General features: G+C 41.1%; 2 protein-coding genes across 3 annotated transcripts; one reads left to right on the top strand and one right to left on the bottom strand.

Annotated features, from left to right (window-relative positions):
• The first annotated feature begins 33975 nt into the window (after positions 1–33975).
• Positions 33976–57415, top strand: LOC146855779 (uncharacterized). Of its 2 annotated transcripts, none has more exons than XM_085653687.1 (3): positions 33976–34013; positions 38728–38782; positions 43043–57415. In XM_085653687.1, the coding sequence occupies exon 3, from the start codon at positions 54581–54583 to the stop codon at positions 56300–56302; it is 1722 nt and encodes a 573-aa protein (XP_085509813.1). In that variant the 5' UTR covers positions 33976–34013; positions 38728–38782; positions 43043–54580; the 3' UTR covers positions 56303–57415. The 2 variants fall into 2 exon arrangements, with proteins under 2 accessions (XP_085509813.1, XP_085509812.1); XM_085653686.1 differs by having other exon boundaries at positions 33984–34638.
• LEP (leptin) lies at positions 57362–62696 on the bottom strand. Its single transcript, XM_085653689.1, has 2 exons — positions 62525–62696; positions 57362–58994 (listed from the first exon to the last, which is right to left on the bottom strand). The coding sequence occupies exons 1-2, from the start codon at positions 62672–62674 to the stop codon at positions 58635–58637; spliced, it is 510 nt and encodes a 169-aa protein (XP_085509815.1). The 5' UTR covers positions 62675–62696; the 3' UTR covers positions 57362–58634.
• Positions 62697–72089: the final 9393 nt, after the last annotated feature.

The raw sequence follows: 72089 nt of genomic DNA, 5'->3' as shown, positions 1-72089 counted from the left end.
TTTGCACAGCAAATGTTTTAGAACAAGTGTTCAGGTGTCTGTAATACAAAACTAGATGATATGTGTTGTCTGGTTTGGAAACAGGAAACAAAGGATTGTTCATCGATGAGGTGCATGTTTCAGTCACCCCTTGGTATTCAGTTTGATCTAAGATCTCCCTGACCTGTCTTTTAGCTTCTTGCTTAATTGGGTACTGTCTTTGTGCAGTAGGTTGACATTTTAATTGGATTTTATGGTGAGGTGAGTCCTCATCCCATCCTACATGATTTTTGTATAATGCTGGGGCCTGGGCTATTGCCCATTTCCTGGCATATGTATATTTTAGGTGTATTGGAAAATGGTTGGAAAAGGCTGGCATAATAATGTCTTAGCCATGTGGGCACTCCCTGACAAATTCTGGTGGCCAGTCCTGTTCTGCTAGAAGTATATCATAACCCCTTGAAAGCTTCTCCCAAAAGAGTGCTTTCACTTTTCTTGGTATGTCTCCCTCCATTCGGAGTGTTATTTCTTATAACCTTTGTGGAGTACTAACCCTAGTTTCTACAGTCTCAACTGTGATGTACTCATTCAAGTCCACTATCTCCAGAAGTTCCTTCAGGTTCTGGCGAGCTATTGTTACTTCTGCTGCACTGTCCAGCATGGTCTGAGCCCATTCTCCATTCTTGAGTTGTGTTCTCAGAATTCTCGGCATGCCTGATCTTCAGACCTGCTACCTTTTTCTTGGTGAATTGAGGTTTTGATTTATTTTTCTGAACGTGTTGATCGTCTTTGGACTTCACGTGTTCTTCCTTGTGATCTGACCGTCCTCTTCTTTCGGATGTCAGTGAAAATGTCTGAATGGTACGAGAGGAACGTGTATCAGTATCTTGATACCTGTTAGGTTTTTTCAAATTAACCCTATTCCTGAGGTTATACCTCCTATCAGAGGGCTCCTTTTGAGGAGACCTACCTCGGGATTGAGAACGTTTCTCTTTTGAATGTTGTTTGCTATTTTCCCACTTCTTTTTAGAAGAAGTAGGATTGTGTTTAATTGAGTCCTTCTCAGGACCTTCAGATAGTTGTGGTTTAACTGGTTTTCCACCTAAACTGTCTCTGCCTAATTCTTCCTAGGATTTTTCTATTATTCTGGGTAGTTCTTTATATTATTATTTTAAAAAAAAAATTCGTTCTCTTTTTTTTTTTCTATTATTTTTTGACCAGACAGCAATGATACAATAACAAGTTCTCTGACGTACCAGAAAGCAGCTAAATCAAATTTCAATCCAACAATATCTAGTAATACAAAACAGTAGATACATCGGGGGAGACAAAAATAAATTAAAAAAATAAAACCGAGACGACATCCCGTAACCATAAGTTCCAGGGCATAAATTCCCAACAGCCTTAAACCCGTATACCTATCATAAATTCTCCAGCAATATCTATAATTATTCCAACAATGGCCCCCAGATCTTTCGAGCCCTTACCATCCCTCTCCAGCCCTTGCATTCATACAGTACCATCTCTAGGTTAAAAATATGATAAAGTCTAGCATACCAAGCCTGATAACTTGGGGGATCTACATCCTTCCACCTAGTAGAGATAAGTAAGCGATAGATAGCAGTCACCATAAAACAAAAGTAAACTGAACTGTGATCTAACTGTAAGCTTTCGTCAAAACCAAGTATCAGCATGGTTGGAGTTAGCGATACTGATTGCCCCAAGTTTTAACATAGAAAACGTTCAATACCTGCCTGCAAACTATTCAGTTTACTGCAATCCGCAAACATATGGCTTATGTCCGCTGGACCCTGATCACATCTAGGGCACTTATTATTAACCCTTCTCCCCCATGCCCAGAGTTTAGCCGGAGTAAAATAAAGTCTAAACAGCGTTTTAAAAGTTTGGGCTTTAAGATTAGCGGTCAAAAAGGTCTTATTAGACAACTCAAGTGATCTGCAAATGTCTACATCTGGGTTATTTAATTTATCAGCCCAAGCACTTTCTACTTTAGGGATATCGTCCATTGTGGCCGCCATCAACATTATATACACTTCCTTAACTCGATATTGTTTTTTTGTCAGATATTCTAATAAAGGAATTCGCTGAAAGTTACATGGTTGTGGAACCAAACTATTTATAGTCGCCCTAATTTGTATATATTTAAAGATGGTGCAAGAATCAACTCCATATCATTCCTGGAGGTCCCAAAACGAAGCCAACCCATTTAAATCAGTGAAATCTCCTATATTTTTTATTCCTGCTTTTTCCCATGTTCTACCGATGTTATCATGCTGTATCACCCGAAAAGCCGAGGAACGCCAAAACAGTATATATCTATGAATGCTGGGTATTTCCAAATGTTTGCCATACATTCCAGGCTGCTCTAATAATTTTAAAACGAGTTTTTTTTTATAGTAGCTGCCTTCCAACTGCCTTAAGGCTAACCCTGGTGCTAATTTACCCATTGCAAGTTCATAAATAGATGGTATATCCTTATCCCCTTCTATATCGCTAATTACCCCTGCTGGATCCAGGGTCTGTGGTCTAAATAAAACACTCATATGTTGCAACATTACTGCCGAGAAATAAAGCAGCATATTTGGGACTACAAGTCCCCCCCGGTGTTGTGGTAGGGATAAATATTTTATTGATCTTCTAATTTTCCCATATCCCCAAATAAATTGACTAAACATCTGCTCCATCTGTTTAAATAATGAATTTTCTGGTTCTAGAGGTATACATCGAAATAAATAAAATATTTTGGGAAACATCGTCATTTTAATGATATTCACTCTACCGATAATAGATAAGTGTAAGTTATCCAGTCTCTTCAGATCCCCCTTAATTTTTTTAACTAATGGTGACAAATTTTTATCCCATATTGTACCAACCTCCGCTGTTATAGTTATCCCAAGATACGTGGCTGACTCTATCCGGCGTAGATCCTGAAACTGCATATTTTGTGAACATATGATTTGAGTTTTGTCCGTATTTAAACTATATCCTGATTGTTTCCCAAATTCTGTTGCAAGCCTCTCAATCTGATTTATAGCAGAAAACGGATCCGTGGTAACTGCAGCAATGTCATCTGCATAGGCTAAAAGTTTGGTTTTATATCCGAGGATCTCTACTGATTTGATTACCTGATCCTCCAATATAGAATTAATCAAAGGATCAATATAAAGGGCGAATAATATAGGGGAACACGGCACCCCTGCCGTGTCCCCCGAGTAATCTTGATCCTACCAGACTCCTTCCCCATTAATTGTATTTTAGCGTGTGCGTTATAATACATGGCCTGTATGGCGGTTAATATCCGTGGGCCAAATCCCTTAAGACTTAAAATTTTCGACAAGTACACCCATTCGACTTGATCAAAGGCTTTTTGAGCATCCAGCAGAATCAGCGACATTTGTATCCCAGTGGCTTCGGCAATATCAAATAATGAAATAGCTCTCCGGACATGATCTGTAGTACTTTTACCGGGGATTAAACCATGTTGCCACAGACTAACAAGAGTCCCTATTATCTTAGATAATCTTAAAGCCAATATCTTAGAATATAGTTTCTCATCTGCATTAATTAAAGATATTGGTCTATAAGCGGCGGGATCCTCCGGCTTCTTGGCCTTCTTCAGAAATATCACGATGTTCGTGTCCTGCCAGGATTGTGGTGGAACCCCCTTCTGTTGAACTGACAAAAACAAATCCAACAAAAAAGCAGTCAATTCTGTTTGTAAAACTCTATATATTTCGATCGGGATCCCGTCCGGGCCCGATGCTTTGCCTGAAGCCATTGTTCTGAGGGCCTCGGAGACCTCACTCAACGAGATATCCGCTTCAAGTCCCAACAACTGAAAACCTTTATTACCCGATGCTATCCCTATTCCTTCCATTATCGGATCCCTAGATCTATAGAGGTCCTGATAGAAATCAGTAAGTACATTTAATATACCTGTTATGTCTGTAACCATCGTTCCATCTTTCCCTCTTAATTTTGAAATATTGTTTGCCGTCACCCTTTGTTTGATTCGCAGTGCCATATGTTTCCCAGTCATTTCCCCATACTCATAATTCTCCTGTGTTGCCGTTTGAAACCTTTCCGCTCCCCTTTTGTTATAAATTCCATTAATTTTGGCCTTAGTCCTGATTACTTTTAACTCTAAATCAGTTTGTTGCTCGATCTGGTTATGTACTATAGCTTCCATATGTTGTCTCTCATTCGTGCTCAGCTCCTCTATGAGGGCAAGTATTTCCCCTCTCAGTTGTTTCTGATGGAATAAACCAAAGCTTGTGATTTCACCCCTGAGCCCAGCTTTAAAAGCGTCCCAAACATTTTCTCTAGAAGTACTAAATCTATTAATATTAAAAAATTGATTGGTCCATCTCCGAATGTGTGCAATAAATCCTTCTGTAACTAACAGTTTTTTTATCGAATGACCACTTTAAAAGACCCTTCGTATATGCCAGTGCCTCGATACTCAGGAATAATGGATTATGGTCCGACCAAATTTTCGGAAGTCTTTTAATATCTGCTCCCTCAATGAGAGAAGCAGAGGCCAGAAAATAATCCAATCTGACATACTTCCTATGCGGATACAAAAAATAGGTAAACCCATGATCCGCTGCTTTCTTACAAGACCACATATCCACCAGCCCGTGACTAGCAATGATAGCATTTATAGCTTTAAAAACCTGAGGTTTCCGCCCTATATAGCCATTCTTTCCCCATCTCCCAGTATCTACATGAATATTCAGATCCCCACAAATAATTAATGGTGTTGGCCAGGCTGCTAACTCGATCTCCAGTTTTGACCATAAGTCTGAATCATCAAGATTAGAACCGTACACTGCACAGATGGTAAGTTGATTTAGTAAGGAGGCAATGGCCCACCGCCCGGATTTATCCGACTTAACCCGTTCAATTGGTAACAATCGCCGAGAGACATGTATAGCCACCCCTCTCGTGTTGGTAGACTGAGAGGAACAAACAACCTGAGCGTAGCCCGGTATAATATAAATCCCTCTTTTCTGCCATGGAATGTGTGTCTCTTGTTGACATATGATATCTGTCCCTATTCCTCGCAACATCTCTCTGGCCCTATTTCTTTTGTCTCTATCATTTAATCCACCAATATTAATTGTAGATATGGTTAACCTACCCATATTGATTTTGCCCTTGTTTTGTCTGTCTCCTCACCCCTCCTTTGCAACTTTCTTTATACCAATAAAAACTTTCCGACCACTTAAGACCCCTCCAAATTATAATTGCTACCACTCCACTGGTACGTCTTGCTTTCTGTCCACCTAGCCTGCTGTCCTGGAATTCTGTTTTTTACCCCCCTTTACCACCCTTACCACCCCACACAACGACCTACCCCCCCCCCCCAATCCCCCTCCCTGTGAAATAAGGCATCAGACCTCTCTAGGTCTGTGAGTGATGAATGGTGATCCAAACCCTAGTGACGGCGTACAAACACATTTTATGCTTTACTTTTATAAATATGCTATTCCTAGGCAAAAGAAGACATCAGAAAAACAAATTTCAGAAGATACCATGAGATATCCAACCCTACTTGATGCACATATTCTCATAGTACCACATTACATTGGTTCACCCCTCAGCATTCAAGAAAGCCTTAGCTTTAATTTCGGAGAAAAAAAATCGGGTTTGGTCTTTCCAGATCACTTTCAATCTAGCCGGACTAAGAAGAAAAGCCTGTGCTCCTTTCTCTTGGAACTGGGAAATTAGCTGCCGCAGACGCCAGCGTCGCTCTACTGTAACATGACAAAGGCCTAGTGAAGAAGGTGAACCCATCTGCCACCCGCTGAGCTTCTGGTCTTGCTTTCTCAAACACGTTCTGTCTCAACAGAAAGTTCCCAAATTAGACCAAAAGTATCCTAGGTTTGGCATCCGGGCGAGCGGGCTGTCGAATATTAAACGGAACTCGATGCGCTCTCTGCACTTCTTGCGCCCAGTTCCAACCTGCCAGTTCAGGAAAAGACTTCTCCAGAAGCTGGACCATAAAAAGGCGTGCATCTGACCCTTCCTTCCCCTCCGGAATTCCAAGAAAGCATAGATTATTCCTTCTTTGTCGATTTTCCCCTTCCTCCAATTTCCAATGAATGTCAGTAAGTTGTTCCTCATGTGCGGTGGTCAAACCTCTTGCACCGGCTATATCATCTTCCAGCGCGGATGTCCGTGTTTCCAGCTCCGTCATCCGATCGCTTATGTCATTGCATGTTTTGGCGATTTTCCGAACTGCGCCCTGAAGTTTCCGATTAGCATTTTGAGAACGCTTGCTTTCCAATCTGGCTTCTTCCCTGTGTGCCATTACGCACTGCAATATAGACTCTAGGGTAGGAGAGTGTATTGGTGGACCCTCCAAGCCTTTCTCCTCATTAAGCTGACTTCTAACCCCCAGCAGTTGATCACCCGAAGAGTAATCCCATCTGAGATCTGTTTGCTTAATCCCTCCCGCTCTCCGAGAGTGCGTTTTCCTGACAGAAGTCACCCTACCCCGGCCATCGGTACCTGAAAAGCTATCCTCCTCACTAGACCCAGAGTTAGTCTCATGGCCAGAACCCAGACCTGACCAGGTAGCATCAGAGAGCGAAAAAAAGTTGTTTGCCTCATTTGCTTCAGAGTCCAAATCCTTCTCTTTACCCACACGCTACTCCCTATGAGGCTTGTAGGAAGTTCTGGGAACAACTCCCTTCACCTCTATAAACTGTGGTTTTTGGTGCTGACCCCGCCTTTCCTCCTGTTGGGAAGGGGTTACCCCAGGGGTGTCAATATGAGCAATACCAGCATTTAAACCAGCTTGAACAGTACTTTCTTCATCCGCAATTACATCCAAACTAATAGGTAGCCCCACACTTTCGCCGGGGTTTACTGTTTCCCCTTGACTCAGCGGCGGCTTACCCATCACATTCTGTTCTTCAGTGAGCTCTTCTGGAATCAAGAGATTATCGGAGGGTAATTCTCCTGCCGATGTGGAGCCTACACTGCTCCCAATCCCCCGGAACAGATCCACAATTGAAGCGGGCCGCCGTGGCTGGGGCTGTGCTGCCAAGATCCTCCCCTTCCCGTCCGGAGCATTCTCCGGACGAGCTCGCTGCCGGCGTCCCTGAACTGTAGGGGGTGTCGATGAAGATTCCCCTTGATCTGAAGACTGCTGCTGGGACTGTTGCAGGGGCTTGCCGGGGGCCGATTGCCCCCATCCTCCTCTAGCCTTGACTCCTACTTTCGGGGGCATAGCGGACACAAGAGTGTGCGATCGCTCTCCTCCACTCCACTGCTTACGCTGCTTATGCTGCACCAACTCCCGCAGCAGGCCACGACAGCCTGTGATCAGCTCCTCTGCATGCCTTACCAGCACCACTGCCCCGCGTCTAATCGCTGGTGAGTACTGCTTTGTACTTGAAAAGAGTCTTAGGTTGATAGCTCCATGCAGGTAGTTCGCCATTTGCCGTTCACAACGCTACGATTCTTCTAACACGCCATCACCAGAGTGGATCACCAACGACGTGACTAGCACCTAGCTAGCACTCGGTCGCCATCTTGCCTCCTGAAAAATCAGTCTATTCTGGGTAGTTCTTGTTGATGTTCTGTTACATCAAATTCCCTTAATCGTTGGCGGATTGCCACTTCTGCTGCCTCACCTAAATTCAGAGCAGGCTCTGCCCCATATTCATTTTGAATTTGTTTCAGGACATCAGGTATTACTGCAATAGACGGAATGCCATGTGTTTTAGTATAGTTGGCAGCAAAGACTGTGCCCCAAGTGGTGCAGTCTTCCAGATGTGGTGTGATCCCCATTGGTAAACAGATTATTAGGATTCTGTGTTTCTCATAAGGGCTAGTATTAGAAAATATTGCTTTGATTTGGGTAATTTTTTGAGCTATCCAGAATGGAATTTGTTCATGTTTTGTGGGCATTTTACCCATGACTGCGTGTAACGTCTGTGGAATAATTTTTAGTGTATTCCCCTGATGAGGGGTTTGATTTGGAATTGTTATTGGTGGTTGGACTGTTAAAGTCCGCATGACATATTGTACTAAATTTTTATTAACTCCTTGAGTTGAGTGACTAATTCATCGTCTGACATCTCTTCAATGTTAGGATGAGGTGTGTAGCCGGCTAAAATTGGCCATGTTGCTCCTGGTCTACCTAGTGGACTGAGCCTGGTAATGTGATTGTAATATTTTAGGGCGCCTTTAAACCAGAGCTGATGCTCCTGGTATGTGAGTGGAATTTCAACATCCTCGAAGGGAATGTATTCCTCAGGTGGTTCATCCTCTTTGAAGAAGTGAAACACATGTGTTACTGGATTTGATTCTGCGAATGTAATCCATGAATAGAATACCTCTGTCTGAAAAGATTCATGTGCCTCTATCACAAAAACTGCTCTACCACCTCTTGGTGTTAGGCCATGTTTTATAAGTTTTAGAGTGATGGCTCTCCTTAAATTTGGAGGGATGTGTATAACACCCTCATTGGTTTCATTTAACTCTGTAAGATTAAAACCTGTTGCGACTTGGCTAGTCGCGTCTACAACATCCCCATTTTGGGACATTGTTTTTTGAAATATGCAGAACAAGTTTCAAGGAAACAAAGAGAAGGTGCACAATATTTTGGAACACTGTATCCTTCAACATTGAACAAACCAAACAGCTAATACATAGGATTCTCGTCCTACTCAGCTATGGCAGATATTAACCCTACCCACTACAGACGTCTTATGGAGAATTATGAGTAGGGGTCTCTGAGAAAAGCACAACTGAGTTACTTCAGTATCTAGCGTTAAATTAGTGCCTTACCAAATGTTGGGCGCCATGTAGTGTAGTTCCTATTTCCCTTATAGGCTCTGCGCATTGGAATAATACACACTATAGTTTTTGCATAGGACTAAGGTCAGTATGCCTCTATTGAGAACATTAAACATAATGACATTTTGTGCCAGCTAACTCAGAGGTCATTAGAAACTCCTCGATTTAACCAGAAGGGAATAGTTTCTGAAAACCGCATAAACATGACAACTTTGTTTCCCTTAGAATCGGAACGTGCCTCAGAATCTTGGAAACAATAGATAACAGTTTCACTCAGTCAATCGTGCATGCTTAGTTTCTCCAGAGTTACACAGAAATAGATAGATGGGCGTTTCAATAAAAGGATTTATTGAACAGTCTTGCTTCTCGTGTAAGAGATATGAGCTGTTACAATCATTAGACAGTAAGCAAGATATAATACGCACAGCGTAAGCAGTAAGAAGAAATAATACTGCAATAGCTTTGTCTTTTAGCTATGACATATATTCATATATACATACATAAATAACACAGGCTAAAAAGTGAATACTCGTCTGATGCTTCTAAATAGTTCTACCCCAGTGTACCTAACCTAAGTGTAGTACAAGGTAAGACGTAGGTGCTGTTTTCTATAGTATGGTATATACTAAGTTTATATGCCAAGAGTCCCTCTAGGTTCTAGTCAGCTCCATACCTTAGAATGAGAGAGGTGGGACTCTCTTTCAGAATCTCAAACTCTAACACCTCGAGAAGGGAGTCAGAACACTGGAAGCTGGATTCTCTGCGAGCAGAGATGACATTGTCTGGTCAGTGCGTCAGGCGGGAACTCAAATTCCTTCCCAACTTGCAGTGGCGAGTCGTATCAAACTGAGCCGTGCCGAGCCGTACTTGCCATGGTAAGGGAAGGTATATTTATACCTGGAAGGTGCTCTAGGAATGCTAGCAATGACGTAAAGTCGGGCAGAGGAAGACGTCATGAATGAACCCCTAAGGAATAGTAGTTCATTCATAATGGATGAGTTCTTGGAGAAATCAATAATCCTAGCTAGGGAAAGTCCAGATGGCTGAAGGGTCTGGTTTCTAAGAACTCGTTGTGACATGGGATGGACGGATGTAGGTGACCATGCCTGTATTTGGATAGCATGGCTAATGACTAAATAAGGACTGGGCAGAAAGATCAATCTCCAGGTTTTTTTGAAGATACCATGATGTTCAAAAGGAGACGCATCTGTGGCAAAATGTATGTTGCTGTTAAGGGGTTAAACATTTAAGGATGGTTTCACCAGGGGTTGTTTGGCATAATCCTGCGTCCTGGGACGAAAGAACAAGTCTCCGTGATTAGAGATTCAAATGAGATTGAACTTTTGTTGAATGATTTTTGTAGTATTGTGTACTTTACCTTTGCTTAGTGTGTATTCCTAAACAGCACCATGGTGATGGAACCTGGTGCTGGAGAATGTTGGGAGTCTGGATCAGTTGACCAGACTGAGGCTTGATGGATGAGACTTTACTGCTGGATTAAATCTTCTTCTTCACCTATGCTGGACTCCTCATTATTTGAATAATTATCTATTTTACAATTTCCCAAGGGTGTTTTCAGGGGAGCTCGGAAAAATTGTTGGTTTCCAACACAAATTAAAGATCAAGGCCAATGCTGTGCGGGTGAAACATAAATTGAGGGGTCTTCCTTTCAGTGTACGCACTGATTTAGATAAGGAATTAGAGGGTCTGCAAAATAAAAGCATGGTTGAGCCTATAGAATCCTCTTTGTGGCTTTCCCCCTTGGTCATTGACAAAAAGAAAAATGGTGAGTTGACTTTCTATGTTGACCTCAGAGCCCTCAACAAAGAGATTTGTGTTGATGCTCACCCTCTTCCAAGATTAAAGAAATGTTGTAATCTATTTCTGGTGCCAGGTTCCTGATTTAGCATTTGCCTATCATCTTGTAGTTTTGGCAGAGGAAGCTCGTCATATCATGGCTTTCATTTCAGTACTGCCGAATGCCATTTGGGTTGGCGTCGGCAACCTCCGATTTTCAAAGGCTGATGTCCGAGTTGCTCAAAGGTATTTCAAATGTCTCTGTTTTTCATGATGATGTTCTAATTCATGCCTCTTCTCGTGGCCTCATTTTAAAGCAAGTGCTTACCATTTTTGACAAAGCTTGCATTGTCTTAAGAAGGGAAAAATGCCAATTTGTTAAAACCTTGGTTGAATACTTAGGTCATATTGTTTCTGAAGAGGGTGTGCGTCCCAAGCCAGGAGTAGTTGAAGACATTCTTGATGCTCCTCCACCCGTTGATAAAGCTGCTGTGAAATCTTTTTTAGGAATGTGTGAATTTTATTCACCCTTTATACCCGACTTTGCCTCCAGAGTCAGGGTGTTTTCAATGTTGTTGAAAGACAGGCCAGAATTTGTGCGGAGTGATGAGTGTTCGGCTGCTTTTCTGACATTAAAGAACAACTAACTAGTGTGAATGCTCTTAAACCTTTTGATCACAATCTAAAATTTAGCTTGACTGTTGATGCCAGTAAATTTGGTGTTGGTGTTGTGCTTACACAGAAGGATGTTCATGCAGAATACACCATCAGTTTTGCCTCAAGAGTCTTAGAGATGCTGAAGTCCACTATTTTGTAATTGAAAAAGAATTATCGGCAGGTTGGTGGGCCATTGAAAAGTTCAAGTGTTTTCTCTGGGGAAGACGTTGGACCACAAACCCTTGGGGCCTGATTCACAAAAGTAATCTGAGACACAATCCTAACTTTATGACTTTCGGTATTCACAAAAGGCATTTAGGAGTAGTAAAGTTAGGATTTTGTCTTAAGTTTGTCTTAGGTTTTGGTCTTAAGACAAAATCCTAACAAGTCAAACTTAAGTTAGGATTTTGTTTTAAGTTTGTCTTAAATGTTGGTCTTAAGACAAAATCCTAACTTAAGTTAAACTTAAGTTAAACTTAAGTTAGGATTTTGTCTTCAGTTTGTCTTAAATTTTGATCTCAAGACAAAATCCTAACTTAAGTTTAACTTAAATTAAGATTTTGTCTTAAGACAAAAACTTAAGACAAACTTAAGACAAAATCCTAACTTTACTACTCCTAAATGCCTTTTGTGAATACCGAAAGTCATAAAGTTAGGATTTTGTCTCAGATTACTACTGTTAATCGGGCCCTTAGTTTTCATTCTAAATGGTACCAATTGCAGAAGTAGCACTCCCAGGATCGCAAGATTTGCTACCTGGCTGTTGCAGTTCAATTTCAAGGTGGTTCACATTTCTGAAGGAAAAAACGTGAGAGCGGATTATTTGTCCAGCAATCCCATTCTCGAGCATGATGAGCTGGTTGGTGAAAGTGATGATGAGTGTGTTTCATTGCTGCTGTGGGAGTAGAAAATTGCTGTCAGTTTACTGAGGAGGTGTGGATGGAAAGTTTGAAGCACGATGAGGTGTTAAAAAAGTGATCGACAAGGTCACTTCTGGGTGGCCTAGAGAAAATTCTTTAGATTTGAATATGCAACCTTTTTTTAAAGTGTCTGAGGAATTAACCATTGAAGATGGGTTACTTTTGAGAAATGACATTCTTGTCCCCCGAGTGAACTGAGGTGAAGTATTTTATCCAAAACACATGAGGGTCACTTGGGTTCTACTTTGACTAAACGTAGGGTGCGTGAGTCATTCTGGTGGTCACAAATGAATGGAGAAGTTGATGTTCTGGTCATGTGTTGTTGTGTGTGTTCCTCTTCCGACAAATCTTTTAAAATCACTCCTCCTCCTTTGAAACCCATGGATTGTCCCTCAGGACCTTGGGAAAAACTGGGCATTGATTTGGTGGGGCCATTTAATGCTCTTTCACATAATCTTCATTTTGCTCTTGTCCTAATGGACTATTACTCTGAATGGCCATTTGTGAAATGTATTGGTGTGCTGGACTCCAAGGCTGTGATTCTTTTCCCCAAAGACATTTTTATAAATGAGGGTGTGCCTGAGGAGATCATCTCAGATAATGGTGTGCAATTTGTCTCTGGTGACGTGGAGACATTTTTGAGGCACAGTTCCATTTGACATCTCAAGGGTTCTCTTTACAATCCGCAACCTAATGGCCTTGTGGAATGTTTAAATAGGGTGCTTGGTGCGTGTATGAGGTAGGCTTTGGCCGATAAATGTGATGTTCTTAATGCTGTCAAATCCATGGTGTGGTTTTATAGAACCACTCCTCATTCTACTACAGGTTTCTCTCCTTTTGAGGCTCTTAAAGGAAGGAAACCTGCCTTGCAATTTAGGTCTGCTTTGATGAGTAGGTTTTGAAAAAAAAGAATTATCTCATCATGGCCGTAATGATCTGCTACAACAAAGTGTGGTATGTGCCCAGCAGAAACAGAAATTGTACTATGATGCAAGAAGAAAGTCAAAGTCTGCCCTTACAGGATAGGTGATTCTATAAGGATAAAAACTCCATGTTTTGTGAAGAAGAGTGAGCCCAAATTTTCAGACCCTTTTTGCGATTGACAAAGTGTTTGGTAATGCTGTAAGGGTCCAAGGTCAAAATTGGTGGAACATTGCCAAGATTGTTAAGGTTTCTAAACATGGTGATTTGGTTTCTCAATCTGCTAAGTGTGGTTTGGAGCAATCTGTCAATCCTGGAGTGAGTTCGAGACTACCTGATTCTCTTGGTGTTGGTCCTGCACATGTTGAAGGTGTCTTGACTCCGGTTAAACCGCTACGTAGGAGCTTCAGAGCCCATCAGGTTCCTTACAGGTACCGTTAGTACATTTATTCTGTGTCCATTCTGTTATTCTGTTTCTCTATTAAAAAAAGAATATTAGAAGACTGGAGAATGTAATGATATACTATAGCTTATGTTTAGCATATGTTTTTAGTGCTGTTATTTAGCAAATGTTACAACTCAATATTCTTTTATAGTTTATTTTTAGCATATGTTTTTAGTGCTGTTGTTTAGCAATTGTGACAGCTCAGTATTCTATTCTACCTGCATTTGTGTTTTTTTGTTTATTTTTATTTTTACATTTTTTTTTATTTGTCCTCATTTATTGCGATTTAAAAGGCTATGGTAAACAGGGTCACCTTGTGCTAGGTATAGTGGAACCGCCCTTAAGTAGCGAGGTGAAACCATGTCTTGAAGAACCTTCAAATTCAATTGGGTTTTTCCACCACGGATCCACCATCATAGTTCACCTGAATTTGTTGGGTCGCATTGGGTAAAATCATTGGACACCCCTTCCTAACCTTCCAAAAAATTATTTTCCCAAAGCTTCCAGTATTTTGTTCATTTACTCTTCCCTCCAAATTGATCTAATTTCCTAAACTTATCTACTGAGCGAAGCCAGTCTGCTACTTTGGGGGGGGGGGGGGGGGGTGGAAGAATCCTATTTACACACACCTCAAGTCTAGCTTATAAAATTAAGACAAATAATAAGTATGTTTGGGTTTTACTCAAAATAATAGTAGGACCATGACTGTCCAAAATGCCAAAAATAACAGTAAATGTGCTTACCTTAATGTTTGTTTCTAGCGCCTTATTAATAATCTTACCAACTTCCTCACAAAATATATCAAGACGGGTACACAGATGGAACATATGGATATCATTCGCTTTTGGCTCGTGGCATTTAGAGCACAATTTCATCGCCTGATTGTTCATTTTAGAAAACCTCTCAGGCATCCAGTAAGACCTATGTAAAGTAAAAAGATGATTTTGGGGTGATAGGGGTGCAGAAACAATAATATACCATAAAAAAGTGTAAGATACTTGCCATTTCTAGTGCAAGTCTTTAGCCGGGAAGACTTTCTTCCAAATGTCGCCTGGTGTAGTAAATTCGTCTTCTTCTTTCTGAATTAAATGCCAATACCATTTCGATACCTCTTTCCGGGCTGAGTCTTTTTGAATTTCTTCTTCCAATTTCCTGGTGGATTCTAAATTTTCCTCTTCTTCCTTTGACCAGCTCACCAACTTGTATTACTTAAACCTTGATATTTCCCCATTGTTTTTTTCTGATAGTATATCCCAACTGTGTAGATTTCCACCTTCGTAAAATTCACCCCATTTCGATCTTCCTGCTTTCTTCAGCGGGCCTGCTAGGGAGTCTTTAAAGCAGTCAGGATTCCAGGCGAGTTCCATATTGGCGCTGAGCTGCTATAGTAAGGAATCTTCCATGCTCTTCTTATTTCGTACCATAGTTTGTATGCTGCTCCTAGCATCTTTAATTAGATTTTTTTAAAGCACTGCGGATACCCGAACTTAAAAAGTCAGTAGTCGTCAGAGGTTGCAACTTTTCAGTAGGAGGAATAAAGCTTATGTGATCTAAAAAGAATTCTGATATTCTTAAATTGGAAGGCTCTATAACATGCCAAAAGGTCTGAACTTGAAATACCGCCTCGATATTTCCTCTGGTATAGCTTTCTCCATGCTATCCTTACGCCTTTTTAGGGCCAGATAAAGGTATTGATTTTGCTTTGGATCTTCTTTAACCATTGGGATTTAAACTCCAAGGGGATGGCATTAAATTAAAACTTAAATTTAGGCAGGATCGTCATTTTAATAACATTAGCTTTCCCCATAAATGTAAGTGATAGACAACTCCATGATTTTATTAATTTTCTAATTTCCTATACTTTTGAATTCAGATTTGCTTGGGCGATTTCGTCAATATTCTCTAAGATTTCTATCCCCAAGTATGTAATACTGTTCTTAAGTCCCGTCATTGCTGAGTTCATATTCCAGCACATAGTCTACGTCTTTTGATGGTTAACTTGGTAACCGGAGATATTCCCAAAATCTGTTTGCAATTTTATTATGTTAAAGAGAGATTTATTTAAATCACTAGTGTAGATCATTAGATAGTCGGCATATAATGCCACTTTCATAGCCCACCCTTTAAATTTAAATGGAATAATTCCCTGGGTCATTCTAAGCATGTTGGCTAGGGGTTTTATATATAGATTAAAAAGGCGGGGTGAGAGTGGGCAACCGTGCCTCATACCTCTTTTACTCTGAAATTCCTTCGATAGACTTCCATTTATGAGGATTTTTGCTACTGGGACCTTATGTATGTTTTTTAATGCTCTTAAAAAGTTTGCCCCAAACCATAATGAGAAATTGCAGTCTTTAGGAATGACCAGTTCACGCGATCAAATGCTTTAGCAGCCTCAAATGTAAGAACCGCAAGTGGAGTCTGTTCTTGGGTGGCGATATCTATAGCTCCAATAAGTTGGTGAGTAAGCTCATGTAACTGTCTTCCCCTAATAAAACCTTTTTAGTCATTATGGATGAGTTTATCCATAATGGATCCCAGTCTAGTTGCTAAAATCTGCGTGAAAATTTTGTAGTCGTTGTTCAGGAGGGATATAGGTCTATACGACTCACATTTAAGGGGGTCTTTGCCAGGTTTCAAAATCAAGCTAATAGTGGCCTCATTCCATGATTTTGGGAGCGGTAGACCTTCTAGGTAAATTGAGTTAAAAAGGTCCAATAAATACTGGGCCAAAGAGTCTTTTAGAACTAGGTAAAGCTCATTTGGAATGGGGTCTGGGCCAGCTGCTTTCCCTTTTTTTAATCTGTTTATCGCCTACAAGACCGATTCGATCGTGATTGCTGCATTTAGTGATTCGCAAAGGACTACGTCCAACTTAGTAATTTGTGAATCCTTTAAATAGAAATCTACTGCAGGACCAGAAGGTGTTAAATCTTCCTCAAACAGTAATTGAAAGAAGTCTACAAATGCCTCTTCTATACCAGTCCTGTCTTTTATTTTTACCTCGTCCCGACCCCTATATAGAGCCATAATTCTGTTTCTGGTAGATTCAGTTTTCAGTTTCCATGCTAGAAGCTTTCCACTATTCTCCCCATATTCATAATTTGACAGAGTGCTGGCCTGCCATCTTTTTCTTACTCTTCCTACCAGATAAAGTGATAGGTCTTACTTCTTTTTAGAGATTTCTTCTATCGCTTTTTCTTGCTCTTCTTCCGATGTTGCAGCTTCACACCTTTTTTGCCCATCTGATATATCTGCCTCTAGCTGGCTAATTTGGTGCCTAACCTCCTTATTCCTTTTTGCAGCTAGACCAATCATATTTCCCCTAATTACTGCTTTATAGGCATCCCAGACTACATGGCTAGTTACTTCTACATGAACATTAATTTGAAAATAGTTTGTTGTTGCGTCCCTCAATGTTCCGACAAATTGTTGGTCTAGCAAAAGTGTACGGTCTAACGTCCACCTTATCTCACCCTGAAGAAATTTTTTATTTAATTCCAACTGGACCAAGGAGTGATCGGAAAGGTGTGCAGGTACATGGCGACCTTTCTTACATTTTTACTTAACAATTTGTCTATTAAAAAGAAATCAATTCTAGAAGCATGACCATACTTATAATTCCTATAGGTGAATCTATTGCACTGATCACCTTTGGTCTTCCAAATGTAGACCAGTCCCAAGTCATCTTTGAATCTGCGCAACCATTCCCTCATTCTTGGGAGATTCGAAACTCTTCCAGGCGGGTGCCTATCATTTTTGGGATCTAATAGTATGTTAAAATCTCCACCAAGGATGATTGGTGTGTTTATATTAATTAGTTGGGCATATAGAGATTGAAGTGGTGTGGGGTCGTCTATATTAGGGCCGTAGTGCCCGACTACAGAGATTGGGCTGTCTCCTATTTTCATCTTCATGATGGCCCATCTGCCTTTTGAGTCAACACATTCCTCTAGGATTGGTGCCCTCAATAGTTTTTTAATAATTATTGCCACTCCCTTAATAGCACAGGTCTGATTAGTGCAGACACTGTGATCCACCCATTTTTCATGTTTTATCATTTCGGACCAGTCTGCTTTTTGGAGGTGGGTTTCTTGCAATATAATGACGTCACTCTTTACCAATTTTAGATACACCAAAAATGTTTGTCGTCTTCTCTTCACTCTAAGCCCATTTACGTTCCAGGTTGTGATTTTTATCTCACCTATCTTAGTTCTGTTTACTTAATCTGTGTTTTACAATGACTATGACCGTGTGTACCATCAATCTTGCATATTGGACAATTATTATTTGGGGTTTTTTCCTGGATGCTCCCCTCCCAACAGAAAAAACATAAGTTGTGCTCAAAAAGGAAAATGAAACTGCCCCTCTAACCCCACCCACACTGGAGAACCCTCCCTACTGTCGTTGGGCTAACCTAGTTGCCCTGATTGAGTTCCGTTGTCGTGAGGTGTTTGTTTACATTGTTTCTGGCTCTTACTTATTTGCTTTCATTTATTCCACTCCTTTGGCTCTCTAATATCTGATTGTTCCACATAATTTTCAGGAGGGATGGAAATTTCAATTGGACTGTTGGTCCTGCAACTCTCAAGTCTTGCATAAAATTCCCAAGAGCCCACTGTCTGTCTGATGTTTCCTTAGAGATATCAGAGCGAATTTTGTAGTTATAACCATCTTTGGAGAGAGTGCCTGCCTTTAAAGCCTTATTTAGAATACTTTCCTTTAAAGTATAAGTTTTAAAATTAACAAGTATTCTCCGCGGATTTTTCCTTGATTTATTCAAACTAAAAGGGCCTCTATGTACCCTTTGAATGTCATCTTCTAGGGTTTTTTCATCTAGCTCTGGAGAGATTTCTTTTAGCAGTTGGACTATGAAGTTTTTTGCATTCTGCCCTTCAGAGCTTTTTTGTTTATTGTAACAAGACAAATGTTTAAATCAAAAAAGGGAAAGCTCAATGTAGTAACATCTTGCTCCCATCTCTATTGCCTAAGCCAGTATTGCTTTAAATGACTTTGTTCTCTCTTGGAACACAGCTTTGTAGTGATTCAGAGAGTGGCGGTTGGTTTCAGTCTGCTTACCTGAAGTGGTCCGGGGTACAGCTGAAATACTTACAATAAAGTATTCTTTTCTGATCAACGTTGTCAGCCACTTACTTCACTGTCGTGCCTGCAACAGCAGCTAGATTAAAGACATTAAAGAAAATAGCGCTCACAGACTGTAAATAAAACAGACCGTGCAACAACACAAGTAAAAAGTCCAGTCCTCATGGGAGGTTACATTTGCAGAAAAGGCAGTACTAAGGAGGGACGACTTAGCCTATTCATGAATCAAAGCAACGATTTAGAAAGGAGAGTAACAGGAGCCAATTGAAAAGATGGGCGGAAAATGGGCAGAGCTTCAAGTTCATACCTGAATATAGCATGCCTCGCAGAACAGCGCATGCGCTGCTCAGTCTCGACCTAAAAAGGCTTTTCCAGTGTAAAGTGAGACATAACTACGAAGGCAAGAGTGAGATCACCACCTCTGTAATATGTAGGGAAAGAGAAATCTGGAAATACAATGGCACCGTAGGAGACACAAAAATGCTATGCAAAACTATGAATGCATTAGCCAGTCAATACTTGTAATACCCATAAAAATGAGGATTCTGCATGGAAAAAATATTTTTACCATAGAGAAAAAAAGTGCGATTACACATACAAGAAGGCATCCCGTGCACAAATGCACCCTATATACAATGAAACATGCACAAATGACTCCTCGTACATAAAATTTATAATTCAGAAAACATCTCAAAAGTAACCTTGAAAGCATGCATCCCAGGATTCCAGAAATACTCCTAGAAAACATTTTGAATTCCAAGGCTTTGTAACTCTGCACCATTATGGTAAACCTATGGGGCATATTCACAGAATGTTTAGTAAATCAGGCAGTGTGCCCCATTTGTACTTCCTTTTGCTGCCATATGTTTTAAAATATGCATAGTTTAACTAGTCTTCTCAACTGCAAGAGCACACATATCAGGGAGGTTAAGTCTGATATTTTCCATTTGAGATTTATAAGCACCACAGCAAATTAATACCTGGTTGCTCTTGGTTATATTTTCAAGCACTATGGGGAGTTTTCAACCCGCTTGTTCCTGGCTATACTTTTCAGATATATGAGATGATGGTCCTGGCCCTACTGGATAGACCTATTTTCTATGTATCATTTACATATTGATCGAGGTGCAGATATGTCACTATCCTGATGAAGCCCCCAGTGAAGTCATCTATTACGGGGTCAAAATGTCGACAATATATGATGGCTGGGCTGCCAATGTTTGGCTATACAACCAAATAGGTGGAACTTTACCTTGAAAACACATCAGGCCGATTCACAAAGGTAATCTGAAACAAAAGTCTAACTTTATGACTTGGTATTCACAGAGATCATTTACGAGTCATATCTTTACGTGCGCAGTCGGTCCGGAATCTCCGCACCCGGGCCATACTCTTCTCACCTGGACTGTACTCTACGGCTTGGGCTGTACTCTCCGGCTCAGGATAGATGAAGTGTAATCAATGGGCCAGAATGCAATTTTTACAAACGGGAACATTAGGAACGTATAATAAATGGGGGTCCGCACCATACCTACGGGGGTGTGGGTATGCTCCGTACCTACGGGGGTGTGGGTATGCTCCGTACCTACGGGGGTGTGGGTACGCTCCGTACCTACGGGGGTGGGGTGTGGGTACGCTCCGTACCTACGGGGGTGGGGGTACGGCACGTACATGGGGGGCTGGGGGTACGGTGCGTACTTGGGGGTGGGGCTGGGGGTACGGCGCGTACGTGGGGGGGTGGGCTGGGGGGGTGTTCGGCGCGTATACGGGCACATGTTTGGACGTCTCCATGGTTGCTATGGGAGTTCGCTCCGTACGGTGTTTTTTCCATACGGTTATGCATTCGGACGGACAGGACGGATCGTACTTGCGCGCTCGGACTTCAGTTTACCGATTCGCACGTAAAACTGTCCGGGGACGTGTCGGACACTGTTTCCGACCCGAGGACGTGTCGGGGAATTTTCCCAGTGCGATTCGTATGGATTTTTTAACATACGAATCGTACTTGCCAGTTTGTACGGGACTTGTACGATTCGTACGAAAAAAAATCCGGATACGATTTGTACGGGGAATATTTTTAACGGATCGGAATCGCCCCCTTTATTTGCAACACATAGAAGTGGCTGATGTGCTGTGTGAAGCCCTATATGTGAGATTATTATAATGATCTAGAAGTCAATTTCTTGCGATTTCCTGGGAAAATGTGTGCAATTATAGAAAAAATCCTCCGTTTTTGCGATACACAGAAATGGATCTGGGTGGTTCCTGCCTGAGCGAGCTGGAGTAAGTTTAAGAGGTGTGGTGCAGTTTGGGTAGAAGGGAATGCAGAAGCACCCCAACTTTGACTCCGCTTCTGGGTGTAAACAAGCAAGGCCTTGCTTTGAAAGGGTGGTGCACAGTGGCAGCGTGAATGAGCCGTAAATGGATTCCCTCGCCATGTCTGCCGAAGCCAGCACACTGCGAGGACAGCAGCGCTCTGCAACATCTGCCATTTAAAGATGTCATTAAACGAATGGCTGCCTTTTCGGATTCCTTTCTTCTGAATGCTCTGTCCTTGACAACCCAGTTATTGACTGGTAGGAAGATATTTATGGACCCATATTTCTCTAATGTTCTAATGGAGGTTTCGATGGAAGAGCCGGGTTTTCCTAGACTTACACACACATTTTATGCATTTATTTATGTTTGTAGGGATGTTAATGTGGCATTGAACCTATCTAAGAATCAACAGAGCGTTGAGGATCCCAACAGGACCGTGCGGTGGGAGGGATGGCTTGGAAATGTGTAGAACAGGAGGAGGGAAGAAGGGACTGACTGCTTTACATGACAAATGCTATTTTTACGTGACATTTTAAACCTGTTTAAATATTTGTTTGCAACAAATTATAAGATACATATTTGTGTGCTTATTTTGACAACAGCCATTCACCTTTATTGCTTTCATAATCGGTATCTGGCTTGTCAGGCCTTTCCCCAAGATCCTTAAGTTGTACAGTTCACCTAGCAATGCATGTGTTACAAACTCACCAAGATGGACGGGTTCAAGATCTAATAAAGTCCTACAACGCCACTTTGATTGTCCTACATGTCCTTGTCAAGCAATCAAGGCCTAGTTCCTAGAAAGTGACACGCAATTCCGACCACATGCAGTATAACACACTTATGACATGCACAAGTATTATGACTTCCTCCAGGTTGAAAGAGAACGTTTTATTTATTAAACACTTTAAAATTATAGACCTGTACATTTGAGAAAAACGGTAGCCGTACATTTTTAACAGATATTTTCAGTCTTCTATTATAATACATTGGGGTTTACTTTTTTTTAAAAGGACAGGAAGCGATTTAATGAAACAAACTGTGTTTTAACGGTTATTTTTTGCACACAGGTAAATGGAATTAATTTTTTTTCTACAAGATATCTGTGGAGGAGTCATTTCATTTGTTTCTCTATTTGTACTTTTATCCTGGTTATTTTATTTTATTCCATTTGCCCTGCAAAACATGAAAGTTCACTGGAAGAAGATGATGGATGGAGCACCAAAACTTTTCAGACACTCACCCCCAGTCACAGATCTGGGTTGAATCCATCATCCTTCTTTAGCTCACTTTGCCACTCCAGTTCAGACACAGCTATATGCAAATCAGTCTTGACCCTGTGCCTCATGGGAACAGTCCAGTCTGAACTGCCAAGCTATGTCTTCCCTGGACCGGAAACAAGCATCCTGGGACCGGTTTCGGGGTAACACCCCTCATCAGCCAGGCTAGCTTGAATCCAGTGGCAAAGTGAGCAAGGGACCCACGTCTGGGCATACCCTGCCTACTTAGGGCAAACAAAGCAAACACAAGGAGATGACGGACAGAGCGCGGAAACTTTTCAGACACTCACCCCCACTGGAAGGATCTGGGTTGAATCCTTCATCGTTCTTTAGCTCACTTTGCCACCCCAGGTCAGATACAGCTATATGTAAATCAGTCTTGACCATGTGCCTCATGGGAACAGTCCAGCCCAAACTGCCAAGCCATGTCTTTCCTGGACTAGAAACAAGCATCCTGGGACCGGTTTCGGGCTAACAGCCCTCATCAGCCAGGCTAGCTTGAATCCAGTGGCAAAGTGAGCAAGGGACCCACGTCTGGGCATACCCTGCCAACTTAGGGCGAACAAAGCAAGCACACGATGATGGGCGGAGTGCTGAATGTAAATGTAAATGTTGTATACTTGTAAAGCGCACAGCTGCCCCAGCAACGGGGCGTCCCGGCGCTGTATACCGCTGGGGAACCCATCCTGGCTTTCCCTGTGAGATGGTCCCTACTGGGCATCTCCAAGGTGAAGACAAGCATCCCCGGCGCTGATGGGGCCGTAAGTGGAGATTAAGCAAGCTGTTGCCCAGAGTTGCTGAGTGGGATCCATGGTTAGAGTAGGCACCGAGGCGAGAATTATCGAGTCCGCTGACTTTGGCCCAAGACCCTGAAGCTTTTCAGACACTCACCCCCAGTCACAGATCTGGGTTGGATCAATCATTGTTCTTTAGCTCACTTCACCACCTCAGTTCAGACCCTGCTATATGCAAATCAGTCTTGACCCTGTGCCTCATGGGAACAGTCCAGTCCGAACTGCCAAGCCAGGTCTTGTTTGGGTGGGGATAGGACTGATGCTGATCCCAAACATGTTAATGTTAATGTTACTGGGCACTTGTAAAGCGCACGGCTACTCCATGGAGTGTCCTGGCGCTGAGAAAAGAGAACCAGTGACAGAGCCGTACAGGCACCCCCCTGACAGCTGATTTACTGTGAGAAAAAACAGTTTTTTAAACCTCGCCTAAAACTGAGGAGATCCTGAGCCTGGTGTAAAGCTGGCGGTAGGCTATTCCAGAGCTGAGAGGCTATCACCTGAAAGGAACGACCACCCAGGTGAGAACGGGAGAACCTGGGAATCAGCGAGAGCTGCTGGCTCGAAGACCTCAGGATTCTAGATGGAATATAGCGCTGGAATCCGTTTCTCATATAAAAGGCCCCTATATTATGGAAGGCTTTATAAGCCAGCACCAGGGCTTTGAAATGTGTCCTCTTTCGCACCGGAAGCCAATGCAAGGACTTAAAGTGAGGGGACATATGTGTCCTGAGGCCCACTATGAGCATGGCTCTTGCCGCAGCGTTTTGCAACACCTGTAGACGGCCAAGAAGATAATCAGGAAGGCCAACATACAGGACATTAACATAATCGAGGCGGGAGATAATCAATGCTTGGACTACTGTTTTCCTATGGGAAACCGGGAGTAGTGGGAGGAAGTTTCTCAACATTTTCAGTAGGCCAAAGCATGTGCCGGCCACTGCTTGGACCTGGGACTTCATTGACATGTCCGCGTCCATTTTCACCCCAAGGTTCTTAATGGTTGTGGCTAAATTTGCAGGGGGGGGGACATATTCTGTGGCCACCACTTGCGCCATTTCTCCCCGTGTTGTGACCGAAAAAAATTATTTCTGATTTTTCGGAATTACACAACAATTGGTTCTGTTTAAACCACTCGAATACCGCTGACAGACAGATGTTTATTGTGTTCCAAATCAGGGCCTCATCCTTACCGCATGTGAACAGTAATTGTGTATCATATGCGTAAGATATAACTTTAGCACCGTATTGTTCTGCCAGAAGCGCCAAGGGGGCCATAAACACATTAAACAGGGTGGGACTTAAGATAGATCCTTGGGGAAAACCTACATTTAGCGGCGAGATAGGGGCGGAAAAAGGGGGGAGACCAGATTGTTTGCTGGCGGCTTTCCAGGTAAGATGTGAACCACCAAAGGACCGTGCCCCCTATACCACAGCTCTGGAGTCTGTCCAAAAGAAGAGCATGAGGCACGGTATCGAAAGCCATAGAGAGGTCCAACAGTATTAAAACAGCCTTGCCTCCTCTGTCAAGTGTGGTTTTGATAGATTCAGAGATTTCCAGTAGAGCTGTTTCTGTTCTGAAATTGGCTTGGAACCCTGAATGACTAGGATGTAGCACGTGGTTGGTCTCGACAAAGTCCGTGATGACCCTATTTACATATTTCTCCAGAGCCTTGGAGAAAAAGGCAACAATGAAATGGCCTGTAATTGCTGGCTACAGAAGGGTCGGCTGATTTTTAGAAGCAGGAGGATTTGCCTGTGCTTCCAGCTGTCCGGCATCACACCCTCTGACAGAGAGAGGTTCAGCGGATCATATGGAACAAGTCAATGAGTTATAGGTCCTAGAACATGGGAGGAGGTTTGGGTTCTGCACAGCCTGGTATGTCATGAGAGCCCAAGTGGGGGAGCTGGTTTTCTATATCCCAATCTTTAAATGTAATCATTAAATAACTCCCGCCACTGATCATATGAATCTTTGTTTGTCAACAAGGAGCAATCATCTACATGAGTTCAATAACATGTTAAATTGTAAATGACTTTTAGTAGAGTCAATAAAGAGAATTAGTGTGAGTTAAACAGTTTTTTTCCAATTACTTTAGTTTTGTCTTTTATTCTTTGGGTATTAATCTTTAGATTTCAACATTGAAAGTTAATATAATCCATCAATTGATAGTTGATTATAAAGTAGAATTCAATGTTCATTAAAATCACAATTAATATTGTAATAATACAGCAAGCATGTTCCATAAAGGGATATTCCCTATTCTGAATTAAGTTGGAATAATAAGAGAAAAAGGTGTGAGTTCAGAAACCCAATAAAGAGTTCTGATAAGAAAATCAATTTGCAAGCATAATGCCTTTGCATAATAAACTGGAAAGTATTCTCAGCTTAAATTAGCAGACAATTCAGCAAAATCTAAGTAAGGCAACTGTTATATTTCATATTAGTACCTTAATATAGGTTTAGAGAACATCATACTCTTTCCCTACATCATTTCCCTTCATTTCATATGAACAAGCATTATAAGGACATAACTCCAAATAAGGACAGAATGCCTTATAGGGACTGAACGCCTTATAAGGACTGACACCTTTTAAGGACTAAACCTTTCACCTAGTTCCATGACGAGGGTGGGTTCTGCCCGATCAACATTGCCAAGAAACACATATCAATAATTTATGAGAACACTCTCCAGGGGGCATACTTCACCTCTCCTATCTACGCAAAAAGGTTTAATCCCCGTCATCCTCATACTGAACAATGGCTAACAATGGCTAACACACGCACATAGACTGTATAAATACAGCACCTCTTGCTATCAGGAGTCAGGAGGGAACCGAGACTTCAAGGCCGACACACTAACCAGAGACGCTGCGGCTCCGGCATGCCATCGCTCCAGCTGACAGTGGTCTAACCAACTCAAGTCCAGGACGAAGTCCCACACTCTCACTATTCAGGTATGGGGTTCGACAAAATCCTAGTGGGATTCTTGGCTCTTAGATATTAGGCTGTTAGGCTCTTAGGCTTATTAGCTCTTTCGCACCTACTCACATGCTAGGTACACTCAGGTACATCTAGACAGGCATCTTAGGATTTCACACTTTATTTTATAAATGCATTTTATATTCATGTATGTGTTCATGAATATTGCAAAATGGTAGAACAATACTATTCCTTTTTATTCACTGTACTGCTGGTTCTATATCTCTGCTACTGTGTCGCAGTTATAGCAGCACATTTGATTTAGATGAGAAGAACAACGGTGCAATAGATTCTTATTGTAAACATGCCCGACTGTTCGTTCTGTGTACCTCTCTGAGAGCAAAACAAGCAAGCACAAGTGACTGGGTGAAAAGTAGTATATTGTTTACACGAGCCTGAGGAATCAGGGTTTGTTGTGTTCTAAGGTTGCCAAAAACTAATCTCTCTGATAGAAGGAGATTCTAGTGGCACTGCGAGCTAGCTAATGCAAAAATATAGGGTAACATATTCGGTGGGGGTGTACAGAGTTAGTCTACCACCAGACCCATAGTTTATGTTATCCATAAACAGCGCAGGTCCTGCATGAAGGGTACAATAGGAACTACACTACACAACCTCTCATGAAAAAAGGCTTCACAAACTCAAAAGCGAGTCTACAGTCAAAGAGTCGGGAAAGAATCCTGGACTCTAACTGCTATTCTAGGAACTCACATTAATATGAACACACAATTTTCTATGTTGCAACATTATTTTCTTTCTTCTTCTGAGTCCTCCCATGGTAATTTATCAAACTCTCCATTTTCACATGGTGGCACATAGACTTTCAGATATTAGACCGTGGAAAGTTACATTGTTGATATTTCGTGGTCCAGACGGTTCTTCTCGTGAATCACTCTGCTGTTCACCTCCTCTCCTCCCAGTGGGAACTTACTATCACTTGTCTAATACAAAACAAACGTCTATTCACTAGCTAATAGAAGGCTTCTGGAAAAATACAACTTGAGTAGCAAAGAGAAAAACTGTGTGCCAACAACTATTTAGTGTGAAAAACAGGCTTTTTAATGTTAATGTATTATTTTCATTTTACATTGCATCGACAGTTAGGCTCATTTAAATCATCACTTCTATTTATGTGTAGGCCTATAATATTTAATTATGATTACCATCTACAAGTTTTTCATTATGCATATATTTCACTTCAACGTAAGCTTTGCACATTATTAAAAAAGGCATTTTGTTAGCGAATGAAAATCACTCCAACACTAACTAGTAAGGCTCCTAAGACATTTTCTTGGAATTAAAATCAAAGGCGGGTGGTGGCCCGCCCTCATACCATGTTGTACGGAGGCCCGGCAGCATCAGGTGTTGAAAAAGGATGTTGCCACTTTTAGGGAATAGTAATTCTTTGGTGGAAGGGGGAAAGTTTACCATGCATGCTTTGGGGCCTATTTACAAACTGCATTTTGTAGTATGTTTAGTGGCAGAGACATTTTAAGGCATGGGCAAAATGGGCTCTGTCCCTTGGCTCCAACCTTTCAGGGGTCCCTCTGCTAGAGCCTGTTCTGTTCTGCAGAGAGACTTGCCTCGATGACCTTTATTAATTATTAAACAGATGGTTTTATATACTGTTTTGTTTTCATTTATTTTAATGTGAGTGGTGTTTGAGAGTACATTACAAACATTTTGCAAAGAAATCTTATGTTATGTATCATACAACATCCTTAAAAAAAGTTTCTTTTAGATCACAACTGGACCTCACATATGAGAAATGGGAGGGTGTCACAGAGATTATTTGCAGTAGTATTAGTGAGCTGCTGCTTTGTTACAATATTGAAAAACACGTCACTATACTTGAATATTAGATGTAAACATAGTTAGAATTTGGACAAGTGCGCCTGTGCACTGTCAGTGACCTGGCAAAAGAGGATCACAAATTCTAATCAAATTCTAAATACATTTGCCCAAGGGCCCCCAAAATCATGACTCTAGTGCCTGCATGGTAACTGCACTTGTGATTGCTTGTTTAGTGGTAAAATATAGCAATAATCGGTGTTCTGTGGGTTCGTACAGCTTTTGGTCCCTGTGCAACAACACATTCTGCGCTATTCAAATCATGACCCTAGTGCCTGCAAGGTAATTGCACTTGTGATTGCTTGTTTCATAGTAAAATATAGCAATATTGTCTGTTCAGTGGGTTGCCTAGAGCTTTTGACCCCTGTGCTGATGCACTTGCTGCACCATTCAAATCACTGCCCTAGTGTCTGCAAGACAATTGCACTTGTAACTGCTTTTTCAGTAGTCAAATATAGCAATATTCAGTGTTCAGTGAGTTTCCTAGACCTTTGAGCCCCCGTGCCACTGCACCTGCTGCACTGTTCAAATCATTGTTCTAGTGCCTGCAAGCTCATTGCACCTGACTGCTTGTTTAGTAGTGAATCATTGCAATAATAGATGTTCAGTGGGTTCCTAGAGCTTTTGGAACATGTGCCACTGCACTTGCTGCGCCATTCAAATCATGACTCTAGTGCCTGCAAGGTAAGTGCACTTGTAACTGCTTGTTTAGTAGTAAAATATTGAAATAATTGGTGTTTCAGTGGGCTTCCTAGACCTTTTGGCTCCAGTGCAGCTGCACCTGCTGTTCCCCCTGAAATCGAGACCCTAGTGCCTGCAAGGTAAGTTCACTTGTAAATGCTTGTTTAGTAGTAAAATATTGCAATACTCAATGCGTCTCCTAAACCTTTGAACCCTGTGCCACTACACCTGCTACACCATTGAAATCTTTAGCCTAGAGCCTGCAAGGACAAATGAGGAAATCGTTTATTTTAAGTGATATATGTTTTCTGAATAAAGGCACAGTTGCAGACGAACTACATAATTATTGTGTAGCTAAACATAAACACAAAAGCTTTCATGAAAAGGGGCTTTAAATATATCCAACTCTCCAAAACGAGTTGCCACAGATGCAAAAAAATAAAACATATGCTTTACACATCAAAGTGAAAAACAGTCATTGTTAAATTGTGTTATAATGTGGCTGGCTCTTTCCTGTGAAAAGATCTTATCCTGTGCCTGACAGTGAATGGGCCATAAACATTGTAAATTGCCCAAGATCACCTTATGTTAGGCTGATGCTGAGACTAAAATGCGGTTTTGTACTTTGTTCCTGAAAAGGCAGTTTCACAAATTGAATAGACTCACAAAAATGAGGAATTTTGCAAAAAACGTGCAAATGTTTTATGCCGCTGAAGAACAAGATACTGGGCCATATGGAGATAATTTCTATTGACCGATTCATAAATACCGAATTTTACCGATTCGGTATTTATGAATCGGTAAATAGAATGTAGGTAAACATTCGGTAATTATTACCGAATCGGTAATATTCGGTATTACTGATTCGGTATGTACCGAATCGGTAATAATGCATCCCTTCCCATTCATTCCTATGGGCCTGGAGGCCCATAGGAATTAATGGGAAGCCATTCACTATTACCGATTCGGTAAATACCGAATCGGTAATAGGGGGAGCATATTCATGGGTGGCAGGGTGTCACATTGACACCCTGTTGCACCCCTGAATCGTGCATGTGTGCACATGTGGCGCACATACATGCCCTAAGGGCATGTATGTCTGCCACATGGCACTTTTAAAAAAGCACCAAATTGCTTTTTAAAAGGTATTCGTTATTTACCATCAACTTGTAGTTGGTGGTAAATAACGAATCCAGAAACCACAAATGCACTCACTTGAGTGCCCCCTACATAGGATTTCAGGATTCGGTAATTTACCGAACCGGTATTTTACCGATTTCTTAAAATTCCGATTCGGTAAATTACCGAATCCTGAAATCCAGCCACCTACATCGCAATTGCCTAAATACCGGTCGGTAACTGGATATTTACCGATTTTCGGCCGTTACCAACCGGTATTTAGGTACCTACATATGGCCCACTATGTTTAAAATAAAATTAAACAAGGATCTGCAATGCAATAGGTCTCACCTTTGGGACCTTAGAAAGATTTAATAATGCAGCATTTTGTGTGGCCCCGGAGCTTTCAGGATGCTGAGTTGCTGATGAGAAAGCAATATCCTGTGATTTTGAGCAAAACACTAAAACACAAGCAGTGATATCGGAGGGGTGGACAGGGGGCGGGGTGAAGGGGTATGGAGAGACTGCACAGGGTAAACAGGCTGCCACCAGCAGGAAACAAGATGCAATGGTGAAAATGAAAGAGGTGTCCAGTGATTTGGGGCAAATCAGTTAAAATACAAGCATCGATCTCGGAGGGACGGTGGGTGCGAGGTGATGGGGTAGGGAGAGATGGCACAGATCGAACAGGAAACATGATGCTATGGTGAAAATGAAATTGGTGAGGGGATGGAGAGAGACGGCATGCAACGTGACTGGAACAGTGTTTGAGCTTATAAATTACTCCATCTGGCAACATTTAAAAAACAGGAATGAAACAGCATCAAACATGCTGTGAAGGGCATGCAGTCAGAGCTGCCGACTTGGGAGTTCGAGTATTGGTGTCGGCTCAACATCCTGTGATTTTAGGCAAATCACTTAAAATACAAGCAGCGATCTTGGAGCGGTAGTGGGGGTAGGGTGAAGAGAGAGACAGCACAGGGCGAAATGGCTGCCCCTAGTAGAAAACAAGACGCAATGGTGAAAATGAAAGTGACCACATAGTTAAAAGGCACACGACCTCCAAAGTAAAACAATAATTAAACCTGTGATGCAAATGCCGACCGAAACATGAAGCGTCTGTGGAACAAGCACTGTGCTGATACTCAAGATGAGGCAAACAAAAAAATAAATAATGTGCACAACGGAACCTATATAAAAAAAGCGTAAGACCATGTGTAACAGGGGCAGTCTCCTGGGAAGGTTTGAAACACAAAAAGGTGGGTCTAATTAAGGATGCTGACCAACCTAAAGCCTGCATTTATGAAGGAACGAATGGAAAATATGGGAAGTACTTCAAGTAGATCACAGTCTAGATTACAGCGTGCCTCGCAGAGCAGTGCATGTGCTGCCCAGGCTCGATCTAAAATAGGGCACAAGCAGGCCCATGGAAAAAGTATGCTGCATTCCTCTTTCCTATAAACGCTCTCACTTTGAAGTCAAGAAAGCAAAATAAACACCAGGCTCATATGAAAACACAGCTTTATATTTGGCCCCGGTCTTTGAATGCTCAGCAAATGTGATGAAATAGGAACAAGATTTAAAGGCCTGCTTATTACAGAAAACAAGTTTGTGGAAGAATACTGTAAACACAGTTATTGCATGGGGAGGTAAGAACTCAAGCTGCACAGCCTAAAACAAAGAAAGCCAGCAAATGGAAAGGCAGAAAACTTGGGTTACAAGCCACAAAGTCAATACCAAACCATAGGTGGAATGCATTCCTAAGTCAACTTTCTGAAAGTCCCCAAGATGTAATTCGCATAGCCAGACAGCTGCGCTGAAAGCTCCTATATGTAAGTATATTATGTATATAATTTTTAGTAAAAAAAGGTCTGAACTAATGCTAGACCTAAACTTACTATAAAATGAATAGTAAAGGAGGCGTTGCCTACCCACAACTGTGGGAACTGTAATGCCCTCATTCTAAGCAATGAAATTGGGCATTCCTATTCTGGAAAAAATAAAAACACGAGGAATATTTATTTGTTACACAATGAACTACATTTGTTTGTTGAAGTATCTGTGTAGCAAAATATATATTAACAAAACAGAGAGAAAAAAATCAAAACCAGCCGATGACTACAAAAGCAGTATTAGAAATATGAATCTTCTGTAAACAAATATTTGCACAAACTCGGCCAGAAAATCAACTCAGTTTCAAAGTAATTGAAATATTACAGAGTAAAATAGATAGAGACAATCAAAACTCTACTGTACGGTGAAATATATTGGGTCAAGATACTTGAGAGGCAGAGCCGCAAAAGCCTCAACAGGTATATGGCGTTGTCCTGCTCTCTTTAAATGTGACTTTTGGATTTTTATTGCAGGTCCTCTTTCCCAATTACCATTTGATGTTGGAATTGTTGTTTTTATTTATCTGTATAGTAATTTATGCTTTCTTGGAACTTTCTATTGAACTGCAATGTAGCGCATTTGTTTCAATATGGCGTTTCATCTGCTATTATGAGATTCTGACCTACTCAAAATGGGGATCTTGTAATGTTTTGTAATTATGTACTTTTACACCCACAATCTTCATTAATCTGTAGGTGATAATCTCACAGGCTGACAACTTTGTACCTGCACTCAACCTGGATAATGCAGATGTGGGAAAGTAACCAAGAAATCCAGATGGTAAGACTTTCCCGATGCTAAACAGTTGAGGTATTCACATGCTGTCATGGTTCAAGATTCTTTTATAGATAGTTCACAATAGTAGGTTTCCCCTGTAGTTCAACCAATGTGAACGCAAGCTTTGTGTATGATACCGAATTAATTTTTGGGAAACAGTATAAGACTGCAGTTTTTTACAACTCCCCTATGATTTTTATAATGCGTTCGTCTGTAGTCAGATCTCACACAAAATGATGCACTAAGTGGTCTGTAAATAGCATGATTGTAAGTTTCCTACAATCTTATGAGGTTCCAATAATGTGTTTACATTGCATGTTTATTTCTACTTATTAATTCAAGGTAAAAATCTGTGTTTTTTTATTATTATTGTTTAGAAATGTAATAGAAAGTTTGAATATATGCCCCCTGATCAAGGGATATGCCCTCAAAGTAATGAAGCTTCCAAAAGGACTAAATATATTGGGGCAGATTTACAAGCCCCTTGCGCCACTTTTGCGTCACTTTTGACATGGGAAAAGTGACGCAAAAGTAGCGCAAGGGGCTTGTAAATCTGCCCCATCGTTTTGGTATTGAATGTACTTATGTGATTAAGATGGACATTTTTAATAAATTAATATTTGAAATACAGAACAATGGAACTCATATGAATGATTGGATAGCTTGCTAATGATGGCTTAATCAGAAAGTAATGCATACTGATTTAGCATAATGTTCTGGGAGTTTCCCAAAGAATCCTTTTGTTAATTACCTTTTCCTGTTGTCTTCCAAGGCTGAAGGTACACATAAGTTAGCACATGTCTTAATCTTTCATTTTTTTTAAAACTGATAACCCTATAATCGAGCAAACAGTGGTATTCATTTCTTATTAGATTAAGGGACAGTTCTGGTAAAGATAATCTCAAAATTTGAATTAGAACATTCTGTAATTTTGAATCCTAACCATTGGTCTAAAGTTTGGGCAATTCTGTCATTGATACTGTGTCTTACAATAAATTCAGATTTGTATGGGAAGGTGAATTTTATTTCAGTCTCCAAAGATGTCAGCATACATATAGTGGTAATCACATGACATATAAAGTATTAGAGTACCACATTTATATATTATTTTCTGTTTTAGCACCACATCACATACTAGTACAGGAATTTACTCACTGGCCCATGATGCTATCCTTAAATAGGAAATAATAACTAGACTAAAATTAAAGAATGAAAGCTCTTTCTGAATAAAACCCTTTCTCATTGGTCCTCACCCAGTTGTACCCCAGGACATTACAAGCACATGATTACTGTTATGTGTTAGCTGCATAGATATGTATTTCAAAACACAGGGCCATTCAGCGCGACATAGTGATGGAACAGAAAGTACAGGCATCTACCTGAAAGGGGATCACAGTGACCTAGAAAATTGCTTTCCCTGTTGCAAGGTTCAAGGTCATGGGAAGAGCTTTTTAAAGTATAGGAGTGGCTCATGACATATTTCATCTGCTCAAGTTGGGTTCCGCCCTAGAATTTGAACAACAGAATAATGTTTACTATAATCATAATTTGCAATGCATGTACAGGCAAAAAAGGGTTCCCTATAATTAGCCTACAGAGACCTTAAAAAGGCCTTTGGTGCAGTGGATTGCAAGACGCTGCAGAATGCTTGGGCTCTGGAAGGTACGAACCGCGCTACAATCAGGGCTATGGAGAGAATGCTGGAAGAGTTTGCTTTTGGACTGCGAGAAACTTCATGCGATTTGTTTGGTACTAGAAGATATCTGACAAGGAATTCTGCTTGTTCCACTTGTTCATTTATTAAGGAGCTTGGTTCCTTATTATTGGAAATGGCAATCAATGTCACTAATGGCTATACTTGGTGTCAGTTTGCTGTTTGACAACGCTGCGCTCTACAGAATTCACCTGGGCCAGAGGAACCTGTTTAGACGTTTCTACTCTCTGCAAATAGGAACTCCTTGCCGAAGATGCAAATCTTATACCCGAAGATGCAAATCTTATACCTGAAGATGCAAATCTTATATTTTAGCATTGGCTACTTTTGCAACATTGTGGAAGCGTGCTCTGCAGATTAATCGCTATTCAATTGATTGAAACCAGGATTCTTGTTTGCATTTGTTCCTTTATTAAAAGCGTGTGAAGACAGGAAAATCCCAGCTTGTAGAATATGGTATTGGGATGTGCCAGCAACTCTGTCCCTAGCGGGATCTACCAACGTCTCAGCCACCTGATTTTCTGTTGCCCAATGGACTAGAAGGGCTTGGAAGCAACGTAGGAAGATCTTCAAGTGAGAGCACCTGTAAATAGTGTCTTACCTACTGCATTAATTTTACTACTGCACATTGGAATATCTAGTATGTTTTGAAGCTATGAGCAATCTAGCATTAAGGTTGATTTTTAAATGATTTTCTATGTACCGTCCTAATTTACCAGTAATTGTCCTGGGAGGCTAATGCCTTGGGTTAATGTGCACAATACGCCATGGTAAGGGTGTGTATTAGACGTGAAATAGTTAGAAAACAGGGTCCAGGGGATGGGGAAAGGGCAATAGATGGAGGTCTAAGAGACAGGAATAAAAAGACAGTAATAAAGAGATATAAGACCACATAAATAGATAAAAGCCTAAAAAAAAAAAGAGAACAGAGATGGAACTGAGGAAGGAAAGAGGGTAAAGGAGGAAGAACAATACAACTCGTCTAGTAAAAAGAGAGTTAAATTAGGGGCAGAGATAGAAAGAAATATGACAGTGAATAGAAAGTACCCGCTAGAGAGAAAGAATGCACGTGGCAGGGGAAGAAAGATAATAAGAGGCAGAAAATGAGGAAGATAAGCAAGGAAGGGAGGTAGAGAGGGGATGGAGTAGGAGAAGAGAGGGATGGGGAAGTGAGCAGAGAATGATAGAAAATAAAATGAGAGAGGTTAAAAGGTATAGAAAAGAGGGAAAGGACAGATGTTAAGAGAAAGGGTGAGAGAGAGCTAGCGATAACATAGGGGGCATCTTAAGTGAGAAAAGGAGGGAATTGAATAGAAAACAGAGATTCAGGTGGAGACGGAGAAGGGAAGTCAACGAATTGAAGGATAGATCGGTAGATAGATGGTGAGAAACAAAACAATAAGATAGAAAGAGAGACGGAGAGAAGGGAAGGTTTCAAACATCAAACATTCATAGAATCAGATGACTGTAAGGAAATAGAGCAAGTAAAGGGGAGCATGAAACAAGCTTGAAATTTTAATGTGCAATGAAGACTCAAATATTGGCAGACGCCACGCAGAAATGTTTGTCAGAGTTTATGAATAAACCATGCCCATATGTGTGAGTGCCACCCTGTGCCCTTGAGCTGTTCTCTGAGCAGTGTGATGCGTTCACGTGGTTACTGCCAAGTTTTGTTCATGTTGGTGCAGGCAACTTAATAATGTGTTTTCAGGATTCAACACAGTTGTACTTTTGCTCTTCACGACGATTTTCTTTGTAGTGGCGATAATTGGCATGAATGTGTTTCTTAGCAAATTGGTAAAAGTGAACCTTTCCATCGAGAGCTGAAGCCACTTTCTGTTTGTTGCTTGCATATTCTAAGTATCCCATCTCTAGAGCAGGGGGCCACGACTACATGTCACTTTGTCGCAAAAGGAGAGACATGTTGTGGGGTCTGTAGGACAGTCTCACCTATGGCAGATCCAGGTCACAGTGGTTAATAAGCAAAAATATGAAACAATCCTAAACATGTGTGTATGAACACATCCACTCAGTAGACTTCTGCGCGCTGTGGTAGGATAGCGTTTACGAATAGGTAAAAGACTCAAGGTTTCATTCACCTGTAGCACAAGAGCAGAGTCCAATTGATCGATCAGCTAGTACAGATCGGTGCATCTAACAGGCGCGTAGAGCCGTGGAAAGGCTACTCATATTCATATTGAGCGCCGCATAAGACTGAGTCTTGAAAGCCCTTACCAGACTTCCAGAGGAACTAGCCCAGTGAGAAGAACCCTCACTTCCCTCCAGGCTGCTCTCCCCATGCAGATGATGTACAATTTGGAGTACTCTGTCAAATTCAGTAGAATGAAGCTTTAACAGCTTGGGATGAAGACATCCGCTGTTACTCAATACTCTCTTTCACTGAAAGCGGTTTTCTGTATCTGTTATGATGGGTATCCTACCACCATGTGACCCGGTCTCTCTCTGGCAAGATTGCTTCTCACTTTTCTCACATTATTGGCAAATAAAGTGTCTTCTAAACAAGCAGATAGCTTCCAAGCACCACATTAACTGCTTGTTGAGACATTTGACTATTGTTGAGAGCTACATATGAGCAGCAGTCCCTCATGCCCCTGCTTTATTAGCTTGTTGTTTCAGGTATTTAGCATCTTGGGCTTACCTAATGACATTTGGTCTTGACAAGTGTAACAAAGACGATAGAAGCACTCAGTCCTGTAGGCCAAAAGCTTATGAGATCTTCACTTACTTCTGGGGTGGTTCCTTGTGACTTGAAGAAGGCGAAGGTGACTTCACTTTTCAAAAATGTCCATAACCTCATCTCAACCCAAGCGTATGCTGTCCGGCTGACAAATTTGCATTAGAATGAATCATCTTTTTGCTCTCATTCAAGCTCAGGGTTAGATCAGGTAAAGGTCCGGAATCCATTTTGAGTAACCTAACAAATGAACTGTGGCATCTGACTGACAACTATGGCCCTGACCCATGAGTCGCATTGGTCTTTTGTGGTGTTCAACAGCGTTCATCGTGCCATCCTACCCTGCCACCAGTGGCAAATGTACATTAAAGATATGGTTCAGATTGTTCATTTCACAATGTTTAGCTCTTCTGCTCTATTCCTTATGGTCCCTCCCTTCCACATGCAGTGCTCTCTAATGATCGCTTCACTCTATATTGCCAACATCTTGCTTCTCTTGTTTCCTCTGGGGTTTGCAGCTCTTTGCATACACTGATAACACCCAGATCTTCCTTAAGGTTGATTGAAAGAATCTAATATTTGTGACAAGCAGCATGATTGTCTCTCTGATAAACACAACTGAAATCTTTTGATGCTTAATTGAAGCAAAACAGAGGTTATGATTTATAGTGGCAACAGACAGCTCTGGTCCTCAGACCTGGGATATGTGGGCCTTATCCTGACTTTTACTTCATTTAAAAATCTGGGTACTCAAGAAAGATTTTTCTCTAGATACCCAAAATGCGGAATGCTTTAAAAGCTTGCCAATCTCAACTGAGTCTGGGTGAAGGGGAAGCATTGCTGGCCTGCAACAATGCCCTTTATTTTTGCTTCTTATATTTTCATATTTCACACTGTAAAGTGCCAACCGAATAATAAGTCAGTTCTGCTACGTGTCAGGAGGCATGTCAGGAGACATGGCTTACCGCTCAATGGTAGTGCAGCACTTCAAACCCACTCACACAGGGTTCATTTTAGATATGGGGAGGTTGGCAGTGTTTACAGAGTATTGGCACTGTTTCTTGTGAGCCTTTCCATGTGTGGAGAACATGTTTTGCAATGGTGCCCTGATGATGAACTATATTTTCCATCAATCCTTAAACCTTTATATTGTTTTTCGATGACAGAAGCCATCTTGGATCACTGGGCATAATTTTCCTTGTGTGCCATGTTTTTCATGGTGTACTTGCTGTGCAGTTGTGCTACAATGTTGCTGAATTCAGGACCTTGCTACTTGTATTCTGAATTTTCATTTTGCAAAGAACAGGGATGACCCTCTGATGATGAACCACATTTTCCATACGTCCTTGAACTCTTACATTGCTTGGCTATGGCAGCAGCCATCTTTGTTCATTCGGTATAACTTTCCTTGTTTCTCATGCTTTCCATACTGTTTTTGATATGCAGCTGTGCTACAGTGTTGATGCAGCTAGGACCTTGCTACTTGAATTCTGGATTTTGTTTTGCAAAGAACAGCTGTGTCCTTTAGAGTGTGTTGGAGGACAGTTTGTGAATACAGAGAAGTACCATGAAAACTGAATATTGTTATGAAACAATCTTTTAACTATTTTTTGAAAATTTGACTTTAAGCAGTGTTAAAGACTTTACAAGCTGTAACATTTAAGCTTTTGGTTTGATTTTGTATAGGAACATACAGCATTGTCTTGTCAAAATAATGGTTAGACATGATATGTTGATGTGGTTTGGCTTAAGGTACAAGTTCTTAACAGGTTTTGTATGCACTGCTAGCATTCTGAACCACAGAACATTAATGCCTGTTCATTGGTACAACCATCAAGTAGAAACCAAGCATATCTTCATAAGAGAGTATTTAGTTATGAAGCTTGAAGTAGCTATCTTACCAAGTGGGGAGAAGTGGTGATGAATGTATATAAAGGTACTTACCTCTGGTACTGCTTTCGTTTCAGGAATAGAAGCTTGAAACCTGAATCAGGGAGATTGCTGCATGGGGATACAGATAAGGTATTTCCTTTTCACTGATGGGGATGGATGCAGACCTTTCATGGCAGGCTACTAAGATAAGTCCTATTGCTTATAGATACCCAATTTGACCTGAAAATGTCTGGGCCCTGTACGGTGAATTCAGAATGGTGGTATCTGGTACCTCTGTTTTCTCTCATATCTAAGTTCCCCATTTCTTGTTGCTAATACTGACTCTCATTTTCTCATTGTATGTGGCCGTTTGTTGAAGCAGTGAGAGATGGCTCACTCCTATTGGATACAAAGTACACAACTAGTTCTTTCTAGCAGATTACCTAGCCCACAGGTTCTGACACTACACTGATCCAAACATTAGGTCAGTTTAATGAGATCTGAGAATAAGGCTCTGCAATCCGAACTAACTCAATGAAACAAGAGATAGGCAGTGTGCTAAAATCAGAGAATCAAGACACCAGTTAAGTGTCTTTGCCCACAGATTCCAAGAATACTGATTCCTGGGTGTTACCATCTTCCTTAAAAGACATCAAGTTGTTTGAACATCCCTGCTCTTTGTTGACTCTAATCATACCCCTAGCACCTCCGGAAAGGTTTTCTGGAGACCTAAAAAGAGCTGCATTTTTTCCTAATCAGTGTGTTACACTTCTAGTTTAACCTATGGCCTTTTCCAATGATCAAACTAAAGTAACCTTATTTTTCTCCCATATAATTGGGAATGCTGCAAATTGGTAAATTCCATTTGTAGACAGAATTGATCCCTTGCTATGATATATTCTGCCTCTGATCAGATGCAGAAATTGTTTTATAAGAAGTCACACCATCCTTCATTAGATAATAAGTTATTAATCTTGAAACAGGGCTATCAAGGTGTGTAAAGTTCTATTACTGCATTCAGTAGGTTGGTGGTTGTTGTGGAGTAAGGAAAAAGAATATCCTTATTGTATCAAGAACTGTTAAACCATTTGAAGGATGTCTTAGCAGAAATGGTAAATTTCCCTACAAAGTGTACGCACCTTATAGATTTAGTGGTTCAGGTGGATGATTTTCTTAGCTGGACACTGTTCAGAAAAATACAAAAGATTTGTAGTCTAGCCTTTGAGGAAAATAAAGTCTTAGAAACTTCTGAAACAATGCAATGCAATTAGGCCGCATAAAAGGATCAAGTGTTGGGTATGTTACCAAGTGAGAAGCAGCGGCAATCAGAAAACTAGATTTCTCGACAAATAAAACTGATTTTTTGAGTGAAGAAATTAAGTCACTAACCAAAAGGGTAATGAATACCATGCTGAAATCTGTGGTTCATATCATATGATAGTTTGCATAGAATTGATTATATCAGAAGTTCAAGAGAAGGTGGCTTCTAGGCTTTTAGATTCCGGCACTTTAGGACATTTTATAGACATAACATTTTCTCAGTCTGTTCAGAATTCTGCAATTAGGAAAATGATTCCTGAGAAGGTGAAGGCAGTGGATGGTTCTGCTCTGTTCTCAGGTCCACTACAGTTTCAGAAACAAATGATATCTTTGGTCTGTTCTGAAAATTAATTTCTTTTGATAGATGCTCCTCAGTTCAAAGTAATCCTGGGAATGCCAGGGTTTGCTTTACATTACCCTTATATTGATTGGTCCGTAAGGGCAGTACAATTGAATTCTGGTTATTGTCTGGTAAATTGTTTAACTACGTATAAATCTAGAAAGAGTCATCTTTCTGAAGAGTTTGGAAGAAATGGTATATCACCAATTACTGATTATACAGTAACTGGTGACTTCCCTACCCTTTGGTTCTGTGGTTGAGGTTTTATTACAAATTTGATAGAAAAAACAAATGTTTTAAGTACATAAAAGTTATGACTGTAAGATCAATTTGGGGTCAGGTGTACCAGTACCTTGCATCTGTGTGTATGCTCATTAAATCAGAAAACAAATATCTTCAGCTCTAAGTAGAAGACAACCTGTTAATGGGTTCAGTAGTCCCTCACAGCTGCCTTCTTCTTCTCTTTTCATTCTCTGGAAAGGGGGTGAATTGAGAACATGTATAAATTATAGAGCCCTCGGTAGAATCACACTAAAGAACCATTACCAGTTGCCACTAAATCTGTTTCAGTAGATCCGAAAGTAAAAATATATGCACAAAGTTGGATCTCGATGGAGCTTACCGTCTAGTCAGGTTTAGTTTGTTCAAATATCAGGTCATGCCTTTCGGGCTCTGGAAAGCTCCTGATTTTTTCGGTTGTTTATTGACAAAGTAATAAATGTTTTTTGATGTGTTCTGTATTGTCTCTTTGGATAACATTTTGATTTATTCATGCTTCTTAGAAACTTATAGGGTACATGTCAAGACTGTTTTACAACAATTGAGAGAGCACATCTTTTTGATAAAATGGATAAAAGGAAAGTGCCAGCAGTTGTTCAGTCACCCGCAGCAACTTCTTGTAAAGTTATTCAAAGTTTTTTGGGCTTTGTCAATTTTTCTAGGAGGTTTATTCATCAGTTTTCTCAAATAATAAGACCCATTTCCAAATTATTATGTAGGAAAGCAGTTTTTGCTTGCTGAGAAGAGGCTAATCAGGCTTTTAGTTTCTTAAAGGAACATTTTTCTAGTGCTCTTATTTTGCAACATCATATTGTAAATATCGTTTTGATGTCAAAATGGAAACTTTTTCTCATGACATGTGGGGTGTTTTACCTCAGAGACCTTAAAACACTGGACAGGTTTTCTCAGTAGCTTATTTTTCTAAAAAATTTCACCAGCAGAGTTAAATTACACAATCACTGATCTGGAATGTCTGGTCATTAATAGTGCTTTGGAGGAGTGGAGATATTACTTGTTGAGGGCCAAAACAATATATAGGTATATTCTGATCGAAGAAATCTAAAGCTCCTGAAATAAACCTGATCACATACTCCTAGGCAACTCAGATCAATCTTATTCTTTTCTGCCTATGATTTCGTGGCAAATTATAGAGCGGGTTCTCATAAAGGTATAGCTCATGCCCTGTCTCAATAAAATCAATTTGAAAGTCAGAGTTGGTTGACAGATGACCCACCATTAATTACATCTCCTAAGAATATAAAATGAATAAGCTGTTTCCTTAATTAATGTGGAATATTTGTTTTACAAAAGTACCTATGGAAATTCAATCTATTGATAAGGAGACTTGGTCTAAGGTACAAGAATAAAGACATGAAAGAAACAGAATATTGCATTAAGGAAGACCTGTTTATTTACTGTTAGTTCAGTTAAGACACCAGACTATGAATTGGGTTCATGATTCAAAGGTTGCTGGATATCCTGGGATGGATACGGCTTCTGCAGCAGTCAATAGATAATTTTGGTGATGAAGTCTATTTACTGATGTCAAGAGTTATGCGCGAACATGGTCTATATGTGCTCAGATTAAGAGTTCTCATAGTAATCCTATGGGTGTATTGAGTCCATTGCCTGACCCGTCTGAGTCTCAGCACATCATCTCAATGGATTTTATTGTAAAGTTACCCAAATGTCAAGGTTGCCTGCTACTTCAAATGGTTGTGGATTATTTAACTAAGATATGTTTTATCCTTGCCTGGGCTACCTACTTCTAAAGAAATGTCACAAGTGTTTGCACAACACATTGTTGGATTGCATGATGTCCTGCAGGTTCTGCTTACTGGTATGTGATCCCTTTTTATTTACAGATTTTGGTTTGACTTTTGCATGAAGCAAGATATAGAAATTCATCTGTCCACTAGTTATTAGCCTCAAATGGACAAAAAGACTGAAAGTCTGAATTAGTGTCTTGCACAGTATTTAGAATAACAAGCCGTGTTCCAAAAGGATGATTGGGGTAAGACTTTGTGATTAGCAGAGGTAACATGCACAAATTTATAATTACCATCCCTGCATATTATCCTTAGACCAGTCCTTATTTACATCAGTTTTTTCAGTTCAAGAACATTTAATTGAGTATAAAGATATTCATAAATCAGCTCCTAAAGCCTTTGAAAAAGCTGAGGTTAGTTATAAACTCAAAGAGAAGTCCAGCACCCCAATATGTTTAAGGTGAGAAAGTATGGTTACTTAGAAAATATGTAAATTGGTAGAAATCTTCTATGTTTCAGCCCACAATTGTGGGTCCACTTATTATTGAGCAGAATGTGAATTCAGTTACTGTACGGTTATAATTGTTTCAGTCTATGAAAACTCATCTGGTATTCTATGTATATGTATGGAAACCTTGCTTGGCAAAAACACCCCAAATTCTATGCCACCTACTCACCACTTTGAACCTGCTCACCTTACAGAAAAACACAGCCATCATGAACTCCATCCACTCAGGAGCACCCATGAATCTCTGCCACCACCATATCTTCAACCTAGGGAGCAAGAAGATCAGCAGCAAGCTCACAACCACCTTCAACGCATCCATCACCATGGCAACCTTCCCTGATGAATGGAAACACGCTGAAGTCAAACCCCTTCTTAAGACAACGGCTGCCAACCCCAACGAACTCAAGCACTAGCCATCTCTCTGCCAAAGTCCGAGAAAGCCATCAACTGCTGACTCATGGAACACCTGGAGAACAACAAGCTGTTGGACACCTCCCAATCCGTATTCCGAACCAACCACAGTACCAAAACTGCACTAATCACTACCACAGACGTCATCAGAACCTTCCTTGACTGGGGAAAAACAGCATCCCTGAACCTCCTCGACCTCTCAGAAGCATTTGACACCATATCCCACCACACCCTTACCGAGGCACATCACATCAGAATCCATGGAGCTGCCCTCAAGTGGATTGCTTCCTTCCTCACCAGAAAAACCCAGAGAATCCACCTACCACTGTTCACCTCTGAACCCAAGAACATCATTGACTGCCTCCCACAGGGCTCATCCCTCAGCCCCACACTATTCAACATATACATGACCCCTTTGGCAAACATCATCAGAACCCATGGACGAAGCATCATATCCTACCAAGATGACACCCAGCTCATCCTATCGCTATCAGAATACTTCTCCACCACAAGAGCCAACTTTCGCAGGTGCATGACAGGCATTGCCTACTGAATGAAAGCAACTGTCTAAAACTGAACACAAACAAAATGGAAGTACTGACCTTCAAGAATAACACCTCCCCATGAAAAGCCAGATCAACACAGTCTCTTCCGCCTGCTTCTTCCCTCTTGGAAAATCTTCAAATCGCTCCCGATCAACACTTGACTAACCATCACTCAAGCCCTAATCACCAGCCGACTGGACAACAGCAACACATTCTACATAGGAATCACCACTCACCTCCTTAAGAGACTGCAGACCATTCATAACTCAGCAGCCAAACTCATCCTCAACCTCTCCAAACAGACCACATCACCCCCCCATCTCAAAAAGCTCCACTTGCTCCCCATTCAGAAGTGATGCCAATTCAATATGCTAACCCACATGTACAAACCCCTTTACAATCAAGGACCGGAATACATCAACCAATGCATGAACTTCCACCAACCCTCCAGACACCTACGCTCCACCTCCCTCTTTCTCGCATCTGCTGAAACAACAGTGGAGGAAGTTTTTTCTCCTACCTCACTACTAAGTCCTTGAATGTCTTCTCCCTTCACCTCCGGACCTCATCCTCTCCTATGGAATTCAGGAAGGGACTCAAGACTCAGCTGTTCAACTGACACCACTAGAGGCAGCAAGGCCCTCAGCACCTGGATACCCTTGCGGGTGATTGGCCGTGTTCATAAATCCAGTTTGATTGATTGATTGATTGATGCAATCAGTGTGTCCTAGGCAACCCAGGTGCAACTAGTTGGTGGCATGAAACTGCATTTTAAACAGGGTTTGTTCAGTGTATAGGTTTTCCAGGGACTGAATATGATTCAATGTAGTGTTGGATAAATAATGTTATAAAATTAAATTTATGCTCAGCCCCAGGATACCTTCACGGTTGATAGTGTGCTTTACAAAAACACATAACATAACAATTATGTCTTCATGTACAGCTAGGGAGAAGGAAATGTGAAGAAGGCTGATGCAATCTGTGGATGTGGAAGAAGAGAAAAGCGCTACTTACAGCAGGTTGTGAGAATGATATGTCCCAGATTTGGAACAACATTCCAAAGTCACATCTAGACTCCAAAGGTAAGAAGACAGTTAGCTGTACTCATCATCAAATGAGTGTGGTAGAAAGTGTTAAGGTTTGGCAGAAAGGGATAACAGAGATTTTTCTGATCATATGAATGCAAAATCTGTGAGTTTCCAGATATAGTCCAGTCTGCTCAGTGAGCAATTCATTGGTCTGAAGTTAGCAGGAGATGGGCCTAATATTGGGATGCTATCCCAAATGCTTTGGTCAGAATTTGAAAGTAAAGCCCCCATTGTAGTGTAAGCAATCTCAAATCAATCTTTTAGGATGTCAAATGAGATGCATCGATTTCCGAGTGGCGATAGAAGCTACATTGTTCAAAACAGATGCTGCCATTTCCCAGAAGCAATCTCAAATTTATTGGTAGGGAGCTTGAAGTAGAGGCACTCATTTCAGAGCAAGGAATCTCAAATATATTAATTGGGAGTTCGAATGAGGTGTACCCATTCAAGATTTAACCATGCAAGATCTAGTAGTAGGGAATCAAATCGATTGAGAAAGAAGCTGTAGGAAATGTGCCGAATTCAGGGTAAGTAATCTTAAATCTACTTATAGGGAGGTCAAATGAGGTGCACCCATTGCAGAGTTAGCAATTTGAAATATATAGGTAGAGAAGTCGAAACAGATGCAGCCTTTGCAAAATAGGAAATCTCAAATTGGTTGATAGGTCGAAAGAGATGCACCTGTTACAGACTGGCTAGCTCAGACCCATTGATATGGAGCTTGCAGGGATAAGTTATTTCTAGGCTGGTGTGGCGATGCGTTGCTTAAAGAGTTGCTCCCAATACAGACCATCCATCTCAAATCCATTGGCAGATAGATTGTAAGACGTTCATCTTTTGCAGAGAACTGGATCAAACCTATTGGTGGAGATGCAAAAGGAGATGCACACTGCAGAGTATGGAGTCTCAACTTACTTTGTGCTGTAGTTAAAGGAGGTAAATTATTGCGGAGGAGGAGCTCAAATGCATTGGCGGGGAGTATGAAGGAGAAGCACTCATTATACACACAAACCTATTGTTAGAGACCTCGAAGGAAATGAACAAACTGCTCAGTAAGCAATCTCTAAGCTATCAATAGGGTGGTCGTTGGAGATGCATCCAATGAGAAATCTAGCTAACATATGGGAGTGAGAATCTCAAGTCAGTCGATAAAGAGGCCGAAGTACATAGATCCATTGCAAAGCAGAAATCTCAAATCAGTCAAGAGAGATTGAAGGTGATGATTCCTGTGCAGAATAGTAATCTCGACTCAATCTGCAAGAGGTGGAAGGAGACACACACATAGCAGAGTAGCACCCTCAAACATTTTATAGGACTTAATGGAGAGCACCCTTTAGAGAGGAGAAAGCTCAAATCTATGGCTGGGGAGGTCAGAGAAATGTGCTCATTGTGCCTCAATAAATATGGTCTGAGGGCATCTTTAAGTGAGAGAATAATCCAATTTCAATAGTGCTACGAGAAGAGAAGATGCATTTTGAAGACTAAAATATTTTTATATTTATATATGAACCTGTGGTAAACACAACAGGTTTAAATTATAATTAAAATTACTTGTGTATTCTAAGCCTCTTGGACAGGGCTTAGTATAAGTTGAATGTGTGCTTGCTCCTTTTGTCAGTCGTCTCTTCTGCCTTCCATCGAATTTTACCTAGCGCTCTGAGACCCACGGGTGATATGTGCGCTCAATAAATCTTTATGACTTCTGACAATATCTCTGCGTGGGTAAATCACCCGTGGCCCACAAAGACTAGTATTATTTTTTAGAGAGCGTGCAGGAATAGAATTTGTTATCCAAATGAAATAAACAATATGTGTTTTATGTACTAATCAGCTTCGAACATGTTCATTTTGTTGTTTTTTTCTCGTTTTTATTTATATTATATTCTTATTCCAATAAGCAGGGTATGCACTAGAACAGCTAACACGTGTTTCGTTCCTTGTGGCGTGCAGGCCAGGGGCATTTTTCAATTCGAACTTAAAAGCTATAATTTAAAGGGTCGTGAGACCAGGGTACGCTAATCCTTTGGTAAGGATGTATCTTTATATAACAAGCGAAATACTTTATAAAGTGAAGAGTGGAAAATTGGAAGAGGTTTCAGAAGCCTTGATTTCTTTGAACCGGTAGCCCAGTAATGTTTATTGGCCTGCAGAGACCCGATTGCAACCGCAACACCACAGAATTTCATTACTTTTTCAGTGCTCTCTAACGAAGCCTTATCCCAGATGACCTCAGGCCTTTCAGAAACCTCTCCCGCTTTACCCGGCTTGACTTTATACGTTTTTCACTTCTTGTATAAGAATGCAGCCTTATTGAACAATTAATACACCGCAGTCTCACCCACACTTTAAATTAGCACTTTTACTTTAGCCTTGAAAAGTCTCCAGGCATAGGCGTACAAGAGGCGAAACACGTGTTGGCTGTTCTTGTGTATACCCTGCTTATCAGAATAAATAAATAATATAATTAAATTCAAGAAAAGATAAACAAAAAGAACCAGCTCGACGCTGATTATTACATCAAAACATATTCTTGATTTAATTTGTGATGATCCATTCTATGATTTATTATATGAAACATACTGACTAATCCTGGACCGTCTCTTAAATAATTATAATCAAAAGTGCACTTGCTACTGAGAGTCATACAAAAATGACCACACTCTGACTCTTGGTTCTGATTGTAGTGCATGCCAATGCTGGGATTTGGCCACAGTAAGTGAATATTCCAACTTTCAGAAGTGAAAGAATGAGAAAGCCAAGTCCCATTCAGTGGCTAATGAAAAGTTGAAACACTGACTGTATATTGGAAGCCATGTTCGCTACCATCAGTCATTTTGAAAGTAACGCATTCTTTCCCAATGGATTAAAACCACAGTGAACACGTCCAGTGACCTTCAATCATGTAATCGAGACTTTGCCTGAAATGACGTTTTTCTGGCAACAAATAATGTATTATATATACAGTGGTGACGAGGATGCCATCTTCAAACTTTGAAAAGCCTCCCAGGTCAGGTCCTTCGGAGAAATAAATGAAATTTCCATGTTGCTTGCCTTCAACAATCATCTTGCCACTACAATGCCTTCATTAAAGAGGACATCACACACAGTTGTCGATGATGGTAAATTTACCAAAGAAAGCAGGGGCTGTGTTGGCAAATGTACCACAGAAAACCTGTTATAGTCCAACATTTACACAATCTCAGGTAAAATTTTTGAAATTTCATTAAATTAAGAAAGGTTAAAATGTTGGTTGCGAATGGCCTACTTTCCCTTTTGTGGAAAATGGTTAGGCTAACAAATGTATGAAATGGTTCTACCCAATCAAACACGCATTGGGTAGTAACAACATCTCAAGCAGCACTGTACCCGACTGTAAGTGGTGTGGAGAAGAGAATCAGTGGCAAAGTCAAGACTCACTGTTAGGCTATGATTGTCTAGGCTTGAGAGTCTAGTAAGACTGAAGCGAGCTAAGATAGAAAGGTTTCCTCTTCAGTTGACTGACAAATACAAGTTGCATTTAAAACCACAATGAATGTAAATCACTCACCTTATTTTGAAATCTCACTCATCACTGGTGAGGAGAAATTACTTTAGTATAAAGTTCTTTGTAAGAACACTTGCTTTGCTTTTCAGTGGTCCTTATCTAGTTAAAAAGTGCTGTACTAACTCTACCTGGACATCCAGGAGCCAAAATCCCACGAGTTGCAGAAGTGACATTATGCACCCTTTGATCTCCCATGACAACACAGGGATGATGAACCTTTCATACAACCTTTGCCCCTCACCAGCCTTCTATTGCTACTGAATAGAGAGGGTTCTTGCTTTCCTGTTTACATTAAGCTCCTCCAGCTCCATATATTACAGTCTTGGTAGTCAGGGCAGTATCAACATTAGCAAAGAACAAGCAAGGGCAGTAGCTGCTCCTCTCATGGACGTCCATGTAACTTGATCATCTCTGACTTTCGTCCATCAAAATGAATGGTAAACAATCATGTAGTGGGTACACTTCAAATCGGCCCTTTCAACTTCACTCAACTAGCCCACTGAGTGTGTGTCAGTGTTGTCAATTGCCAGGGATTGCACAAATAGTTTGGGTTTGGGCTCACCTGGCTCAGTCTTAGGGAACACCAGTCCCTTGGGGTTCTGTGGTGTGTTCGGGTCTGGTAAGTCAGTGGACACTTGCTCAATTGAGGCCGAAAGTGTGTTGATGTATGAATAAAGCTACTGACTTCCAGCCTCAGAGTTGGAAAGAGGTTGACCTCCCAAGAGACATGTAAACCAGTTCGAAGTGACCTTACAGCTTACTATTACTGCTGCCATAGCATTTACAAGATGATAACCACTATGGACAATGGACCACTCTGATTGACTGGTACAGCAGTATTAAAGAGTGGCAGAGTTGATGTAGTAAGATCGGCCCAGCAACAGTAAATGACATGACAACTGCTGTAGACCAACTACATCGAACATTCTTATCAATGGTTTAACTTAGGCCAAATGTGGGCCGGCTATGTGCCTGACTTTCAGGATTACCCTTAACACTGTTCAAATTGGGTTCAATTTAGTCTCATTGTATATAAATCTGTCTTATGTAGATATCCAGTCATTTTGTCATGGGCTCTGACCTCCTGGGCCTACGCTAGGCACTTGAATCTATACAGATTCTTATGGTAGCTTAGAAAGACTACATGATCACTCATTTTTTCTGAACTGTTTTTATATCCTTTTTCTGCTGACAAAGCATTCACTATCCTTTTTAAATTGGATTTAGGGATAATGTTTAGTTTGTATAATGGTCTTGCTTACCAACCATCCCTGGATAGGATTGGAGTATGGACCAGAATCTGATGCTCTAGGACCTAGTTGCACTTCAGTCACACTTCCTCTCATTCTGTGCCCTGTTGCCTGTTGCCTGTGTTGTACATGGACACCACATCTTTATAATAACATCTTCTCCCTTCCTATAGTTTTATCCAGTAGTTGGGCACAGGGGTGTTGAGAATGAACATAAGCGCCTACGTGTATAGATGCACTGCAAAAGCCAGTGAATAAATCATGGTTAAAGGAGTCGATGAAGATGAAACAGGTATATATGATTATTGGATAAATCGTAAGTGGTATCAAATGCAAACCTTTCATGTTTACCATTGCTGCAGCAGCTCTGCGTGTAGTTCAACCGACACTTCGTTCCATAACATGGCATACCATCACTTCAGGATTGAGTGTTTTCACCCAAGCACAGTGTAAGTGAGGGTTTTTTGAAAGTGTAGAAAGTGAGCTTCCAGTCCAACTGTGGGCACTCTAGTGACATTTCTGGTCAGTGGAGTGGTAGAGTGGAGGAGAAGTGACAGTCTGCATTGGACTCTGATTGTTGGTTTATTCGTAAGAGATCTGTTTTAGGCTCTGCATTGTTACAGAGTTTCCCTGCTCTTGTAATGTACAGGCACACTTCTTTAGCCTGTGAAGTTGAGACAGTATGTTTGTGAGTGAGGTGCCCTGCCTCTGAAATTTGCAGATTGACTCCATGCCTTTTGGTATTTTAGTGGTTTGCTTGTAAGAGAAGGCCCCTGCTTCAGAGGCATGCACACACTCTGCATTAGTCTCTGGTCCAGGGGATGGCTTGTCAGTGATAGAAAAGCTCCATACCTCAGAGGAGTGGATACCCACTTTATTAAAATCTGGCCATGGGGTGGATTGCTAGTGATATAGGATCTCCATGCCTCTGAGGCTTGCACACACACTGCATTAGGCTCTTAGGTCTGTTAGTGATAGAGAAATTATGCGTCTCCTACAATTACAAAACAACTGTCCCGGTGCTGTGGAAGATCTATAAATAAGATAGACCGCCCTCTCCTTGGATCTCGCAGCTTGGATTGGCAAGTTTTGCAATGAGAAGAAGCAACATTTTCTGCTTAACTCCACAAAATGTGCAGAATTTTTGCAGTAGTCAAAAAATGTGCTTACCACAAAAATACTGCGTGCTCTGTGGTCCATCAGTGCTGGAGACTGTGCCAAGTCACGGTCTGTAACCTAGCAGTCTCCAGCAGCACAACATCGCGGAGTAGGAGGCTTTTCGGCGCCAGCAAGTGCAGGTTTCAGTTCTAAAACGTTCTAAAACTTTGCACTCTTGGGCACTAGACAATCTGCTTTCGATTGCTACATGTGGTAGCAGAGGGCACCTGAGACATGGTGGTGGTCTCAGAATAATCTGGTGGGAAGGCGGATACGTTGCGAAAGGAGGGTGGTCACAGGAGGCAAAGTGGAGGAGCAGAGGAGCCATGAGTAGTGGGGGCAGGTGGGATGGTGTCACTGGAGACAAAGGGCAGTGGACAAGGGGACGATAGGACACACAGGGATATGAAAGGAGCTGGAGGGTAGTCGGCTGTCAGAGATAACACTGCAGTGGGAGCACAGAGGGTGGGAAGGGAGAGAGATCCAGCAGTGGAGCAGGATTCACAGGAGGCAGGGTGCTGCAGGGAGGGGGGTGTCATAAAAGTAAGGGTGCTAGATGAGGCTATCTGCAGAGAAGTGGGGGAGGCTTGCATGTGTAAGTGCTGTAAAGTCAGGCAACACAGGAATTTAGCACCACTATTGCCTGCTGACATGTTGCTTATTGGACTAGCGGCAGCAGAAAGCCAACAAAAAACGGGGTTGACTTATTTAGTTTTTTTATTACATTTTTTGGGGACTTTGCTGAAAATCACGGAAAAATTTACTAGAGTACAGATTTTGCGATTTTCTTGCATATTTCAAAATCATAAAATCTTTCGCTGGGGCGGAGGGGAGATAAGAATAGTTTCATTACAAGACCGGAGGCTACATTATGCAATAACTTTTATTGCTGCCCAGACATGCAGCCCTTTAAAGTGTAACAAATACATCACAAATAAAACATTCCAAATAACATAACAATGCGCCATGGCAACCAACTATCTTCCTCTTTTATTCACTGCTCCTGGACAGTTAAGTACAACTTCTTCTTATCTCTCTAACTTTGATGTTGTTTAACAGTTTATATGCTGATTTAACTGCTAAGTTACATATATACACATTTAAGCTGTTTATTTACAAACACTGTTAAGTAACTGTGTATTTTAGTCTGTATTTAAACCATTTTGTTCGATCTATCCCTCAATAGGTAAGTCTTTCTACTCGTTAAGGATCCCCTTCCAATTTACGGTTGGGCTCTTACCTTTTTGCCGATCAGAAACTGACTAGGCTCGACTTCATGGATCGGAAACTAACAAAGCTCGGCTCTTCTCGCCAAACGACAGACGCGCCTGCACATTGAGAAACCTTTCAAGCCTACGCTTGCTGCCTCGCATTTCCGGGCTCTTCCGGCAAAGAGACCGTTCGCAAAATTAATAGCTTCCTCCTTGAATTGTGACCCGCAAGGCAAAAATGAGGGGTTCGCAAGGCCCGCTCATGGCTCGCGCTGTGCGTCTCCATGGAGACGCACAGCGCTGAGCCAACGGATCAGGATCAGCTGTTTTTCTCCCTATCAGGGCCATCGTTTCAGTAATCTTAGCTCGTCCAACAAGGTTTTAGGGGAAACAAATTAAGTTAAAGGGAAGCCTTATAGAAACAACATCCCTAGGACTTGAATTCATAAAAATAAAAAGAAAAGGGGGGATTATAAGAACAATATGTCTCAAACGATTCTCAACCCACTAATGAGACCTCATTCACTGAGAACTGCTTGATGAACCTTTTTGAGAGGCAATTAAAGTCATCCCTAAAGGAAGCTGTAGAGGCAGCACTTGCGAAAAGAAAAAGGAATACTCCCGGCACAGACCCAGCACTCTCTTCTGAAGAGGAGCAGGACACTCTCCCCAAGAAATGCGGTAAGGTCCTAAAAAAGTCCAAACACATTGAGCCTCATGGTAACCTACGTGTTACCAAGGGTTTTGTCTACTGGTAGCCTGTGCGCTACAAATGATCTAGGTGCCCCGAGCGGCATAAAAAGAATGAGCGACCTTAATGGCGCAAAAGGCACCGGTGCCCTTCGCGACACACAGAGACCAGGTGCCCATCGCGGCACAATAGACTTCATCGAAGATGACGATGATTATCTGTCTCCAGTCGATATTGATGATGAGGCCGACAAATATGTTTTCGATCCCCAAGAGAAGTTTGATGATGACCTCCTTGATGAGGATCTGGGTCAATCTAGCAACAACTCTGACTCTATTAAAGACCCATCAGGGCCTGAGATGTTTAATCCCTCCAAGATCACCCACCCTAGAGGTTCCGACTGGTGGCCCTTAGATCCTGTATCCAAATTTATTAAGGCTTGGATAAGAAAACCCCTTGAAAGAGATTCACGCAATCTCATAAAGTCCGAGTGTCCAAGACCCTTTTTGGACAACAAGGCGGGCATGACTCCCACCTTGACCCTGAATTACTGACTTTCCTTTTCAAAACCGGTAGAGATCCTCGTAAGGGCCTGGAACACTGCCTGAAGCAGTGCCACGATAAGCTTCTAGACACGCTTGGCTCTCTTGCCAGGATCCTGGACTTAGCCGAAGAGTCCTCAATGAATGGCATTCCGGTTGACACCGAACTCCTACGGGGATGGAGCCAGCGTACCATTTGCCTCCTCAGAAACGCCAACACCAACCTAACCTCTGAAAGACGAAGAGCCATATTAATGTGTATGAACCCCAAGTTGGGGGACCTAGCAAACAAGGATGTACAAGGAGACCTGAACGGTCTACCCTTTAGAGAGACCTTCATTAGAAGCCTTGGAAAATACGTCTCCACATTCTCCGCCTTTATCAAAGCCCAAACAAACATGAGACGCATGTTCGGAAGCAGAGTTTTTGGAAGGGCTGACAGAGCAGGATCGGCTGCCACCCGTGGATACAACAGGTCCTTTTTACCAACAAAACCAACGCAGATATTCAAGATACTACTGAGGGATTAATAACTTCTTCCCCCAGAGGGGCCGCAACAGTTGAACACGAGGCAGAAACAATTGAGGAAGATTCCAAGGCCAAGGACAACAAGGTAAGGACCCCTCCTCCTGGTTCTTCCCTCCCAAAGGTAGGGGGAAGGCTTTCCCTTTTCAGTCACAATTGGTCGTCCATAACGAACGATGCCTGGGTCCTAGAGACTGTAAAAAGGCTTCAAAATAGACTTTATTACTTCTTCTTACCAGGCCCAACAACCAAGAGAACTTACCCTAGACCAACAAAAAGCCACTCTAGTGGATGCGGAAGTGAGTCAAATGCTAACCAAAGGGGCGATTTTCATCGTCTCAAACAATGGTCCCAGCTTTGTGAGCACAATCTTTCTCGTCAAGAAGAAAGAAAAGGGTTGGCGCCCCATGATAAATCTAAAAGAGTTAAACTCCTTCCTTGTATACAGACATTTCAAGATGGAGGGTATACACCTTCTAAGAGATATCCTCCAAGAGAAAGATTGGCTCATAAAACTAGACCTAAAGGACGTCTATTTTACAATCCCTATGCATTCGGACTCTCAGAAATACCTAAGGTTTGTATGAAAGGTATAACATATCAATTTCGCTGTCTCCCATTCGGCCTATCGTCGGCTCCTTGGTGCTTCACCAAGGTACTGAGGCCAGTGGTAACCTCTCTAAGGAGAAGAGAATTCGATTGATTATCTACCTAGACAATATCTTACTGATGTCTCAAAGCCATGAAGAATTACTGTCTCACGTGAAATGGACTGCGGACCTTCTAGAGAGTCTAGGTTTCATCATCAATGTAGAGAAATCCATTATGACCCCTTCGCAAAACCTAGAGTTCCTAGGTTTCCAGGTGAATACACCTCTAACTCAGTTACAACTTCCCTTAAAGAAATTATCAAAGATAAAGAAAGAAGTTTCTTATGTTTTATCCAAAGCCACGGTGAGCCTGAGAGAGCTAGCAAGAGTAGTAGGGCTCTTATCTTCATCCATTCAAGCAATTTCCCCAGGTCTCCTTCACTGCAGAGCCTTACAGAGACTGAAATCTACAGGACTGAAGAAAGGTCTTTGGTACTCAGACACTGTTCCACTGTCTCTGGAAGCTCGAGAGGACCTCCTATGGTGGCGCAACAACTTAGACAGTTGGAATGGGAAGGCAATTTTAGGAAATTCTCCGGATTACATACTGGAATCCGATGCAAGCAACCTAGGCTGGGGTGCCAGACTTGGAAAGATGGAAACCGGGGGGAAATGGTCCCAAGAGGAACTGACCTTTCACATAAATTGTCTGGAAATGCTAGCGAGCTTGAACGCCCTAATGAGCTTCAAATCAATCCTGAAAAACAGTGTAGTTCAAATCAAATTAGACAACTTTACAGCCGTCTCTTACATCAACCGTTTGGAGGGAGCAAGGTCAAAGATTCTAGCAGATCTAGCCAAGAAAATTTGGTATTTCTGCTGAGATCAGAAAATAATTCTGAGAGCGGAATTCATCCCAGGTCATCTAAACACAAGGACAGATTGGAACTCAAGGTTCCTAAGAGACTTGAGCGACTGGAAACTGAATCCTTCGGTCTTCCAGAGAGTTCAACTATGAGGCCCCTTCAAGATAGATCTTTTTGCCAGCAGACTGACCTTTCAGATAGATCCCTTCTTCAGTTGGCGACCAGACCCACTGGCAACTGCAGTGGACGCTCTTCTCCAACCATGGACCGCACTAAGTTGCAATGCCTTCCCTCCCTTCGCACAAATCCGGAGAGTTCTCTTGAAAGTTCGAATGGAGCATTGCCGCATTGTTCTAATTACTCCCTTTTGGAATTCTCAAATATGGTTCCCAAGCATGATGGAATTGACGATAGAAACTCCATGCCTTATCCCAGGGAGTTTAGACCTCCTTCAGGGCCCAGAAGGAGAGGTACACCCTCTTCTCTTAGAAGGATACATGAACCTTCTTGCCTGGAATATTTCAGGGGTTCAAGAAGATACTCAGGCCTTTCAGGAGAGGTTAAGAACCTATTGGATGAGTCATGGGCTCTGGGAACAAGGAGAAGATACACCGGTGCATGGAAAAAATGGTGTAGTTGGTGCCTGGAACGGCATATGGATCCCGTGGACGCACCTGTTGTAGAAGTAGCAAACTACTTAGCAGACCTCTTTAAATCAGGACTTTCTTATAGAACAGTTAATTGTTACAGAGCAGCAACTTCCGCAGGGCATTTCTTGTTAAATGACTTCTCTATCGGTACTGACCCCTTAATAGGCAGAGTGATTAAAGGAATAAGACTTAAACTTCCTCCTAAAGCCAAATATGATTCATTCTGGAACGTAAATCTTATCTTCGACCTTTTTACATCCTGGTATGATAACTGTCTCCTTACAAGGAAACAGCTTTCCATTAAGTTAGCTTCTCTTCTGTGCCTAATATCTTTTAGACGAGTGTCGGACATTAAAACGTTAGAATTATCTAATAGGATTTAGTCCCCTGATGGTGTATTATTCAAGATTTGGAAAAGGACCAAGACAATGTCTGAAAACATTTACAACCCTTTCTTTTTTGACTGTCCCAAACTTTGTGTGGTAAGTTGCATGAAAGTGTATGAGCAAAAAATGGATGTTTTAAGACCTTTAAATGAAAACCAGTTACTGATTTCCTTTGTTAAACCCTACAAGGCAGTCTCTTCTCCTACTATCTCGAGATGGGTTAGAACGGTGATTTTGGAAGCAGGTATAGACTTATCCAAGTTTGGTGCTCATTCTTCCCGGGGGGCTATGGCCAGTAATGTTTTCTGGGGTGGAGGTTCTCTTTCAGATATCCTTAAAGCAGCAGACTGGTCAAATGCTTCTACTTTTGTTACATTTTATCTTAAACCTACAGAACATGTAAGCAATGTGGCATTGGAGAGCTTTAAACTTGCTTAATGTAGCCTCCGGTCTTGTAATGAAATGACGATTCTCCAATTATCATACAGAGAGAATCTTGATTTCATTAAAGACAACGGAGGCTGACATTATCCCTCCCACCACTCCCTGGTGATGATTTATCAATGTTCTTTATATGGAATTTGTCTCTGTTGTCATGTTTTTCCTTATTCTACGTACGTGGAAATAGTTTCTACCAGTATTACCTTTTCTCTTTCAGACTCTACATCTTTGAAATCAACTCATAATGACGTTTACCCTGGAAGAAATTGTCAAACCTTTTGCAGCTCTAAGAGGAAGATAGTTGGTTGCCATGGTGCATTGTTATGTTATTTGGAATGTTTTATTTGTGATTTATTTGTTACACTTTAAAGGGCTGCATGTCTGGGCAGCAATAAAAGTTATTGCATAATGTCAGCCTCCGTTTTCTTTAATTAAATCAAGATTCTCTCTGTATGATAATTGGAGAATCGTCATTCTCTCTCTCTGAGGAACTCAAACAAACACTGTGTTGGGTGCCCTAAGATGCCTTTAAGAATATTTTTTGTGATGATGAAAGTCTCATGTCAAGAAGTTCTAGCTGAAAAAGCAACAACCAGAGATCACTCAAAAACGGAATTGTTTAGTACAAACTTTAATTTAAAAATAGTTCATAGAATAAATAAATAAATACATTTTTCTTATTCTTTAAAAAAAGATGCTCTTTGCCTCCTCTTGCTTGAAAATCCGCCTGGGGCTAAACTCAAGCAATATTAGAACATTGAAAAGATGGAAAGCAACTGGCATTAATAAATACATTGTAAAAGGAGAACAAGGTCCTCATAGAAACTGATGACAACTTAAATTACAAACATCAATGTAAGTGCACTCAGAGCGGGGCCAGCCTTGAACTGAGCCTGTTCAGAATGAGTGCAATGAGCAGCCATTTTTGAACCAAAATGAAACTGCTGCCTTCTTTTGATTCAGAATGAAGTCAGATAGTTCACAATTACCTGCTATGCAGCCCGAAATCAATAATTGTTATAAGACCACTTTTCTTTTCAATTAGAAATGTCAATGGTTGCTATTATTTATGTATTACATATCTGTACATAATGTACCTATCAATGAACTGATTTTTGTTTTCTGCCATAGCCCAGTCGCAGGACCCTCAGGGAGTACCTATACCCCATTCCAAAATGGCTGCCATGTCAACAGAGCGATTAGCGGTTCTGGCTTCTATTCCTTTTAAAGATAATAAATGTGCCCTCATGTTAATGAGGTCTCTCTGGTTAACCGCTGAAAGTCCAAGGGCAATTGGCTAAATGATTATTTCACCAAATTTGCAGTTCTCATAATCTTACAATTAGAACACAGTGGTCTATACTTGCATCAACATTATGTAAAAAGATGTCTTTTAAATAGAAATAAAAACACATTTCTCTCTCATACACTCACAGACTACAGTCTATAAAAGTCACCCCCTCGCCTGTGTGAGACTCTCCTCTTTCAAAGTTAAGATGTGCAAAGACTTTGGCTTCACCCTATAAAACTTTCCAATGGTTTGAGCAAATCACAATGTTTTATAATTAATAAATAACATTCATAAAATATGTTCATAAATATGATGTGGACTACGCAAAAATATCACTATCTGGTGAGTTTTCACAGGTCGACTGGAAACCCACTGATCCCAAGCGTATTTTGAAATATCTGGGGCTTCTGACCCCTTTACAGTTTTTGGGGTACAGTGAGAGAAACTTTGTTCTCTGATCTCCTGTAAGGATGTCTGAGAACTAGCGATAACCGTGGATACCCTCAACTTGGTAATCTTTGGCTTAGAGTGCTCTCCTCATAAACAGCCCTTTGAAGTTTAATGGAACAATGTTCATGGTGGGTGGAATTGTCCCCCTCAACAGCTCATGGTGTGGTCCAAATGTTTGACAATTTTGTGGAGACTCTTGTGAAACCTGTCCATTGCAACCTTCTCCATTGTGTACGGAGACTTGGCGTACTCCTCTGTCAGGTTCCCCAGGGTGTCCATGTCAATTCTCTTCTGACCACTGCATCCCAGCAGTTGGCTAAGGGAGTGCAGGATGCGCCGGAGGTTCTCGATGTCGTTCAGGATCTGTTCCATGTTGCCCAGGGGGAGGTTTGAAAGGATTGTGTGGAAGATGTCTAGGGTCTCATCCACGGAGGCCAAGTTGTCCATGGGGCGCTCTCCAGGGATGAAGTCAAGGCCGCTAACTTTCAGATTCATCGGGATAAGGAGCTGTGCAAGAGAAAAAGGACATTACTGTTTTTTGTGCTTAAGGAACAGTTAATTTGCAATGGAAAAAAATACATATTTCACATGTTATTACTAAGGATGACCTCCCAATGTCTACACGTTTCATCACAGTATATATGTTATTCTGCTCCTCATAATGTCAGACTAGGATACAAAGGATTGACCTAAAATGTAGATAATGTACATATTTATGTACATTTCTGGCATAATTGTTACATGCAATCTGTGTGGTAGTAAAAAGTGTTTTTATGTCAATTTTGCTGTACTGTGTTAATAAACTAAAATGTGTTATTTGCACTGTAGTAATACATAAATTAATGTGTGGTTATTAGTACAGTTGTTCTAAACAATTTATTGGTCCACATTTCTTTTTATTGCCTTGTCATAAGAAATATGAGTGCATTTTCATGTTTGAGTGAAGTTACCAACCATAAGTGCTTTTCTTCACAAATGTTATGAAATTGACAAAAATGTTGAAATTCAGAAGGCAAAAGACTTCATGAAGGTTGTGAAGTATTAAAAAACAAGAGAGTGGATACACTTGTTTATGATCAACAAAAGCCTGCAGGAGAATGTAATCGCATAAAAACGTTTGTGGGAAGTTTCTTCTACTGAATGTTTATAGTTATTTGAGTGTCACAATTTTACTTAGTGCAAAAGTTGTGAATCTGATTTGGTAGGTAGAACCAATTAAACACAACTCCCTCTCTCTCTCGCTCTCTCTCTCTATATATATATATATTCACTGAAAAAACCATAGGTTTCACACATGTTATAGTTAGCGGAAATTTTACTGATAAAAAACCAATGAAATTCCCCCGTTATAGTTAGTGCAGGCAACTATAACTCACGCGACCGCAATCCTCTGCTGATGCTAATACTGTATTTAGACACTTATTTGCCCATGTCTTCTTCCATACATTTTTAGCTATACATATATTACAAATATTTTTTTTTCATAAAGACACATATGTCATCAGCAGAAGATTGCGGTCGCGTGAGTTATAGTTGCCTGCACTAACTATAACGGGGGAATTTCATTGGTTTTTTATCAGTAAAATTTCCGCTAACTATAACATGTGTGAAACCTATGGTTTTTTCAGTGAATTTGCAAGGTTTTTTAAATGCTAATTCCTAACTATAACGTGTGTGAAACCTATGGTTTTTTCAGTGAATTTGTACGGTTTTTTAAATGCTAAGTTACTTTACGCCATTCGTGGTGTGCGCGCCCACTTAACGCAGTTCGTTCCGTGCGCGCACGGTGCGCTTCGCGCACCGTGCGCCCACTTTACGCAGTTAGTGCCGTGCACGCACGGTGGGCACGCGGTGCGCTACGCGCACCGCGTGCCCACGTTACGCTAGATGGGCCATGTACGCACGATGCGCTTCGCGCACCGTGCGCACATGGAGGACATATGATGCACTTCGTTTTGAAAGGTAATATTTTAATTTTTCGTATATGTTATAAGCCATGCACAAATGGTGTCCTTCGGGCACCATTTGCACACGGGGTGGAGAGAGTGTGGATCATTTTTTTTTTTTTATAATTTTTTACCGTACGCGTACGGTAAGCGTAATCGGCGAAATTAGCGAAAAAATAAAAATTCCGTTTTTGGCCTTGGGGGATCTTTGGGGACTCCCTCAACATTGCTATGTGTGTGGGAGCTGTCTAAACAGCCCCTTTACATGTTTTTGTGCTTTATATTTTAAACATCACTCTCAGTGCGAGAGAGAAAATGGCGGCCGCCGCTTCCTGGTTTCGGCCGATTCGAATGTTTACTAAGATCTAAGAGCCAATCAGAATCGCGCACGCGCACGCCACCGTACGCGTACGGTAAGCGTACCGTAAGCGCACCGTAAGCTGGCTCAGATATATATATTGATTTAAAGGCTATTTTCTCAGAATCTACTGAACAGATTTACACCAAACCTACAAAAGGCACTTCCTTGACCTGAGGACTACCTCTCTGCCAAATTTCTAGTAATTCTGTTCAGCCGTTCGGGCTGTAGCCCTGTCTAAAGGTCCTATGAAAAAATACATGGGAAAAACGCGTTTTGGGACCCCCCTTTTATCTCAGCCCCCGCTTGACGAATCCCCCCGAGACTTTCAGGGAAGGAGCGGAGCGTAGCGCCCCACCTATTTTGAAACATTCGCGAGGATTCGTCGACCGGCGCCAAAGTTATTCAAAATAGAATGTTGCGGATTTCCTATGGAAACGTGGTCCTAACTATAACTACCTACTGGCGACCGCCAGTAGGTAATATGTATATATGGATGTATGACGTAACAACGCGTGCTGTTACATCGCGTGCTGTTACATCGCGGCCGTTACAACGACTGCGATGTTACCACGCTATCCCATTACAACGCAAGTCTTTACATCGACTTGCACTAGATGGCGTGCTAACATTAGAAAAGTGTAATTTACTATTCCAACTCCAGTCCACTTAACAGTAGGGAAGGTGTTGGGATAGTAAACTACACTATTTTTAATGTTAGCACGCCATCTAGCGCAAGTCAATGTAAAGACTTGCATTGTAATGGCATAGCGTGGTTACATCGCGTTCGTTGTAACGATTGCGATGTAACCGCATCGCGGTGTAATAACCGCGTTGTAAAGGTTGTTCCCCGTATATATATATATATTATATATATGTTTGAGTGTGTGTCTATAGATAGATAGATAAATAGATAGATAGATAGATAGATAGATAGATAGATAGATAGATAGATAGATAGATAGATAGATAGAGCTCGCAAAAGATTCTGAATTGCAATATCCTTATCACAACCACTAGGATTATGTGGCGAGGATATCTAAATTATGTGGTATGGCTATTTAACCTATATGGCATATTTCCTAGCAGTCATTGACTGCCCCTTCTGGTTTGCCTTCTGGAGAAGTTGAATGATGTTGTTACTCAATTTAGCCCTATAGCCCTATCGTAGTAATCCTGATTGACTAGCAAGTTCAACAAGCAATAGTTGCTAGGAAAAATATACTGTGTGCAATACTGGAGTCCCTTTTCCAAAAGAGTAAAGATACAGTAGAGACATTCAAGATGGTAGATACTTAATTGGTACAGGGTATGTGCCAAACTCTGATGAAAACAGATACAGTGATTTAAATATAAAGTGCACAAGGGCAGGGGTGCATAGTAGGCACTTTGAGATGCTTTAACCCCAAAATCCTATGGTCTCTAGTGGGATCAATCAGATGGGATGCTCTTTCATACGCTGGAGGTCTGTGCTCCACAAAGAGGGGAAAAGAGTAGGAATTCCAAATTTCACTTAAATAGTTTGGATTTTGGTTGATATTTTTGTGTCGTTGTGACTGTGTTGTGTTCCTTTCGATGACTTTTGCTCTGGAAAAAACACCTGCCTCATTTGAGTCTAGAATAAATTTCTGGAGGAAAGGTAATATGGCATTTCTGGGTTCCAGGTTGAACAAAAGGTGTCAATCAGGTGTCAATCATGACTTTGGGATTAATATCAATGACCAGCCCCGTACCTGGTTGGGGTGCTCCTGCAGTCTGACCATGATGGTCCTGCTGAGGTCCTTGGCATCTGCCCGAAGCTGGTTGATTATGATTGGCCGACAATTGAATGCAGGGATCCACATCCAGAAGAAGCCAAAGAGCGGGAAGCCAGTGTAGCGCATTTTTTCACAGGTACTTCTGGAGAGGCCTAAACATGGAGAAGACAGAGATTTATTTATTATGGTGCCACACAAACAGCTGAAGGAGTGCCACGTTTTTCCAGGCCTTTGAGGAGGCTTGCAGATAGCAAGACATGGCATTCAGCACAGATAAACCTACTTTCTACAAGCACTGATTCGAATGTAATATGCAGTTTCAAGGTAAATTTGTCCAACAAATGGTCTACACAGGCTTGTGTGTCAGAAGATCAAGAAAGTACATAGCAGCATACACAAACATTGTGCCCAAAATATCAACAGCCAGACCATCGTGATGGTAAGTATATATTCGGTGAAAAGGTTTGGACAATGTGGCAAGCAGGAGAGAGATGCGGATGGAGAAAGAGGGAGGGAAAGAAATGCTGTGAAAGAAAAAGGGTTTGGAGGAATGGAAATGGAGAAAGAAACTTTTGGTAGAGTTATCTAGACTGACAGAAAACGAGAGCAACAAACAAGGAAGAGAAAGGGAGTGGGGAAAGAGAGTGAGGGTGTTGAGAGAGAAAAGGTTAGGTGGGAGCTAGGAGATGCAGAGGGGTACAGAGAAAGCAAGAAAGAGAGTTAAAGTGTGGAAGAAATACATGAAAGAGCAAATGAAGAGAAAGTGAAAAAAATAAGTTGAATGTGAAAGCAAAATAACCAGGGATGGAGAGGAAGAACATTGCAAGAAAATGAAATAGAGATTCAGTAAGAGTGTGGAAGCGAGAGTGCAAGAGAGGAAATAAGAGCACGAGAGACAGTGAGATACACATTGTGCTTTAGAGGGTTACAGAGAGAGGAGAAAATAGTAAGTGTGATAGAGTGAAAAACGAAGATTACATGAGAAACAGCAAATATTATTATGAAGTGGGTGACATAAACTGTGGAAAAGAAAAAGAGGAGACTGAAAAACAAAACGTCTTAGACAGAGATCAATAACTAGGTAAAGAGGCTGACAGCGAGTGGAAGATGAAAAGAGGGGACCAGCGAACACATGAGACCAGTGGCGTAATATTCATTTTCTGTCAGTCGGTGTAATTTACACTTGACCTACTCTTGGTTTACTTTTGTCTTACTCTTGAATTATTCCTGATATTCTCCTGACATACTCCTAGTTTTGTGGGAGTGTCATAGATCTACTCTGTGAAACCTATACATCAGGAATGTGGGGGCAAGAATCAGAAGTGAAATTTGCTCTGATTCCTCAGACTAGTCCATGGACTTAGAATGTCCCCTTTCGGTTTCTCACGGTGCATCCATTCATAATTTGGGCATGATTCGCACCAGTGGAAATAAAATGTACGTGCAAAAAGGATGCACAGTATACACAAGGAATGCATGGAGTCTCCTCACATACATTCTGACTGGTAATGGAAGATTGCAGATCGGAGAACCCAGGTAATGTCTGAGAAGTGACCAAGACCATGTGAGACTGACTTAGAGATCACCCACAAAGTCACAACTTTTAGGCCATTAAGGAAACACACTAGGTACAGTCAGCATTAGCTTGCATCCCTATGCATCAGACTAAGGTAATCTAAAAATAGGATAGACTGCACCAATACATTCAGATGTGTGTATAAGGGGAGCATGTATGAGAAATCCACTTTTATAAAGGGAAACGTGGTGAAGTTATACATTGTGTAACCTGCACAATTTCCTGCACAATTTTCCACATTATACACATGTGTAACATATGCACTTCATACATTATGCACAAGGGGAGTTAGGAAAATGGCTATACGGCACCAGACAATTTAAATTGTGCATATTTTGTTCAGCTTTGCAAAACCCCATTGTTTGTGAATGGTTGTATGTCAAAATATTGACTACACTATTATTGTGCTACAAGAGCATTGTGGCTAAAATATCAACCACCAAAATACCCAAACCAAAATTGAGTCTATAGTTAGTGATGTAAGTGTAGATGTACTACTCTTAACTCAACATCTATGCACCCTAAAGATATATAGGTTGTCAAGGTACATATATGTGGAATTATGTATAGTAAGCGTAAACTTATAAATACTCACATTGTTTATATTTTCATCGTCTATATCGTTGCTGCAATATTTGTTTGCAAGATATGTAAAACCTGACATTAGATCACCTTACCTCCCCAGCATTCTATCTCTGCTCACTCCATGAGCATATCCAATGCTGCTAAACTTTGGGGTTTTAAGACTAATACACTAGGAATGCCGGAAAAAAAGTATATGTATGAGAAATGGCGACACTGAGTGACTCGTTGTACCTCAGATATCTTTAAGCCTCTTTTACTCAAGAGACCAAGAGCGCGCTAAACTAAAAGGCGCATTCCTGAAGGTGCACGTCAACAGAGCAAGAGCGCGCTAAACTAAAATGGCGCTTTCCTGGAGGTGCACGTCAACAGAGCAAGAACGCGCTAAACTAAAAGGCGCATTCCTGAAGGTGCACGTCAACAGAGCAAGAGCGCGCTAAACTAAAATGGCGCTTTCCTGGAGGTGCACGTGTCTCACACTCAGATGCAATCTGAGGAAAATGTATTTCAGTAGCTGAAATGGGAAAGTATCAGAAATGAGGACCCACGCTACTGTGAAAAGGAAACCCTTCCTGAAATATTATATACTTGTATATGTATGTGAATGTACCTATGCGCACATATGCGTATGTATGGATCTATAGCCATGATAGATGTGAATATTTACTAGCAACAGACATGTATCTCATACACATGAAACACACATTTTCCACCTCTAAATGTACAGTATGTAATACATAAAACATATCGAGCCGATTCACAAAAGTAATATGAGACTAAATCCTAACTTTACGACTTTCGGTATTCACAGAAGGCATTTAGGAGTACTAAAGTTAGGATTTTGTCTCAGATAATCTTAAATTTTGGTTTTAAGTTAAACTTAAGACAAACTTAAGTCTAACTGAGACAAAATTCTAACTTTTTGACTAGGATTTTGTCTCAGTTAAACTTAACTTTGTCTTAAATTTAACTTAAGAGCAAAATTTAAGATTAAATGAGACTAAATCCTAACTTTAGTACTCCTAAATGCCTTCTGTGAATACCGAAAGTCATAAAGTTAGGATTTTGTCTCAGATTACTTTTGTGAATTGGGCCCATCATGTTTAACCTTTTAGTATGTTTTGATATCACCATCTTTCAGGTGAAAACATGCAAACCAATTACCTCTCAGTAGCATAATTCACATTAGGCAGAGCATGGTTAACAAAAACGTTTTTATATTACAAGTACAAAATAAAATCAAGTTTCCTGTTAGTTGATATAATCAATTCTACTGGGACATATTTCTAGGTTCTGTCCTGCTTCCAGGGAAATAAAGGTTTTGTAACTTCTGCTGTATCTACAATAATAATAGGTAAACTATCTATATGTGCATAAGTATGTATATCTATCATGTCTGTCTGACTCTATATATCAGTCGCAATCTTCTTATGCCCACAATATCGTTATCACTCAATAGCTTCATTTTGGGGAATTTATAAAAAAAAATACCAAGCTAATAAAAACAGTTGAATGAATCTGAGTGTGAGCTGTGAGCCAAATGTAGTAAAATTTCATTTTGCATTTTTGTTTTTCGCATTCAGAATTCTGTATAAAGCACATTTTGGGCAACAACTCTAATTTGTCCCCATCCCCTTCATTGATCTGCACCATATATTAAAAAAAAATCCTTTTGATGGCTAGAACACAAACTTTGGAAAGTTTGATGAAGATTGCTCAATGTAGGTCAAATACACATTCTTCCATATATATTATACAGTTGCAAGAGCAAACGTGTAGTTATGTTTGAGACAGTATTTTCATTGAAAAGGCATATTTTGATTTGCCTAGTAAAGGGGTGGGTGGAAAGTGTATCATTTTCCAGTTTACTTCTCTTAGGAATTTAGCTTAAAGATAAAGCAATACCTCTGAATGGATTTGCATCAAAGTTGGCAGTGATATAGAACTTAATTCAGAAAGCGAGATAAAAGCGTTTGAAAAACATGCTAGGTGGGCATGAATGGGTTAACACTTTGGTATATTTTGTCAGCTGAAAAGCCATTTGTCAATTTTTTTTAACTTTGGCACCCCTCGATGCATAATCCTGAAATTAGCAATGATACCCAGTGCAATTAAATTAGGTTTTGTGAAGATACATCCGAGGAATAAATTAAAGAAGGCCCAAAAATAGTTTCCATTTAGTAATAACTTTGGCAGGATTTGATTGTTCTGCACAAAATTTGGCAGGGACTCAGCACATGTAACTTAGGGATGTGCGAAATCTGCATAATTTGTTCTTGCATAATTATATGGAAATGTAAAAAAAATAAGCAAAATTATGTGTAATTACATAAAATACAAAACTTTTCATTTAGTGCTATTCGTTAGTGTGTAATGCGTCCTCGCGGCCACTTTGGATGCGTTTCACCCAAAAAAGTGCAACATTTCAAAAGTATTGCAAATAATAGCTGTGCTCGTTTTGTTTTTTCCTTGCGTTCGCAGTGTACTGTGAATGGTGCGTTTGGGGGTTTACACTTTTTATTCGAATAGTGTGCAATTATGTGATGTGGCAGGATAGCATACTTTTAGAAATTTTGCCTAACAAGGGTTATGCGAAACTACCAAAATTATGCTAGATTATGCCAGTGTAACAAAAAAATTTGCGCAGGCCTAAATAATCTTGTTTTAGTATTTTTAGGTTTGTGCAGATCTGCCAAGAGGAGGGCAATGTAAAAAACAGGGGTGGCAAAAACTGTTCATTTTCTACATTGGCAGTTTGTGATGAATCTGCACAAATCTTGGGAAGCCTGTAAGGTTTGGATTTGAATTAACATGCCAATTTTTGTGTAAACCATCAAGCGTGGAGAGTCAAAAGAAGGCAATACACTTTTCAATTGCCTATAACTTTAGCACTGTTTGATAAAACTACGCCGAGCATAGGTAATTCAGGTTTTTTGCATATCCAATGTGAGATGAGTTAAATTGGGGGGGGGGGAGGGGTGAAATATATTTTGATTTACTACCAGATTTGACATAGTCTGATAGATCTGCACAAAATTTGGTACAGACTTAACATGTGCAGCCTACACCTGGTTTTCCCAATTTCATACACGCCCATCAAGGGGGAGGGGATTTATGTTTCATCTACTAATACATTTGCCCCTGTTTGATGAATCCACATAACATTTTGCAGATGTTTAGTGGATTTATTTTACTGTTGGTTATGTCTCATTTTGAGCACATCTATTGGAGGGCGAGAAACATAAATGGGATGGCAATTAGAATTTAATTTACTAATAATTTTGGCACTATTCAATCAATCTGCATGAAATTTGGCATCTAGAAAACTGAGCTTGATGCAAAAGCCCTGCAACCAACCCCTTCCAAAGGTGGTGGGCCACAGGGCCTGGCTAAAGGCGGAATGGGTACATGGCAGGCTGTGCACAGTGGGGATTGGGCAGCCATGGCGAGTTGGGCACAGGGCCTTGCTCTGCATCCAATATGGCAGGGCACAGCCAAACACAAAGTGGAGCATGTGTTGGGGAGGCTAAGGCGAGTTGGGAGAACATGTTACATGTTTTGGTGCATTTATTGCACAAAATGTAATGGCATAAAAAACAATATTTCACAAGGACTCATGAAATATGGAAAATATGTCACGGGTCCCAGTGAAATATGGAAAATTGGTTACATGTCACCATAATATATGGGTTCAGCATTATAGTGACAGTCTCAAACTACAGCACAACTTTACAGCTGTCCATAGTTTAATCAACATTCTGTTCACAAAAGAAAAGCAAAACATCTACATTTTAATCCTAATCATTGGCCATTGTTAGGTGCAAATTGCAGAGACCTGCTTCAACAATCATTCCTTTTACAGACAGAACATGTTTTTTAACAAGGAAACTTGTGTTTTTATCAAGATCTCACATTCTTTTCAATACACATTGCCTGTTTTAAAACTCCTTTTAAGCTACCTACCTCAAATGAAACGTGATACAAAAATAGATACTAGTTAAAATCTGCAATATGGTGTTATATTGCCATCTAGGGGATCAAGGGACATTTACAGAGAAAACTTTAATGTAAACTTCCTTTCTTTATCACTCACACAAAGACTTACTCTCCATACCAAAGAAACTTCTCCCTCAAACAGCTGCCTCTATATACTAAGGGGAAGATTTATGGGATTGTAGCGCAGCTCAGTGCAGCAAGTCACCTTGCTGCGCTGCGTCACAGGGACAGGGCAGGAATCCACTGTATTTGAAAGAATAAGGTACATTCCTTTTTGTCACCTAGCTGGCGTCCTTTTGGCAGCCAAGTGCCAATGCAGGCACCCTTGCACCATAGTGCAAGGGTGCCTCCTTTGCATGCAGGATTGTTTTTCTGCAAGAAGGGGTACCTTCCTGCACAAAAACAATCCACTGAGGCATTGTCCTCTTGCAGCACACATGGAAGGTGTTTAGAAAAATATCAGAGAAAAGAATATTGTGTGGACAAAATATTGCACCAAGAATATATCAAGGACAAAAATATTGGGAAGGTATGTTTCTATAGGTAAGCAAAGTTTTACTATATAATGTACCTTGATGATATATATATATATTCACAGTATGTAGCCATGGAGTTAAGAAAAATTGATCTATGCTTACCTACTCGCACTTACCTTCTCGATATTTTTGACCTGATATTCTGCCCACACAATATTTTTGGTTCCGATATTCAGTCAGTGATCTCACATAGAAAGGGGAAGCAGCGAGGAGAAATAAACATATTTGTCCTCATTTTGCCTCCCCAGGGAAGGTGTAGCATTTTGACGCATTCCCAGGTTTGCCAGTTCTGGTAAATCCATGGAAGTGGTGTGGAAACACACGTGCAACGCCCATGGAAAACCGCTCAAGGGAGAATAACAAACGCAGCAATTTACACTGGGTTGTGTTACTCCAGATTTATGAAGCCGCTCAGGGCCACACAAAGTGGTCCTGCGTGGATACATAAATTGCATTTGCGGTAAGCGTCGAACATGTACCACATTGCGTGGTGCAAAAGTGACGCAAATCCCCTCATAAATATGACCCTAGGCCTACAAATAAAGAACATGCAGAATTTAGAAAACTCGAATATCCAAACTGTATTTTACTCACTTCCAACGTGTTGCAGACAGCGGGACCGTGGTACAGAGGGTTGAAGTCATTGTTTTCAAGATCACTTCATTTATTTAAGCAGGGAGGCGAGGTTTGGAATCTAAGGCTCTCTGGTGAATGTTAACAATTGGCAGGCAGAGTAAATCGTCTCATTTTTCGAGCTTCAAACGGTTCTATTCTTCTTAGAATTGTAATGGAATTTTAGGAAATTGTCTGTGGTTGTGGAGTCTGCCATTTCTTTGAATGCTATACTGGGTGTTCCTGAACATCTGATTTTCGGCAAAGGAGGCGCGGCGGGACTGTGAGAAAGTCATTGAACCGCCTCGAAGTCCCAGGTGCCCCGTGTCGTTGCCGGGAAGGCCTCGTCCAGACGTTTCCCGAGGGCAGCTCTGCCTATCACACCTCCAGTGCTGCTATAACTCACTGTCTGCCGTGGCTGCAGCAGCGTCTGACTGCTGAGTCATGCGCTCTGCGCCTCCTGGGAGCATTTGAGACTTTTCATTGGCTTTATATAGCGCTAACATGGCTTCTTCGGCGAACCGAGGCGCTAATTTCTTTCAAGGGTGTGACAGTGTGTAGTGCCAACACGCGACGTGTCGGAGGGCCTTTAACCACAGTAAAGGAAGAAACTGGAAAAAGGATAGCAGAAGCTATAAAATACAAATATTCCCTGTAAGGATTGAATGATGTGATGCAGACCCCTCATCCAAGAACGCTTTTTTCCTTCTAAAGAGGCGTTGCAGTGAGGCGAGACAGCTTATCGGGAACTGCTTTTCTTTGCTGGTCTCAGCGAACAGTTCCCTTCCTGTGGCATCGTCAACTGGTGCTCGCGCCTCTCGGCATTCAAAAGAGGCGGCAGATGCCGTCTGCCTCAGAGCAAGCGAGGATGTAAGGGTAGTGCAACGCCTCATACATGTTCATCCCCACCTTAACACTGGAGCACTGCCTGGTCTCAGCGTCCCTAGAGTTACCAGACGAGGAACAGGGCACAGGGACAAGAAGCGAGGAGTCCAGGATCACACAGTGCAGTGGTAGGCAGGCCAGACTGGATTACAAACCGTGTAAATTGAACGCACACTTGACAACGGAAGGTTTGACTTACACAATGCGTTGTTTTGTAATATTGATTTACTAGTGGAAATTCGGGTGTTATTTACACCAATGTTGTGAGCCAATCGCATTCACTTACAGAAAAAAAGTGACCTTACCAAGTCCCTGCAGGAGAGGCAATGGCATTTTCAATGCACACTTCTCAAAACTACGTGTCAAATTACTCAGAAGTGCAAAATGAGCACGCATACAATTAGCATGCATACAATCTGTACTTTTGCAGACAAACAGCATTTGTTTCGTTTATTCTATCTATTTGTGAACCACAAAGTGTCCTCGGAGACAGGGGCGCGTTGTACTATGGAGGTGCTGCTCTAAGTTTCCCGCCCTTTCTGGGTTTGGGGTGCCAGAGGTGGCTCTTTGTGCCAGACAGTGCCCCTCTGTATGTGCGCCCGGCTCCCTGTTGGAGCTCGAGTTTCACTAAGGTGCCTACTTGAATCTCTGCCTAGTGCCAGGGTGTCCTGGCAAAGAGCCACCGCTGAGCTGTGGAGGCATAAAGTAGGCACTGCAGGGTAATCTAGAGGTGGTGAAGCCAATAGCTGAGCCAGGGCCGAGCCAATGGTCTGGCTCGGATCTCAGAGCCCGTGCTCGAGCCGAGCCCCGAAAAAGTTTGCGATTTTAATAATTCAACAAACAAACATCACATAAAGTACGGTACAGCTGCTCCAACATTCAAGTGTGCATTTCTTTAACATTTGAAGCTTTGGCATGAATAAATTAGAGCAATGCATCGGGAAGGACTTATTAAAAGTGTCAGTTTTTAAACATGAACCGCTATTGCCCCGAAAGGCAATGCAATTGAGATGTAAAAAATGTAGGTGACCCAGATTCATATAGAGCATCATTAGAGCGCATTCAGTCCAGCACAATAGGCTTTTGTGCAACTGATATTCTGAGCTCGTGTATTTCAAAGTGCTTAAAATAGTTTTGGTGAAATAAGATATTTGCCTAAGATCACACAATTTAAGGGGAGAAGACGTGATTTATCTGGGTTTTCTAGTTTCACTTTGTACAAATCAGAAAATGGATATCTATTTGTCTTTCCTTATGTCAGGGCTTTGTTTCTATCTCTTTGTGCCTTTTTCTGCAGTTTATATATAGCGTGAACTTTACCCAAAGGTAATGGAGAGCTTTGCATGGGCGTTAG

Source organism: Triturus cristatus, chromosome 4_1 (assembly GCF_964204655.1).
Source record: "Triturus cristatus chromosome 4_1, aTriCri1.1, whole genome shotgun sequence".
NCBI classification, from domain to species: domain Eukaryota; kingdom Metazoa; phylum Chordata; class Amphibia; order Caudata; family Salamandridae; genus Triturus; species Triturus cristatus.
Note: the sequence above shows the minus strand (reverse complement) of the source record. Positions and strands in the feature narration are given on the sequence as shown.

What these genes read in the sequence shown, in the direction of transcription:
- LOC146855779 (XM_085653687.1), top strand. Translation starts at nt 54,581, where the DNA reads ATGGACTGCGGACCTTCTAGAGAGTCTAGGTTTCATCATCAATGTAGA.
- LEP (XM_085653689.1), bottom strand. Translation starts at nt 62,674, where the DNA reads ATGCGCTACACTGGCTTCCCGCTCTTTGGCTTCTTCTGGATGTGGATC. An exon ending in TGCAGGAGCACCCCAACCAG is followed by an intron (nt 58,995 to 62,524) that starts GTACGGGGCTGG and finishes TCTCTTGCACAG; the next exon opens with CTCCTTATCCCGATGAATCT.